Source organism: Heliconius melpomene, chromosome 17 (assembly GCF_056956725.1).
Source record: "Heliconius melpomene rosina isolate 202511_hmr_F chromosome 17, ASM5695672v1, whole genome shotgun sequence".
Classification (NCBI taxonomy): domain Eukaryota; kingdom Metazoa; phylum Arthropoda; class Insecta; order Lepidoptera; family Nymphalidae; genus Heliconius; species Heliconius melpomene.
The window spans coordinates 10,310,578-10,376,403 of NC_140405.1; the positions used below are offsets into that span (position 1 = coordinate 10,310,578).

At 33.0% G+C, this 65,826-nt stretch overlaps 2 protein-coding genes across 3 annotated transcripts; one reads left to right on the forward strand and one right to left on the reverse strand.

The window, feature by feature from the left end:
* Positions 1 to 5,766: 5,766 nt before the first annotated feature.
* On the forward strand, positions 5,767 to 41,492 carry LOC146530231 (proton-coupled amino acid transporter-like protein acs). Of its 2 annotated transcripts, none has more exons than XM_085200733.1 (10): positions 5,767 to 5,917; positions 22,496 to 22,618; positions 31,409 to 31,492; positions 32,311 to 32,461; positions 35,629 to 35,750; positions 36,049 to 36,133; positions 37,928 to 38,169; positions 39,440 to 39,652; positions 40,719 to 40,888; positions 41,199 to 41,492. In XM_085200733.1, the coding sequence occupies exons 2-10, from the start codon at positions 22,560 to 22,562 to the stop codon at positions 41,435 to 41,437; spliced, it is 1,365 nt and encodes a 454-aa protein (XP_085056859.1). In that variant the 5' UTR covers positions 5,767 to 5,917; positions 22,496 to 22,559; the 3' UTR covers positions 41,438 to 41,492. The 2 variants fall into 2 exon arrangements, with proteins under 2 accessions (XP_085056859.1, XP_085056861.1); XM_085200735.1 differs by lacking the exon at positions 5,767 to 5,917 and adding an exon at positions 18,045 to 18,133 and having other exon boundaries at positions 22,497 to 22,618.
* Positions 41,493 to 44,074: 2,582 nt separating this feature from the next.
* LOC146530232 (trypsin-3-like) lies at positions 44,075 to 54,269 on the reverse strand. Its single transcript, XM_085200974.1, has 5 exons — positions 54,114 to 54,269; positions 49,265 to 49,472; positions 48,645 to 48,888; positions 45,791 to 45,940; positions 44,075 to 44,290 (listed from the first exon to the last, which is right to left on the reverse strand). Exons 1-5 carry the CDS (start codon positions 54,163 to 54,165, stop codon positions 44,138 to 44,140), a joined length of 807 nt encoding a protein of 268 aa, XP_085057100.1. The 5' UTR covers positions 54,166 to 54,269; the 3' UTR covers positions 44,075 to 44,137.
* Between the last annotated feature and the right edge of the window lie 11,557 nt (positions 54,270 to 65,826).

The window sequence follows — 65,826 nt, forward strand, 5'->3', positions numbered from 1 at the left end:
TTTTAGACAGAAATATGATCACTACGCGTTATCCTTAAAAGATAAAAATATGCTCTCGCGGACTTTTTTGTAGATCTTATTAAGAGGAACAATACTCCAGTACATTATTTTCATGTAGTACTTACCATTAAAGCAGCGCATGCGCGAAAGTGTCTCAACGGGTAGGACTTTATACACATTTATCGTATTTATGTTAATTTACATAAGAATGTACAAATAATAAACTATATATAAACCTTCCCTGAGAAATACTCGACCTAATGGTGAAGACCGCATCAAAATCTGTTGGGTGGTTTAGAAGAAGAAGAGTTAGAAAGTTCAGACAGACACGAAAAGCGACTTTGTTTTATAAGATATAGGATAGGATAGGATATGGCCTGTGAATTGTTCTACTGCATGTTAAATATAATATTTGTCAACTACACCTTTTTTTTATAGAAAAAAACATGGCAAACAAGCGTACGGGTCACCTGATGGGAAGTAATCACCGCCGCCCACGACCCCATGTAACACCAGATGAGCTACAGATGTGTTGCCGGTAAATTTAAAAAATACATATTTGTTTCGCTTCTTATTAAAATTGATAGTAATTAATTACTTTTTTTGTTTGTTTTTGTAAAAATAAAAATATTGAAAATAATAACCATCTATCCAACTTATCTGTCTATTTATTTGTCTTTTTCTTGTCTTTTTTTATACTTATTCTTTGAAAATATAATTTAACAAATAATAGTAGCGTAATTTAGTAAAATAAGACGTAAGTCAAATTGACTCCAAAATATATTCATTAGGGGTAGATACCCCTAACTACCCCCATTATATATCTAGGGCTATATAGTGTTTGTTGTTCTTTTGCGAATATAAAGAAATATATTATAACCTAAATAATATCATGGCGTCTGGCTGTAACCGTTTGAAAGAGAGTTTCAAAACCTGCTATTTCGCGATTTTGATACACAAAGCACGGCGTTAAATTCCGCCACTCAACAGGCAATATCTCGAAATAAATTATTTACATAATAGATTTAATTTATTATGTAAATAATCTACCTACCTTTATGGCCAAGTAAAATAATTAGTCAAGTCAAGTACCCTTAAGTTTTCAGCAAATCAATTTTGGCAAAGCTTTTAATCAAAGTCGAATTTAATTAAAATAAGTCATAAATCACATTATCCTGTTCTATATTCATTAAGCGCTTTAATTTGTGGCCACCGGGACAAAAAGTCATTGATATCTTTTCTATGATATACCTTTTTTATTGTAAAATTTTACTGTAGGTACTTGATACCATTATTTTTTTTTTTTTCAAGATATTCCTTAATAAGTGGAGGAACTTAACGCCGCGCATTGTCTTCTTATCTTGTAAGAATAAATAAAATATTGATTGATGGCTGATTAAATTTACTTTTAAAAAAATACTTTTAGGTACGTTTAATCGATGTCGCATTTGATAAGGTTTATTTTTCTCTTTCAATTTTGACTATTCTTTTTATTATCAAACTTGGTCGACCTGTTTGTTCTGTATACCGTGTCATAGGAACAAACAAACACACTAACATAAACTGATAAATACATTAACCTCCTTTGAATCACAATCCTTTAAAAATACACATTTCTAATATTATTCTGCTATTTCGTATAATAAATATCATATATCGGAGGAAATTCAATCAACCTACGAGAAGTAGAGCGTGGGCTGCACTCACTGTAAGTACTGCGTCTCCTTAGAGAACAAACCTCGTATCTAACAAGAACAGCGAAAAACAAAAATAAATATTTTATCAAGTTAAATAATGATATAAGGATAAATGTATTATCGTATTTGAAAATGCCGGTAGGACGACCCCCTTCCAGATGGGCCGACGACATAAAGAGGTTGGCGGGAGGCGGATGGGTCCGAAGAGCTGAGGATCGGGTGTCGTGGCGAGAATTGGGGAAGGCCTATGTCCAGCAGTGGACAAAAGATGGCTGTTGATGATGATGATGATGATGATGATTTGATAATTGAAAATAATGGAAAATTTATATTGTGTTAGCATTGTGATGATAAATTATACTATATGGCATTTAATAATAAATACATAACTGACCTATTCATATATAAATAAATGAATAAATAACAATTCTCGATCTCAGTAATGTAATTACTCAATCAAGTACTTTATAAGCAACAAGTATACGCTCGAGGCACTCACTGTAAAGATAAGGCGAGGGCTGTTATTATTTTGTTTTAGAAATGCCTGTTTTTGATTTATTGATAGTTTAAACTTTATAAATGATAAATTTAAATTAGTTGAGACCAGTCGTAGCGCAGGGGCACAAGTGTGTGATTGTAAGCGCGACTGGTTGTAGGTTCGATGTCGCTAGAGTAAATGAAATATTTATTTAAAGTTGAAATGAAATATTTTTTTAAAGTATCTAGGCAAAGATCTTCGTCTATTGTGCACTTTATTCCATAGTAATATACTCACGGCTTTGCTTGTATGGTCAAATGAAAATAAATAATGGCATAAATAGACTTCGTCAGAAATTCTGGCATAAAAGACATAGACTGATTTACATTTAGTGTTAATAATTTGCGTAGCGACGTGTGTTCTGAAGTTCTGAAGAACTGTTTGACCTGTTACAGTACGTCATAAGCTAAATGTCATCCACATCATTGGATATGGATTCGACCATATGGATTCGTGGCCCTCCACTACTGTGTGGTTTCGTAGGAACTTCCTTCCATGCGCCACGGAACTGTGGAATGGACTACCCGCGGCAGTGTTTCCAGGTCGATATGACCTTCAAAAAGCCCGTCTATCTCCACCTTAAAGACCGTCAACGCACCTGTAGCTCCTCTGGTGTTGCACTGGGTCAGGATCACATACGATCAATTGACCCGAACGCTCGTTTGCCTTGTCCTTTTCCATAAAATAATAATAATAATATCCAATCTGTTCGAAGAGTTTTCAACAAAACTAGACACGACGAGAACGTCTTCACACATCAGCTGATGCGATACTTCCCAGGTTCCCTCTACCTAACCTGCTATATGCAGGTTAAATAAAATACTTCGTTATTTCTTTATGCAACAGCTACACCTCTCTAATGATTATAATACATTCTCTAAGTATTAACGAAATCATGCATTCTACTCTTACATTATTATTACTATTTGTTTTTATGTACATTTCGTCTTACGTAAGTTAAAATTTTTGTTTGTGTGTTAATTATATTTATTATGTAAATATACGTTAGGCCCTCGCGGCGTAGTGGTAGAAGTTTGTCTGTGAAGAAATTGTGAAATATTTTGGGTTCAATTTTCTCTGGTATATGATATTAAGATCGGGATAATGACAACTTTGGTCAAGAACTGTGTTGAAATAATTAAGCCCTTCTTCGGCTTTTTAATTTTTCAATTTATCTTTATTTTCTAAGAAAAATTTAAATTTCCCCGGATGACGTTCAAACCCGCAACCATTTACTAGCATTTACATGCCCTTTGCCCATGCACGGGCACCAGCGTGCGATTGTAAATGCTAGTAATCCATGTCTGGCCTCATTTTTTCGATATGGCAATATAAATTGCGGTGTTAAGTTCCGCTACGCAACATATAATGTCTCGAATGTAGGCGGAAATGGAAAACCAAATATTTTTTATTTTATAATAAGACGCATGGCACTGCGTTACGCTGGCCTCCATTCACAATGTTTATGTATTTAGTATTATATAAGGTATAGGTATTGAGGTCACTAACCTATCATTGAATATATAATAAGCTTTTCGTGTTTAGCCATGGCATAACTTGGAGGCTTGAAAGTGAAGGTTTTTGCTGCAATTATTTCGCTGCTTATTCAGTCAGCCTTAAGAATGTTCTAGAAATGTTAATTTATTTTATAGGATGGGAATAGTGTTAAGACACTCCGTTCACCATTCAAACACTTACGTTCCCCACTTTTTGCTGAATTCTGGTTGGTTGGTTATCAAAGCGAAGAAACTTAAATATGAAATATTTTATTTCTTCGAGCGGCAATAGAACCCATAACCGTCTCGTTTACATGTATACCAAATATATTATTTTCTCGACTGAGAAACGAACCTAAACCTATCGCTTTTATAGTCGCACCCTTGTACCCCCAAATTTAAAGCATCTCAATAATTAAACCTAATACATTAATTAATAATACATTAAAAGATCTTGAAAACAGGTTTTAAGAGCGAGCGATATTAGTAGAATTACTAATTTTGGGGCATTACGGTGACTCATTATTACATTTATTATTCTTAATTATTAAAACGATGTTAATTTGCTAAAATGTAGTATTTAGTGTAATTACATAATTTGTATGTTAAAGCTAATCTAAGCCTGCGCCTTAACGGAGAAAAAAAATAATATAAAATTTAATCATACCCCGATTGCGCATCGAACCCACCACCTTTCCATATATAACCCAAGCACGAGGCACTGTCCCACTTCGAGACATTATTAACATTATATATATTTAATTAATTTTATAAACTTGTTTTTGGCAAGTTCCAATTTCTCTTTTATCATTTGTCGATTTATATTATCTTTTATGTAAACAGAGTTGGTTAATATTATTCATATTGAATTAAAAGAACGTTGTTCAATCTTTATAAGTGTTAAATAAATATGGAATAGTGCTCTTGATTACTAGGCGGAGGCCACAGGTTCGATTTCATAATTTGCATTCAATAATTTAAATATACGTGCTTTTGTTTGTAAATAAAGAATTGGGAAATAAAAAAATAAATATGATATACAAATGCCAGCAAAATAAGTATGAGGTCATTGTGACGCAAAGGGCTAGCGGCTTTTAAACGCTATTGTGATGGATTCGATTCCTACTCAAAGAAATTAATTATTTTCCCTTGTTGTGTAATGTACATAATGTCTCGAATATGGACGGAAACGAAGTGTCTCTAAAAAATCAGTTTCCCGCTGTATCCCGCATATAACAGGGTAGGCAGAGGGAACCTAGTGTTAAGACACTCCGTTTCCCACTTTCTACGGGGAACCGAGTGTCTTAACGCTGCATTTGGTCTCAACACCGTAGAGCTAAAAAATGAAAATATTAATTTATATTAATGGCCTATAAATTCATTTACATATTAATACTTAAAAAATACAATTTTTTAATAATATATAAAACATGTGTATAAACATTAATATTTTATAGGTAGCTTAATCAATGACCTTCATTACAAAATGTTGAAGGTACTCAAAAAGTAACATTTACCTCATATTTTTAGCATCATAATAAAAAATAATTGATTCTTGTTCATATTTTAAATCTTAAAAAAAAATTACTTCACGCTGTATGCCGCACATTAGGTAGTAGGAAGAGGGAACTTGGGAACCTAGGCTTAAGATACTTCGTTTTCCTTCCAAAAACATTTCCATTCGACAATTTCCGCCAAATTTCTGAAGCATTGCGTACTGAGTGGTGGAACTCACCGCCTAGCTTTCCTTCGTTACTAGAGGGAAGAAATGAAAATATTAAATATTTTTTTGTCAAAGACAGCGTGAAGCTGAAGCCCTACCATTAAAATAGAGTATCACATCAATATTTTACGTTTCCCGTACAAAATCTTTAAGAATTTCTACATGAAAATAAAAAGAGATACCATTTAAGAGACCAATCCATACAAAAAAGAAACATTGCAAATATTTCCCAAAACTACTTTTCGTGTACAAAAACCAACCAACCCTTCTCTTTAACAAAATACTTTCGACTGCATGTTTCGCTTCATTGTTTGACGACGCGACCACCTGCGCGGACGCATAAAGAATTGCATTTAACATATTAATGTTATACAAATATATATATATATATTAAAAAATATATTAATATTGTGATTTTTATGTGATTTGTGTGTGCTGTGATTGCCTATAGTAAAAATTTTGGGTAAGTTTTTTTTTATACACCATTTTTGTAATAAAAACACCTATAATAAATATATAAACGAAAACTTTTTTATTAAAAAGGAATATTTATTATTATTTTAGAAAACGTATAAAAATTTACAGCATACCGGGATTTGAACCTATGCCTTTAAAAAACCTTTAGAGGTAATAATTAATAGGCGATATGTAGGCAAAGGGAATTTTGTTTTAAGACAATCCTGTCTCCGTTCCCATTAAGACCAAGGTCTTAATGTATGTTGTCTTCCACATTCGGCCGATTTCTATTTTTTTAAAAAAGTGGAAATCGAACCCATAACCATTAACAATCACACGCTTGTGCCCCTGAGCTACGACTGACTTCTACCATTTAGATGACAAGAATGTAAATATTATGTGTCATTAAAAAAAAATCGCACTAAACTTGTTTATATAACAGACAGCTAAAATAGTCACTTTAGTTTTTTTCTATAAATAAGCAAAATTTTTTTGCTGTCTACTAAGCAATCCCTTTTACTGAAAATAAATCAAATCATCCTGAAAACGGAACAGCCACTTCGACTCAATAACGAAACTATCGTATTAGTAAATAAAACATTATAAAAACAATCCAGTAGACACAATTGGATTTACGCAATTTATCAACGCTATGGAGATAAAATCATGTAATTGCATTTTTAAATGACTTCAAAAACACTGGTTGGTGAAAGTTAAGGCAAAAATAACACTAAAAATAACTGTAAACACAACGATTGTGGGTTGACATAGATTGACCCCGGGTTAAATTATTTTCATTTCCTCCCTATGGCAAGGGTTGCAATATATTCAGGACCAGGGTGAAGAAGCTATTTTATTTCATTTAATTTTGATAAATACTAAATAGACCGAATAAAAATATTTAAAAATATAATATCCAGATTGCCATTGACATTAAAAATAAGTATTTTATTAGGTACATATTACAGCTTATATAATTATCAATAATTTCATCAATTATTTTTTTAATTATCTTTACTTGGAAGTAATTAAAATATTAATTTGTTTAAATTTGTAATAGCTTTAAATACCATTTTTGTTTTATTTAAAAATAAATGTTAGTATGTCATCTAAACTCACTTAATATATTTTGAGACCACCTTGGAGTATTCTTACGTACTTCGTAGTGCAGAAATTGGAAATTTTATAAAAATAAAAACAAAAAAAATATATACTTATTAATATTATATTTGATTTACAAATACTTCTATGACAAGGTTTTCTTGACGTAGCGTGTGTCATTTATTGACTGACTATCGGGAAAATACAGGTAAAATGCGTAAAAAAGGTTCTTTACCCGAAATAATGGTGTTACTAATCATTTGTGGTTAGTTATTATTATTACTCATCTTTTAATCGGAGGTGACAGGTTCATGTCTTGATAAATAATTTATACACGTATTATATCATCAGCTTGACGTTCCATATACAGCAGGGTAGGCAGAGGGAACCTAGTGTCAAAACACTCCGTTTCTCACTTTACGCCGAATTTCACGAGGCCTTACGTGTTGAGTGGCGAAACTCAATACCGCGGTTTTTGCCTAGGTGCCAGAGCGAAGAAAATCATGTAAGAATAACAAATTTTTCAATTACTGTTAAATTTACAATATCGATACTAATGTGGTTTTATTTATTTATTAAACAAATAATTCATAAGTTTAAGCAGTCGAAGCCGCGAGCTGATCTCTGGTTAGTATATAAGTGTAGATATAGGTTAATAAAACTAGATAGAAAATACAACTATACCAACAAAAAAAAACCTATATCTGCTTTGTTATTAAAATATCAGCTTTACTTTATAAAAACTATGTATTGTATTAAATAACTGCAATTATGAAAAGGTTATTTAAAATCAATTAAATTCTTTATCGTGCGATTAGTTGATTATAGGCAATATAAATGCAGCTTATATAAAATTATAAGAAATGTTTATATGAATTAATATTATGGATTTCATTCATACAGGATGATAGGGGACCTCAGTACTTATTCATTTCACTCCTATGTGAATTTCATTGGTTCAACAGATATTAGGGAAATTGTGATATTTTTGAAAAAAAAAAACTGGTTTTTGAATAAAATTGGCAAATACAGCCCAATTGTTGAATCTGCGCTTAATTTTATTGTCAATATAGCCCAATAATAAGGTCTATTCTGTCATATAATAGTCAGAAACTGACGATCGAATCTTGGAAATAAAATCGAAAAAATAATAGAACGGCAGCGGAAAGCAACGCCGCTCTTCGTCTCGCTATCAAAGCGAAGAAATAAAAATATTAAAAATATAATCCTCCAAATGGAAATAGAACCTACAACTTTCGTTTACAGTCACACTTTGTGCCGCTGTGCCACGATTGGTCTCATTTCGGGGGTTGTGAGTTCGATCCCCACTCTGGGAAGTGAAATATTTATTTTTCATTTCTTAACTCTGCTGTCGGAGACTCAATGAGATCTACCACTCAATGCGCAATGCAACCAGAATTCAGCGGAAAATGGGGAATAGACTTACTTAACACTAGGTTCCCTTTGGCTACCTTGCTGTGTGCTGGGATATAGTGTAAAGCTTCAAGTGAACATTAGGAAACGGCACTGAAATATAAGTTCGATTTCTACACGAATTATAATGCTAAAAATGTTTATTTCGTTTTAATTAAGCAAAGTAGGTACACTGACGAATTCAATCTCTCGGTCGAAAAATATTAAATGCACTTAATTGTTTTTATAATATATAAATGTAATTGCATAATAAAGTCGACAATTTATATGCAATACATTTTTTATGACTTTTAAAATTTGCTATAAAATTTTAAGACCGTCGTGACGTAGCGCAAACCGTTTGACTGTTATAGGTTCGATTCCTACTCGGGAGATTTTTTTTTATGTTTTCACTTTAGGAACAAGACAAAGCGCGGCGTAGAGTTCCGCCATTTTATAAGTATTTCCTTGAGCCTTGCCCTTAGTGTCTTAACACTACATTCCCTTTATCTTTTCTGTTATAACTAAAAAACAAAAACCATATTTTAATTGGGTCCGCCTTTAATTTTATAATGACGATATTGTAAATTGGGTTTCATTTTACCAAAATAAATAAGATAAATTAATATTTTTATTACAGCATTTTTTTTAACGTAGTAGGTACCTAAGTATCATTCGGTAATACATTGACGATTCAAAACAGGTAAAATTCATAAAACTTATATTATTACTAAGAGCGGTACTTTACCTTACCTTAAAAGGTATTATCACAATTAGTGGCACAAGCTTGCCACTAAACTATATTATTTTTAAGAAAAAATATTTTCATTTCTTCGCCCTGGCAACTCGTTACCGGTAAAACGGAAAAAACTGTAAAACGAATATTATCGTAATAAGCATATAACACGCTTGGCCTCGACACCAGAGAGAAGAAATGAAAATAGTAAATATTTAATTTCCTCGGGTGGAAACTGAACCCAGAACCTGTTGCATTTGCAATCACATGCTCTTGCCCCTGCGCTACGACTGGCCTCAGTAAAATCTTAATATTTTAAAAATATAAAATCATAATAAATTCTTAATATTTTAAATTATTATTATTAGTAAGAATTAGATATTAACGATGTAATAAATAGCAGGAAAATATAATAGTTATAAATAATATTAAAGTATTCCATATATTTTTCCCTATTACTACAAAAGCTTATGTATAGATTTTTAAAACTGCTATATTCTGAAGTCAGTAAGATTGGAACAAATATTTCTATTATTAATTAGGTTTTACGTGAATTTTGGCACCTGTAAAAAGATGACTGATAAGGCAAACAGGATCAACAGCATATTTAAAAAAGAAATTTCACACTATTTCGCGTATAACAGAGTAGACATAGGACACTAAGTGTCAAAACACTCCGTTCCCCACTTCCAGACAAATTTTGAGGCCATTGTGAGGTGAATACCGGAACTGTACGCCGCGGTGTGTCTACGAGAGCCGAGAAATTAAGGCGATTTAAATGTACTTGTTTTTTTTCCTTCGACTGAGGGTCAAACTTAGAATCCACAACAATTGCTCTTAGAATCAGGCCTTATATAAAATAGAGTATGTAATCTAATTAATTACTTTTTGTCCTTTTTTTTAAATGTATGTGCTAGTATGTCATTTAATTTTACAAACGGCAGCTTTCATATCCATTTCAACATCATATTTTATTAAGTTATTGTTAAATTTTATTAAAAACTGTTTTTAGCTTTGAGCTATTTCTTGAGAATAGCGTAGTATGTATAGAGTACTTACCTAATGTTTAGACACTATTTTTGGAACTCAACGCCGCGCTTTGTTTTGATATGAAAATAATTTATTCTACCGAATGGGAATCGAACCCATACCAGTTTACCAGTCATGCAACAACGGATTAAATACTTCAAAATTGAATTATGTAACCAAGACCTCAATAAAAGAATGTTTATTACATTATACTTAATTTATAACGCTATTGATATTTTAAATCTGCTTAAGTAATACTTACGTACAAATATGGCGAAATGTTGATGAAATTATATTCCATTTTTGTTTTTATTAACCCTTATATGGTAATATAAGTTATGTAAAACAATAAATCTCGTTAGCTTTAGCTTTGCCCATTTAAAGCTTAAATTTTGACATTAATAATCGATTTTAGTAATATATATAAGTTTATTTCTTGTAGTTTTTTTATATATATTTAATAAAATCATTTATTGGTCCAAAATAAAAAGAAATACTTTAAAACTTATATTATATACGAGTATAACTGGAATTTTATAATTCAAGGTTATCAGCGTGTTAAATTTCTTTCTTCCTTTCTGAATAATTAACGTATTCAATAGACAAAAGGTTAAATTTGAACTGGTATTTCTAAATAACGTTTTCTACCAAACAAACTATACAGCTATACTTTAAAAAAAAAATCTTCACGCTTCACGCTGTATCCCGCGCACAGCAGGGTAGGCAGAGGGAACCTAGTATTAAGATACTCCGTGCCCCACTTTCTGCCGAATTTTGAAGGCATTGCGTGTTGAGGGGCAGAACTCAACGCCGCGCTTTGCCTCGACACCAGAGCGAAGAAATGGAAATATAAACGTAAATAAATATTTCACTTCCTCGAGTGGGGATCGAACCCACAACCGTCGCGTTACAGACACACCCTTGTGTCAACTATAAAAAAGTATCTATATTTAAGATCTAGGTGTATCTATTAAATAATTAAACTTGTCTAAAACGAAAGGCGGAACTACACATAACAGTACTACTTCACAATTATTACTATTTTTAAATGGCACGTTACGTAAAAAAAGTTTAATAATTTCGTTAGATTTAAACACTAACACATCTTCGATTCTTAATATTTATATATCGTAAGCTTTTTATATTCTTGTTAATTTTTATAGCTTCACTGTACTATTTTATTTTGAAGATCGATAAAGTATGGTGGCTTTAAGTTACTTAATAAAATTCAAACACTTCATTCATTCAATTACAATTTTATGGTTTCTTTAATTAATGAAACTGTTTAACTGAAAAACTTAAGACAAAATGAAAATAATCCAGAAATCGAACTCACAACCGTCGCGCTTACAGTCCTACGCTGTGACGCTCCACGATAATCTCAACGACTTTTTTATTTATTTTTATTATTTTATCGCTATCAGTCAATATTAAATAACATTTTCATTATAAAGATATCTATGTCTTGCAGTTTTATTTATTTAAATATACATGTTACATAAAGGCCGGACTTTCCCGTTGCCTCAATCTACTCACCTTGTGCCAGATCGAGGGAGGTCGTTCAAAATGACTCGTCGCCAATGTTAATGCCATTTCTGATGAACAAGTTTTATTGGGAATTGGCAAAGGTGGAGGTGGACGCGGGTTCAATCACAATTCAGGTCAAATAACATAAAAAAATAAAGGCCTGTAGCGGAGTGGTACAGAGATTTGTATATAAAGGCGACGGTTGCGGGTTCGAAAATCGTCCCTCTTTTGTTATTTTCGAGCTCCGCAGGGGGCGCCCTTGTGTCGTTGGCACTCCCACAGGCAGCCACACAGTGCCTACATATTTTCAGGGACAGAGTACCCTCTCCCCTACCCACACGCATTAACCTCAAAACCGAAGAAAAAAAAAAGGGTTCGAAAAGAATTAATTATTTTCACTTAATCCAGAATGCGGCGTTAAATACCGCTCAGCACACAATGTTTTGAATTCAGGTTGGAAATTAAATTTTTATTCCGTTTAAATATCTCAGTCATATTGCTTGACAATAAACCGTAGTCTCACATAATGAATAATAATGAGTTCTCCAATGACAGTCGTAGTGTAGAGACTCGTCCTCAGTCAGTCAGTCATAGCGTATATAGAGGCAAAGTTGAAGGTTAACATCTTAGAAAAATAAAACAAGTAGATTTATAATAAGCAAAATAAAAAACCCGACTGCAAAAACTAAAGTAATGTATTCAGTAACACTCTCGCCAGCATATCATTTATCAAAATCAGTGCACCGGTTTAATAGTTACAAGGGAACAAAGAAATAGACATATACATACATATGCGCTAAACCATAACCATCTTTGGCTTCGCCACTGTCGGGTAAGGTTAGTAAATTAACTTTTGTGAACACTTGAGAAGAGATAGGTTAATTCACACCTTTATTCGCATTACATCTATCTATGCTTTGCATTGCATCGAATAAATAAATATTATAGTCATTGTCAAAGATAGAGAGTGGTAGGTTCTCTCTGCATATATGTAATAAAATAGGCAGAGAGAATCTAGTGGAAAGACACTCCGTTCCCTACTTTACGCTTCAATTTCTATATATTGTGTTTTAAGTTGTAAAACTTAACGCAGCGAAGTGTTTTGTCAATATTATCAAAAAGCCTATAGTTAAATTAATTTCTTATTATATAAGAGAAAATATTAACAATATTTTATTAGTCACTAAAAAGTCCGTGTCCTGTGCAACTCGTTTTTTTTTCTATTTAAAAAAAAAAATAAAAACACCAAGAAATCATACATAATACTTATTTATTCATTTCGGTTTTTACGATCAATATAAAAAGTTGTACTTGTTTCACGATCAACCTACGTCCGGCAATCATCTAATGTCTAATCTATACAACATTTTTATATTTTTAATGACGGCATCTTTATGTACTATATTTTTTTTTATCTTCGACTCGTTTAAAAAAAATTTGTTAATTATAATTTTCATCAGAGTTGAAGCTGTCGTAGCGTAGAGGCTGTGAGTTCGATTCTCTCTTGTGGCAATGAAATATTTAAGATTTACTTCCTCGCTTTGGTAAAGAATTAAATATGGCATTGAGTTCCTCCAGTACGCAAGTAGAGTCTTACTCGAATAAGAATCGAATTCTATGTATGTATATACTCAAGTAGAAATCGGTAATGTTATAAAATATAATTGTATATACGTATAACATTCAAGGGCTCAACGAACCGGATCTCTTTGTACCTTCAACATTTTTTTTTGGGACTTGAGAGTAAAAAACTGCAATTGCAATGCTTCTTAAGAAAAAATATTTTAATATTTTAAATATACTTCCTTTTGATTATATTAATTTTTATTTTCGAAAGGCCAGCCGTAGCGAAGGGGCACAGGCACATCGATTACCACTGGAGGAAATTATATTTATTATTTTTATTCCTTCGCTCTGGTGTCGAGGCAAAGAGCGGCGCTGAATTTCGCAACTTCACCCGCAATATCTCCAGAATTCAGCGGAAATTGGGGAACAGAATGTCTTAACACTAGGTTTCCTCTGCGGGATTCAGCGCGAAGCTAAAAAAAATTTCTACAAACAAATACATTACATAAGTATATTTTTCAGCTTCATATTGTATTCCACATATATCAGCGAATCTACTGCAAAGATACACCGATTTCGACGCACATTGCATATTGAGTGATGAAAATCATCAACGCGTTTTGTCTTTTAAATAAACGACGAAAAAATAGTAATTTGTTTCGCCGAGTAGGAATCGAACCCACAACCATTGCGCATTCACTCATACACTTTAGTATTGTACAATAATTATGGAAACTTGTATAATAATTATGAATTTAACGTAATTAATAAATACGTAAAAATTTTAACATAAAATAATTTAATATTGCACTTTTAAGTGGAGAACGGAGTGTCTCTACACTGCGTTTTTTTTCTACTTACCTGGGAAAAACAGTGGACCTTAAAAAAATAATTCATAGTGTTACAAAAGCTTCAGTATTATTTATAATACTATAACCTCGAGAACAACTTGAACAAAGGAATTAAAATATAAATAAAGCATTGCACGTTTTACTGCTATCAAGAACAGATGGTGTAATAAATTATAATGTAACAACTATTAACTATGTATTTTAAGTATTTCTTAGTACCAGAGCGGGGAAATGAAATTTTGAAATATGAAATTTCCTCGAGTGGAAATCGAACTCACAACCTGTCACGTCTACGCACGCTTGAACCTCATTATAACAATTCCTAACATAGCACAGATGAAAGTACTGGACTTAGGAAGTTGTAATTTGGCATGGAGCAAGAAAGGATTTTTTTAATTCTTACGGGAGAACCCGGCAACAGGATAGGTACGATTGTAAGCGCGACTGTTCTAGGTTCTATTCCTACTCGAGAGAATGAAAGATTTGCAATTCCTTACTCTGGTAATAAGGCAAAGCCCGGCGTTAAGTTTCGCCACTCAACATGCAATCCCAGAAACGGAAGTGTCTTAACCAGAAAGAAGTGTCTTAATTATAACTATTCTAGGTTCGCTCTGCCTACCCCCTATGAAAATTTTAACTAAGCGAGATAAGAACTCATATATAGGTTCAAATTTTACTGTGTTAAAATTTTTATATAGATATGAATTATTTTAAATGAAACAAGTTTAACCGGAATAATTGTCATGTTTTTGTCGTATAATTTTGTCACTTAAATTATACGATTGTTTAACTTTTTGTTTTTACATATCCATATATTTCGTCTTCATGGCGAAGGGGCACAAGCGTGCGACTGTTAAGACAACGGACCGGACGATATTTCACCGAGTGAGAACCTGCCGGGTTCGATTCCCACTCGGTGGAATATTTTATATTATTGTTTCCTCCCTCTAATAACGAGGCACACACATTTCCTTTAGAATTCGGTGGAAAACGGGTAATGAAAGTAGGTATACTAATATAGTGCAATATTTATATTATTATCATTCTCTGTTAATAACTGAATTGCGTTGACATCGTTCTACATACTTGTTTGTTAAAGGCGAAACATACAATGCCAACGAATATATAAAAACTGTCACTTTTGCTAAAAAATACCTTATAATTGCTTATAATGGACTCGCCTTTACCTGCGGTTCCGCTTCCATATAATCCAACACACTTTCTTGGGATGTAATAAACCACCATCTGTCTATCATAGAATTATTTTTTTCAATTTGGATTAGATGTTCTTGAGATTTAACAAAATCGCATTTAACCAAACAAACTCTTTAACTTCACAATATTGTTTTAGCTTCATAGCAGGCTAGGCAGAGGGAACCTGGGAAACCTTGTGATAAGATACTCCTTTCTTCAATTTCCGCCGAATTCTTGAGGTTTTGATCGTGTCAGTAGCGGAACACAACGCCGCGCTTTGCCTCAATACTAGAAATGAACATTCATTTGAATTGAGTGGGAATCGAACCCACAACCCTTAACGTTTACAATTACGCTTGAGACCCTGCACCACAATATATATAAATAATAATAGGTATATATTTTAAACTGAAATTTTTAAGAAATACAAGATCGAGTCATCTTTTTAAATCTGAAATTAACGTAAAGATGTAAAGATATTTTGAAGTGCAATTAACGTTTTAATTGTAGATAAAACAGTAATCTTGGATATAATTATTTTGCAAATAAACGTCTGTTATTACATACCTTGAATTTCGAATACGCAATTTCTACAAAATTTAGAGGAAAGTGGGGAGTGGTGTTTTAACATTGGGATCCTTTTGCCTATCCTGTTATATGCGGGATACAGCGGGAAGCTGAAAAAAAATATTTATACCATTTGTCTTCAGCCTTAGATGACTCATTCTAACAAATATATTGTAATACTAGTTTTCCTATAACAATGTAAATGTAACTTAAAAGGAAAAACAATATTTCTTTGATATCACAAAACACATTAAATACGGTACAATGAACGTTACGTACGTGACAGAGCTTCTTTTATGTTAATAGATATATTTATATTATTCTTTGGAACATTGTACAGATATTATAAACAACTATTCTTTCATTACCTGACTTTACGCGGAGTAGAACGCTGAAATTAACATGTAAGAATAAATGTAAAATAAAAATGACAGCCAAATTCTATATTAAGCTTCACGCTGTATGCCGCACACAGCAGGGAAGGCAGAAGGCACCTGGTGTTTAGACACTCCGGTCCCCACCCTCTGCCGAATTCCGGAGGCATTGCGTGTTAAGTGGCAGAACTCAACGCCGCGCTTTACCTCGACACCAGAGCGAAGAAATGGAAATATAAATGTAAATAAATATTTCACTTCCTCGAATGAGAATCGAACCCACAACCGTCGCGTTACAGTCACACCCTTGTGACCACCGCTGCGCCACGACAGCTTCTATATTAAGCCTTCGCTATATTTTTTTTTATATAAACGAATTCCGCGCTATGTACACAGATTTTAACGTTACTTAAGAAAGACATTACGGATTTTAACGTTACTTAAGAAAGACATTACGGATTTTAAAGTTACTTAAGAAAGATATTACGGATTTTAACGTTACTTAAGAAAGACATTACGGATTTTAACGTTACTTAAGAAAGACATTACGAAATATACTCCAGTAATTTCATTTAATTATCTTTATACATTTTATCATAATGTCAATACATGACAAAAAAATAATGCTTCAGCTAACTGATATCTGGATAAGAATTGACATTAAATTGAAGAAAAAGCTAAAATACCAGCAGCATAGTCGAGAGAGATCTAACTGAACGTGGTGATCGCTTTAAACAAAGTATTTAATACATGACTTTTTAAGTAAAAAATAATAATTCTATATGTGTCGTTTCAAAAGAATTATTAAACGATTTAGATTTGTTACTAGACTAGACTTTGACAGGAATTTATATGTCGGCCGTTACATTTTCCTTCTAAATCTAACCATAATATAAGATAAACTAAGCCAACTACGGTTATGATTACAATATAAATTTATATAGTCTAATTTTCATCTTCATGAAACCGCAACCTGATTTACAGGCGTAGATATCTTCTATATATATAAAATGGAAAGGTCACTCACTCCTCACGAAATCTCAGAAACTACATGTGCTAGGAATCTTTTTTTTTGCATAAGAGTTATTTATAGGACGTAGGTGCTCGCTAAGACGGGAATTTGCAATATTCGACTTCTAAGGGGTTGTTTTTGGGGTCGAAAGTTTGTATGAAACTTCGTTACTACAAATGCTAGGAGTCTCAAATTTTGCATAGACGTCACTAGGACGTAGTCATGGAGACAGAAATTAATAATAACATAGTTCACGCGGGTGAAACCGCGAGCGGGCCGCTAGTATATATATAATTCAGCTGCATCACGATTAAATCATTGTTTTAACATTTTAGGAATAGAATTTAACGATTTACTAGTATATCGTCTTATTGTATTAAAGATTTACAGAATATATATACTAGTGTACGTAATAAGTTTTCATATATTTTAAAAATATATTACTATACTGTGATGACTATAATAGGTACTAATTATTTTGTATATTTCTTTGCAATATCAAACTATTCGTTCATTCGTGAAAGAGGCCAGTCATGGCATAGGAACACAAGCCGCTGCGTTGACTGTCACACTACTGAAAACGCAACAGGTTATGGGTTCAATGCTCACTCGAGATAATGAAATGTTATACTGTAATTCAAGAAAGAAAGAAAGAAGGAAAGAAAAGAGAGAGATTACCAATATATAGCACATTAAAATTCGTATATAAATATATCTAACTATAATAATCTCTTAGTAAAACACTCAAAACTATTAAGTGTCTATTTGATGTGAAGCCACAGTTGCTTGTAGACGTTGATAATAAGTGAGCCTTTCTCTTATCAAATGGTTGTAGTGTACTATATAAAAATAAGGTAAGCCGTGTTGAATTTTCTTGGTTTTCGTAAACTAAGTATACTTTTGTTCAATTATTTTTGTTATATTACAAAGATTTTGTAATTTTTATCTTTTTATATATTTATTAAACAGAAATTAATATTAAAAAATAAACTAAAACTTAAATAATATTTGTCATATTTTTAAATGTCAAATTATAATGCTAAACTGTACTCGTATCTAAGTCTATTTAATAGATATAGGGTCAAATCTCACTAAAAAATAATAAAGGTATCCTAGCCAATTCAAATTAACAACTTAAAAGGAAATAGAAAATTAAATCAGCTCCACGCTGTATCCCGCACACAGCAGGGTAGGTAGAGGGAACTTAGTGATAAGACACTCCGTTCCTCACTTTCTGCCGAATTCTGGAGACATTGCGTGTTCAGTAAAAGGAAATAGTTTTAGGGAAAATATGCGGCAAATGAATAAAAGTTATATATTTCTCCAACAATTAATACATTTTCATCAGTAAAATGGAATGTTGATGTAAAACTAATTTAAAATATACAACCATTTTAGCACCAAGTTCCACATGAGAAACAATTATAATATAAATACATATTTAGGCAACAAAAGAATTATTTAATAATTGTTATTTAAATTTATATTTAACTTTTAAATAACATTGCCATTTTAAAATTGTATATTTCCAGTTTCGTTGATACAAAATTACCTTGTATAACAATATGTTATTGTATGACGTACCTCAAATATCGATTCGATACGCTTAAACAGACTTGTTCATTGTCTCATTAGCAACGCATGTTGCTGTATACTATACTTAACATATTAATGAATAAATATTTATTTCTTCCTATTAAAATATATTTTTACAATGAAATAATTAGTATAATTTTTCTTTTTCAAAAATTTTAATTCTCATAAATTTTACTAAGCACCGTTAGTTACCTGTGATGAAAGCCTAGGCGTAGATCCCTTTTGCAAATTTGAATCTTAAATTATTGTAAAAAAATCTTAAAAAAATTATTTAGAAAATTTTAATTCGCAACATTTTTATGCCCACAAGCAATGACATTTCTAAAATTCCATATAAAAAGAATATGTGCAAAATTCTTAAAAAAATAATATATATGCAAACTTCTTTACACATTTACATACATAAATTAGGATTTAATTCAAGTACGTCTATTAACAACATCATTTAAACTCTTATCTGTACTGGCTTTAGATAGAGACCAAGGGTACCAACATTAAATTCTATTTAAAGGAAAATTGTTTATGCTTATTATTCCAGCTTTGTAAGGTTATAAAAAATATTATTATTTAGAATTTTTATAGCTTTACGTTGTATATCGCACATAGCAGGGTAGGTTAAGAGAATCTAGAATCTAGAGTTAAGTCTGTTCCCATTTAGACACTTGATTTTTAAGATGGTGTCATTTTATAATTATTTTTTATTTTTATTATTTTTGATGATGGTGTACCATGATCAAATGGTAGTAATTAAAAGCCGTATATGACACATTCTAAGTGACCGAGGTAATTCTGAGACTAACCATAGGTTCAAACGAAAAGTTCCTGAGATTAGCGCGTTCATACATACATATGTACTTCATCTTTATAATATTAATAATAGATTATTTTTTACACATATCTTATATTATCCATTATTTAAAAATTACTAAAAGAAAATTAGATTAATGTTATTTTTAGCTAAAATATAAGGTCGTCACGCTCTATGTATTCTGAGGGTCATTGAGCCATAATAGTATTTTCATTCAAAAACGGCGATGTGAGCTTAAATGACATTATTTTTTTTTATATAGTTATATTTGATTAATTATATTTATATACAAAGATTGAAAAGTATAGAAAGTAATATTTAGATAGACGACGCGCAGCGTTAAGTTCCTCCACTTCTTCTTCTTCTTCGTGTCAATGATTGGAGAATTCATATCATATTTTGCCAGTATTTAGCCACGTCGACTGCGGCGTCTGTTGCCTCCATCAGATCGTCATGTGAGCAGGTGAATGGACATTTCGGGCAGGAGAGTAAGTGTGCCATCGTTTGTGGGTCTGCGACACAGTCACAGGGTGACTTATCACTCAGTTCGTACCCCCATCTCACGAGAAGCTCATTGCTTCGGCCAACCTGGCTCCGTAAGCGATTAAGTGACTTCCATGTAGGCCACTGCAAGTTGTAACCTGCGGGTAGGCACTCTTTGGGGGGGACAAAGCCTGAAGTTCCTCCACTCAACACACAATATCATTAACACCTCGAGCTACGACTCTCCGCCTCCAAGCTCCACACAAAGGAGACAATGCACGTTAAGTGGCCAAATTTAACAACCAATCTTAGTCTTGTTACCAGTGCTTAAAAATGGAAATAACTGATTTACCCGAGAAGGAATTAAATCTAAATTCGTCCCGTTTATAGACAGACGCCACAATGGCCTCAATTTTTTTATTAATATATTTTATTCACATATTTACTAGTGAATTTCACACAATTTCTTTTTGCCTGTTTCGGTATGTTCCATTTCGGTGGTGAGCGCATTAAGTACGTTTTTTATGACTTACAAAAGTATCGTATTACAAAACTTTACTTTTTCTTTACCATAAAATACATGCATTATACATATAAGCTTTCTTCTCGTATCACTCTGTATATTAGTTACATTATTAAAATATATTGCATTTTTTTGAAATATTTAGGCGTATTTCATTGGAAAACAAAGCCACTCACTTTCTTTTCTCTACGGTAATAAAAAAAAGAAACTTCAAAGATAGAAAAACCGACTGGATAAAATGAAAAGGAAAACTAAAGCCTAATATTTCATTAAGATTGACAGTCTGGACCCATCAAATTTTTACAGGGCTACCTGTGAAGATTTAATCAGTCGAAAGATAGGTCCCGGTTGTTAATCCTAATGAAATATTGAGCCTATTTTTTGGACATTTTTGATGTTCTATAAATACTTTTATAAGTACTTGTTATAAGTATGCAAATAATAAAGGTTAAAACAACTTTAAATCGTAGTTTCTCATAAATAGTTGTCTTGACAATATGGCAACTGGTTTCCAAGCACTTAATATCACTTGCAAGGTTAAGACAAATCGATTGCAGTAAAAATCATCAAAACCTTTGCGTCGCGCAGTCGTGTAAAATAGACTAACTTCAGAGAAGATTAACTTTTGAATTAAATTCCTAATCTAGATTAAACGCTTAAGCTAATGGCCGTATTTATCTAGACAAGCATTAAACTTCAATAAAGAGAAACAATATCGCATTTATTACATATTTCAAACAAGATTTTATTAGGTCGATTTGTTTTGTTTCTCAGCTTCCCGTCGTATCCCGTATATAGCCTTAAAAGGGGGTAAAGTTTGATATTAAGTTCAAGTGAGGTATCAGAAGAAAGGGCTCTGGCCAAGCTAAACGAGAACTGAACTAAAGTTCAGAAAAAGCTCGAGAACTTCAATTTTTGTACAGAACCCACGGTGGGAGAGCCGACTCTTTTATCACTATTAAAATATAGTTAGGGTTCAATATCTCAAAACGATAAAACGAACCTTTATGGGATCACTTCACGCTGTGTCCGTCTGTCCGGCTGTCAGTGGCTTTTTCTCTAGATCGCGTAGATGTACAAATCTGAAATTAATATCAAATATTGAGAAGAAAAATATAAGTTTCTAAATCAAAGCAATTGAAAAATACAAGTGTTTTTGCTGCATTTTGTATGAAATTCGCAGCGTAATCGAAACCTAGAATAGAACCTGGGGTACCCCCCACATCTCGTGGACCTACAGTAATAAAATTTGGCATGAAATGCAAACTCGCAGAACAAATTAAGGAAAAAAACTAAAAAGTAATCATTTTTAAAAATTTCATCAAATTGAAAAATCATTACCAACTTATAATTAGTAGTTCGTTTTATACAGAATGAGTGCATACGTCCGCAATGTTAAATTTGCCCAGTTCCCCTCGATGTACATTCCTGAAATTGATACAGAATCCTCGGTATGCGAGCCCGATTCGCATTTGTTTTATTTTCATCTGTTAAACTGTAAAGATGTCAATGACTACTTAGATATTATACTATTTTCTAGATTATGTTATTTGATTTTGATAATGTTATCAATGTTTGAATATTTAGATTTTAAGTATGTATCTTATATTTAAAAATCTGGCTTCATGCTTTTCCTTGCATAGCAGGGTAGGCAGAGTAAATTTGAGGATAAGACATTCAATTTTCCACATTTTAAAATTTTGGAGAAAATAGAATCCAATTTTCCAAATTTGTTATATCCAATTACGCTCAACATCACATATAAAATATAGTGGTTGTATAATTGTTTTTTTATTTTGTTTTAGGGGCAATGTATGGCTATAGGTGAAATTAAATAACAACACTTGAAAACGTCCACTGAGAATCATCATGGAGAAGGAAAATGGCACACCGTCCATACGAAATGGAGTGGACACCTATAGTTCAAAGTAAGTATCTAAAAATATTCTAAAGTAAAAAGAATAACAAATTGTTTAAAAAATATATTTTCTGCATTTTGACAGTCTGGTGGCGGTGATGATCTCTAGATGCATTATAATTATATGTAAAAACTAGCGGCCCGCTCGCGGTTTTACCCGCGTGAACTATGTTATTATTAATTTCTGTCTCCATGACTACGTCCTAGTGACGTTATGCAAAATTTGAGACTCCTAGCATTTATAGTAACGAAGTTTCATATAAACTTTCGACCCCAAAAACAACCCCTTAGAAGTCGAATATTACAAATTCCCGTCTTAGCGAGCACCTACGTCCTATAAATAACTCCTATGCAAAATTTGAGATTCCTAGCACATGCAGTTTCTGAGATTTCGTGATGAGTGAGTGACCTTTCGATTTTATATACAGGGTGGAAGAGGCAGCGCTTCTTTTATTGAAACTGCATATAGGGTAATATATTTCAAACCCACACCTAAGAAATTAATCAAGGTACCTCAACAGTTTGGACGTAGGATTTTTTTTTCATTTCACGATTTTTATCCATACCTGTATTTCGTGTGACGCACACATACGTGTGCGACGTTTCCGATTTGACAGGTAAGTGTGTGCGTGACTATGTTATACTTTACAAATGGCGTTTTATTTTAAAATGATAATTTTATTATTTATTTTGTTTGAAAAAATAACTTTTTCATTTTTGGTAATTATTTTTTTTCCGAATTATATTAGGCTTTTATAGAGTAGTTAAAACTGTGGTTTCATTTAAAGTGGTGCTGACAATTCCACCCTGTATATAGATGTTCCAAGTCTATTATAACAATAAACAAGATATCAAGATGTTCAGTACAGGGATGATAAAAGGAGAGATTTGTCACTTTTGTCACTTTTTTTTGTCTAACACATAGTGCAATAGGAGATACTAATAAGGTATAAAATGTAAATCCTATTATTAATAAATATCCGTGACCATAAAACACCATCAAGGTCTCTTTGTCACGTTCTACGATATACTGGTATGCTCGTGATTTCTTATCTAAACTTGTAAATTAATAAAACTTTATTTCATCTTTTATTCTCACAACGTGGCTAAAATTAACGTTTTAACTTGAGAATTTGTTAGACAAAAATATTTCATAAATGACGGTAAAAACAAATAGTTTTAAATATATATACTTATGTTTATAATTTTTATTGATTTATTAATACCTATCTAATATTGGTAAATGGTAAGAACTATTAACTAACATTATATATTTATCATATGTAATATAATAAATTATTCTTTGAAAGAAACACTACATACTAATAATAAAAGATACATTTTCTATTTCCTTGTAAAGATTAGATCAGCTTCACATTGTATCCCGCACACAGCTGGGTAGGCAGAGGGAACCCTGTTTATCACTGAGCGAAGAAATAAAAATATACATTTAAATAATATTTCATTTCCTCGAGTGGGAATCGAATCCACAACCAGTCGCTTTTTCAGCTACACTTTGTGCTCCTGGGCTACGACCTCAAAGATTAGATGACATTGTAAATATTTCAATGGGATGTATTAACTTTTATGACATATTTTTATTATTCTAAGAGAACTTTGTAACTGTTTATTACCTCATTTTCTTATTTTCAATTAAATATTCAGTTTTTTTACTATAACCCGCTAGTAATAAGGCATAAAAATGAAATCCGGAGAATTGTGTCACTTAGTTCTTTCTTACTTATGAACGTTTAGGCACACTAATATGAATGATGAAATCCAACGTCACGTTTTATCTAATCAGATGGTACGACAATTCTTTAGAGTACTTAAGCAAATTATAAATTAATTCCATTTAAATAAAAAAAAATAATACCATAAATCTTACCTGTACGTTTAATAGCAAATATCTTGATATTATGATGTTAAAATAAATATTATTTAGATTGCTCAATTGTTTGTTTTGTGGATAAATATAATTCTTAATTTGAAGTGAAAAGCTTCATTCATTTTCATGATTTAACTGGAATGAAAACTGTAGCCGACACTAAGTGTTTTGATCGTTAAGTAAATATAACATTTTTGTATATTTTTAACGAAAGTTTAAATACCAACATCAGTTTAAATCCCATACTATACATATTCATAATTATCTAAGGACATAATTTTTTTTAAATTAAATCAGCTTCACGATGTATCCCACATACAGCAAGGTTGCCCACTTTTTCACACTGAAATTTTCGTTCACACTGAAATTTTCGGGGCATTATGTGTTGAGTGGCGTAACTCAACGCCGGGCTTTTAATAATTAATTCCCTCGAGTGGGGATCGAACCCACAACTATCGTGTTACAGTCACACTCTTAGGCCCCTATATTTATATTGGTATATTTAATTTATTTGAACCAATTGAATTTCATCATCATTATTATCAATACACACACACACACCCATAATTAGCCATAGGCTTTCACTTACTTCTAAATCGATATAATAAAATCTATCTCACTTTTACTGTGGACAATACAGTAAAAATGTCATAAAAAAAATCTACTTTCAACGATGAGATTTCCTGAAGAAAGATTTTTTAGTGCTTGACAGGCGGGTTTGCGATCATAACATCGAAAATAAACAATATTTACCTAGTGTTAAAAGATTTCCATGTATTTTATTATTCAATCAATTTCCTCTGTCCATTTGCATATTAACTTAGTATTACTTTCCCTTTGAAAGCCTACTTTTGTTAACAGAATGCATCACAGAGTATTAGAAATGCTAATGTTATTGTAATGTAGGTAAATAATATGTAATATGTTTATCGGTGTATACGTTTAAGTTAAGATAAAACTAGAGAATGGATTAATATTCATATATATGTAGTTGGCAATTATGAAGGAACTATTTGTTTACAGCGATTTCGTTTGTTTTATTTTGAGAAATATTTAAAAACATTAAGGTTTTAATATCAACTATACTAATTATATAAATAATAAATGTAAAGTCTTAATTAAAAAAATAATTAGAGCAAAACACATTATTAATAATAAATAACAATCGTAATTGAGGCCAGTCGTGACGTAGTGGCACAAAGGTTAGGAAATGAAATATTTAACATTTTAATTACTTCGCTCTGGTGTCGATTTAAAAGCGCGGCGTTGAGTTTCGCCATTCAACAGGCAATACCTCCAGAATTCGGCGGAAAGTGGGCGGAGTGGTTTTAGCACTAGGCTCCCTCTGCTTACTCTGCTTCATGCGGAGTATATCGCGAAGCTGAAAAAAAAACTCTTTATTGTCCACCAAAGCAAAGACAAAGAAAATACAATAAAAATATATAAATGTACAAAAAACGGTTTTATTACTTAACTTAGCAATCTCAGCCAGGCAACCTTAAGACAGAGGAAATAGCAAATTAAGGTTCTTACTTCCTTTTCATAAATAATTGGAGATTCGTAAAAACTAAAAAATATAGAACGTAACATTACGTAACTAACGTATATAATAGTACCTATATAGTTGGCTAGATGTAGGTGAGCGTAGACTAGAACCAGAAAATAGAGACTACAGGACAACCCACTGGATACGGGGCCCTATCACTGAAACGCTGTCAGTCCATCCATCTGTCTGTCTGTCCGTCTATCACCAGACATTACCTCATGAACCAATCGTTACCAGCCGTGGGGGAAAAATCTTTAAATTAAATTTAAAAAACTAGTAGAAGGGATAATATTTTTGTCATCGTGACTTAAGTTTTGAGCAAACTAGTGACAAGTCCTTAAGCGTTGATGACAATGAATTATTTTAAACAAATACAAGATTAACAATGATTATTATCATTATAGTACTATAAAGCGATTATACGAATATAGTAAAAAATCTTTTACAAATACCTGAGCTGTTTACATGATACATTCTTAACTATAAGGCTAAGATAATTGCAAATTTGTTCTTGTGTATATACATTATATTTATATGTTACTTTTTACAATGTAGTGTAGAAATTATATTAATAAACTAGCGGCCCGCGGCTTCGCCTGCGTGAGCTACGTTATTATTAATTTCTTTCTCCATGAGTACCTACGTCTTATAAGTGACGTCCATGCAAAATTTGAGACTCCTAGCATTTGTAGTAATGAAGTTTCATACAAACTTTCAACCCCAAAAACAACTCCTTCGAAGTTGAATATTGCAAATTCCGGTCTTAGCGAGCACCTACGTCCTATAAATAACTCCTATGCAAAATTTGAGATTCCTAGCACATGTAGTTTCTGAGATTGCGTGATGAGTGAGTGACCTTTCGATTTTATATATATAGACTAGCGGACGCGCGCAGCTTCGCTAGCTTATTTAGGGGTAAATGCTAATAAACCATGAAACGAAATATATGTGTTCAATGAAATATTTTTAAGAGTCTAAATTTTAAATTTTATAAAAATCGGTGGCGATTTAAGAATTTTTCTATACAAACTTCCAACCCGTTATTTGCACCCTTAGGGGAAGAATTCTAGAAAACCATGAAACAAGTGTTCAATTAAATACTTTTAAGAGTCTGAATTTCAAATTTTATAAGAATCGGTGTCGATTTAATTTTCTTCCATACAAACTTTCAACCCCTTATTTGCACCCTTAGGAGGAGAATTCTAGAAAACGATGAAACACGTGTTCAATTAAATACTTTTAAAAATCTAAATTTCAAATTTTATAAAAATCGGTGCCGATTTAAATTTTTTTCCATACAAACTTTGAACCCCTATTTCCCCCCTTTAGGGTTAAAATTTTTCAAAATCCCTTCTTAGTGGATGTCCAGATTACGAAAGTAAACTTGTGTCCAAATTTAACGTTTCTACGCACAGCGGTTACGACTGTGCGTGCGTCTTACCTCAGTCAGTGAGGACAAGTCCTTTTATATATATAGATAGATAACTAGCGGACGCGCGCAGCTTCGCTTGCGTATTTAGGGGTAATAAACCAAGAAACATGTGTTTAATGAAATATTTTTAAGAGTCCAAAAGAGTCGGTGGTTTAAGAGTCGGTGGCGATTTAAAGATTTTTCCATACAAACTTTCAACCCCTTATTTGCACCCTTAGGGGGTGAATTCTAGAAAACCATGAAACACATATTCAATTAAATATTTTTAAGAGTCTAAATTTCAAATTTTATAATAATCGGTGGCGTTTTAAAGATATTTCCATACAAACTTTCAACCCCTTATTTGCACCCTTAGGGGGAGAATTTTAGAAAACGATGAAACACGTGTTCAATTAAATACTTTTAAAAATCTAAATTTCAAATTTTATAGAAATCGGTTCCGATTTAATTTTTTTTCCATACAAACTTTCAACCCCTATTTCGCCCCTTTAGGGTTGAAATTTTTCAAAATCCCTTCTTAGTGGATGTCCAGATTACGAAAGTAAACATCTGTCTAAATTTTATGTTTTTACCATCAGCGGTTACAAGTCCTTTTATATATATAGATAGATAATAGATAGATAAATGATCACCTACATATCTGAAATAAAAATATAAGAAGACGTAAAAATTTTTTTTTTCTGACTTCACTATTTATAATGTACAGCAGGATAGGCCGAAGAAACATAATGTCAAGTCACTCCATCCTATAAACTTAAAAAACTATCTTAAATACGTTTAAGTCTAAGTACATATCAACGACCCTTGAATACCTCGTGTGATATTTTATTAGCCATTGTTGATAAGATAAGATTATATAAAGTAAAATACCTTACCGCAAAGTCATAAATAATTATGCAATTATGACTATTTTTTCATTCAGCTTCACGCTTTTTCCCGTATAGTAAGGTAGATAAAGGAAACCTAGTGTTCAAACACTCCGTTCCCCAACTTTTCGCCGTATTTTCGAGACATTGCTTTTTAAATGGTGGATCGTGACTTGCCCTTCATCTACCAGATGCAAAGAAATGAAACTAAATTAAAAGCTGAAAATTATTTAATTATTTTCATATTTATTATTCGAGTGGTTTAAATTATTGTAAACTATTGCTACAGCAATATAAAAAACAAGGATGTGTTTACTTTAATATAAACTTCTTGTTTGTGTGACTACAGGGACATATAAAGCGAGACTATCGTACTTTTCTTTTGTAATTATACTCTACTAGCGACCCACGCATAGCTTCGCCTGCTTATTGTCATATTACCTATAACCAAATTAAACGAAATCTTTACATGAATTAGAATAGCCTATGTGTTGTTCTAATCCATTAGCTATATTACTCTAAAATTTCATTTACATCTGTTTAGTAGTTTTTGCGTGAAAGTGGCAATGATCCATCATCTTAGACTTTAACATTATAAGCTTCCCAGGTTCCCTCTGCCTATCCTGCTATTTAGGGGATACAAAGTGAAACAAACAATTTTTAATTAAAGTGTAAAAAGAACTCAACACAGCAAGCATTTCGAGAGTTCTTAAACAATAAGGAAAAATATATTTCATTAAAATAGCTTTTGTTTGAAACAAATTATTCCACGTATTCGTTTTCATTACGATTTATGAATTGTAAAATTTCGTTTATAATTATATGCTTTAGATATATTGTATCACTTGTTATCGCCCCCACCTTTATTTCCGAAAATCCAATTATGAATTTCGAGAAATCCCCTCTTATTGCTTTCCTATACCTACCCTACATATCAAATTTCAATTAAGTCCAGTAGAATTAATTATCTGTGCCTTGTCTGTCGTATCAGCGTATCGTAGCGCCCGCAGTTATTTAATACTAGTGGACCCGAACGCGGCTACGTCCGCTTGATTATAAAATTATTTTCAGTTTTCAATAGAGAGATGCGTTAAGAAGCTCATTTTGGGTGACGTTTTCTAACAACAAACTTTGCAAATCGTTGCTTAGCAACGGTTGCATAGCGACGGTTGTTATTAACATGGCGGAATAAATTGCATGTCAAATTAATAAGTATTTTAATATATATCGAAAATATTACAAATATGAGAAAAAAAGTATCCTATGTTCATCCCGAGACCCTCAAGTATCTCTATATGTGTATTTTGTCACAATTAAGTTAGCGGTTTGGCCCTGATTGCGTAAAAGACAGACAGACAGACAGACAGACGGACAGAGTTACTTTCGAATTTATAATACAGGTATGGATAATTTAAATGTATTCAGGGAAAATTTGTTGACGATTTTAATATGATTATAATACATGGTATTCCACAAAATTAATTATAATTAATACCTTTTAGGATTTTATTTCCTCTAATTCGTAGACAATGTCATATTTAATAGAAAACTGTTTGTTTATTTCATATCTATAAAATATATATATAGAAAATGCGAATTCCTCTTATAAAACTTAATTCCGCTTACCAATATTTGTATAAATAGTCGCTTATATTTTCCTCTACAACCTTCCCTCCTAACATCTGTCACAGATATTTAAATTTTATTTATTTGTTGTATATGTAATTTCATGTGAAATATCGTAATAATGTCATTAAAAACTTTATTTCTGTTTCACCTCAACAATTGGTAATAATCATAAAGTATTAAACTAATTCAATACAAAATACTAGCCTGTACTAACTAAGGTGTAATAAATTGTAATAAGTGTATGACTAGTTTGTGTTCTATGGTGTATTGAATTATGATAATCTTGCCTACAAAGGAAACCTAGTATTAGACAATACATTCAGACAAGGCAAAGCTAAAATATCGCTAAGAAAATTGACGAATTCCAAATTTTATAAGTTAAAATAAATTTGAAACAAGTGCAAGTAAATTTTGTGTGGAGTAGATTTCTTAGTTAAGAGTGTACGTCCCAAAAATAGTTTAAATTAGATTTTTTTGATTATATAAACTTTAATTTCTTGGGATAGTCTAGGCTCTATAGGTGTGTAGTTAATTCTTGTTCTTTTTGCAGCTTAAATCATTTCAGATATTAATTTGGGAGCCCTATACCATTAAGTTTTATATTTAGATTTACAAGCATTTCACGGAAAGAAAAATTTACTCGAATTAAAAAATCATCATCATCATCATCTATGGACCATATACAAGTTCTAAAGAATTTGATTTCTTTTTTTAGACAAGATTAAAGATTTTGACTCTTTCGTACCCTAACCCTGCATTTAAAAAGATTTAAACGAATTTCCTATGAAACGAATTTCAGTATCCCGCGTATATCAGGGTAGGCAGAAGCAATTCCACGCTCACTCATCACTACACTTTGTTTTATCACCAGAACGAGAAAACGAAATAATTCATTACCCCAAGTGAGAACGGAACCCACAACCATCGCATACCGTCAGACGATGGCCTCAAATAACGTTTAATTGACATTAAATATAGATTTAAATCAGCTATACGTCGATTAACGTCTGTCTGCTTCCACAGCAATTGCAAAAGATTTATTGTTCAGAAACAGAATAGAACTTAAGTAGATAAAATTGAAACGCAATTTATACATAATTACAATAAATGTTAGCTGATGCAATAATACATCTCCGTGTCATCATTACATGAACCGCCTTCATTGGGGTTAATAAATTGACTATACCATCACACCAATGTATGGTAATAGGCTTTGGTACAGATTTTTAATTGTCGCTCTTCAAATTGTAAGTCCCATTTGTTTACGTTTGTCTGTAAAAGAACCCGCTCCTTTCCTGTGGTCATCTATTCTGTTCAACATGTCGCAAAGACCTAATGGATTTATTAATTCTATAATAATAAGGTTTTTTTTTTGTAATTTTAACACTTAAGTTGCATATTTAAATGTTTGTAATAACTAATGATGTATTTTCTTTCAGAATCGAGCTGGCGTATAATGGGTCCAGAGAAGACCTCGACCCCTATGTGCCTGCTGAGCACAGACCGTTGGCATCTAACACATCGTAAGATATTCCTCTTTTTATTGTGTTATTTATTGAACAGTTAAACTTTTGGCGTTTCCTTCTGGCAATACAAGAAGGAACTCGAATTTGACTAAAAGCATAGATGTAGGTCCTATACACGTGATGCCGATTAGGGAATAATAAAAACAATTGTAAAATTATTATAAAAAATACGTCTCAATCGCACTGTTTTAAACGTGAAATTTATTATCTGTCACAACTTACTTTAATAAAAAATTTAAACATAAAATTTATTGTAGAGAAACATATTCCACATATTATTTACTATGAAATCTAGTTGTGACTAATTTAAATTGATATATTCCATTCCATTGTCTATATTGAAATGGGCTACTTTACTAGCATAAAGGCCAATTATGGAATATTACCAAAATAATGCATAGCGCATTTGCAATGCAGCTAATACTGGGACTGTTAAGTATTTATTATGCTGTATCTGATCCTGATAATTGCAAATATGCATTTGCATTAATCTCTTTGATATCTATAATATTTGCAAATACAACATTAAATAATGTTTATCCTGTATAATTTGATATTAAAATTATATTCTTGAACTCGATCTTTCAGAAGCTCTTTGTACATGGTCTTCTTTCTTATTCTGTTCTTTAATGCAGATGATGCTTCAACATTAACGAAGTTCTTTAATTTAACGTTTCGAACGTGTCAGTCATCTTATCTGACCACCATCGATTTAGTAAGAGTTACCCTATCGTATTTACCGTTCATTAAATACATCACAGCTATTTAGAAGAAGATTGATTGAAAATAATAAGAAATAATTGTCGATTTTCTAGGAGTTTTGGAGCATTGGCACATTTGTTGAAAGCCTCGCTTGGGTCTGGTGTGCTGGCTATGCCTCTTGCCTTCAAAAACGCTGGTCTTGCTGTGGGAGTCATAGCCACTATGGTGATCGGCTTTATTTGTGCCCACGTCATTCATGTTTTGGTAAGTACTTTTTTAATTGTTTTGTTTCTCTGATATTTTAACAAGCAACAGTAAATGAAAACTGACGGATAGGGCCATGCGTCGGGAATATAACGTCTTAATTCCCTTTTGCTACCTTCCTCTAGACGGTATACAACATGAAGAAAAAATGGGATACATTAAGGAGAATAAGACTTTTTTAGAAGATGGTGCAAGAATACTAGAGATAAAATTTATCAAATGCCATAGATTTCAAAATTATTTTTTGAAATCTAAATGTAAATCTCTGTAAAATGAAGAATTATATCAAAATAATAAAAAATGTAAAATATAAACAGTATTTATAATGGAGGTAATCTTTAAAGCTATTACAATTCAATTACAAACGTCATGCACATAACAGCTCTTCCCAACGTGATTTAGTCGAGCAATTTACCTTGAAATAGTACATCACATGCAACAATGTTAAATAAAAATACTTATAATAGAAAAATATTAACGGAATGCAACTTTGACATCATCTTGAAATAATATAAGTGAACTTAACACTGTGCTTTGAAATATTTAATTTCCTCAAGTGGGAATCGAACCCGCAACCTGTCGGGTTTACATTTACACGCTTGTGTCCCTTCGCCACGACTGGATTCAAAGATGTAAAGATAATTAATTTTATAGTAAGTATTATAATATACTGTTTATATTTTGTACAATCAGATTAGTTAAATATGGCTTATTTCGCAATTTTCTGTTAATTGTGGTTCAGATTCAAATTAATTATGAAAGAAATTTATATATTAAATTAAACTTTGATAATGGCTACTTCAGCTAACAACTTTGTTATAATCATTATCTTTATTATCAATACAAGATTCTGAATTGACCATAAGAATAAAATGAAAACAAAAATAATTCATAATAATAACGATCGTAAAAGATACAAAGTGAACCTAAAAATCCCTTAGGGTCGATCCACACTGTAGTGCCACATTTAATTCTTCGTCCGATCTCAGTGTTAAAATATTCTTACACGAGAAACAATGAGAACACAAAAATTTTAATGATAATATAAATTCTTTCATTGTTTCTTATATAAGAACACTTTACTAGTGCGAACGAATTGTGAGGGACACTATAGCGTAGATCCAACCTTAAGGAGATAACCACAAATTATATAACAACTTTCTCTCCATACATTGCAAACCACGATCTCCTTAATAAAGCGATAAACGAACTATTGTTTCGCTTTGAAATGTGTTCTCATCACCATTCAATTCTGAAATCGCTAGCGGTATGCAAATTTTCTGAAGCCTCTATAAGTAGATAGAAGAACAATTTAAAGGCCGTGTGGTACGTCGGTACGGTATATAACTGTAAATAGGGATGTAGGTTCATTTCTGCGCTCTGTTCCTATTATTGTTGCTTAGTAATAAACTATACATACATTTATACTTTTTTATTGTATTGATAAAAAAATTCTAGGGCTGAGTGACTGACAGACCATGCACAGACCAAAGCTTTATGCTTATTTAGGTAGGTTAGGAAGGTAAGGTGGCAGTAAAAGAAGATTTCTCAAAATTCCTACGAGAGCGATATGAAACCGAATTTTCTACTAAACATGTTAAAATCCACGCATACAAGGTGTTTTATTTGCAAGTGATAACTAGTTTGTGGATAGTTTATTAGAGTTACATACCCAAAGGGTAAAAGGAACCCTAAGGTTCCGCTGCCTGTCTCTCTATCTCTCTCTCTCTGCAGGCTGTTCCCTATTAACCATGAAAGCTATATACTTAAACTAGCGATCCCTTTGCGGCTTCGCCCGCTTTTACTACTGGATTATTCATATAATGTATGTTTGCAAAGCACTTAAGATAATGTGAAAATTAATTAAACTCTAATGCAACCCTCATTTTCGTAGTTTCAATAAAGATTTTCCAATTGTTTTACACAGCAAGAATTTTTTAGTATGTACCGTAATTTTAAATCTGTGCTACTAATTTTTTCAAGTACTTATTAAAATATATTTAAATGACTATTTTTAAACGGAAGAAATTATAAACAAAAGCCTACCTACTAATAACTACTACAAAAAATATGAAACCAAATATATCGCGCTGAAATAATACATTCAACTCCAATTATCCAATACGTGCAAACGCATCTAAATCTTCGTTGCTATGCCTCTATAGCGGGCGGGTTTTTTTTTCGAGCTTGTGGTTAATGCTGAAGAGGGTATTCTGTCTCTGATGAAAAGCAAGCACTACGTGGCTGCCTGTGAGGAAAATTAAATAGAATGCATTGGCCGGGAATCGAACCCGGGCCGCCCGCGTGGCAGGCGAGCATTCTACCACTGAACCACCGATAACTGCTCATGACGCGCTTGTATAAGCAAAACGTCGCGAGGCGCGTTTCGCAGCAAGGATGTTTTGATATTGTAACAACTTCTAAAGTACTTATTAAAATGAAAAAAAGTAAGTAAAAGACAGTTTTGATCTACATTAAATGGCCAACGTAACTAATGTACTTATTCATATGCTGAGAGTAAGGGATAAGTGAAACCTGAGTAACATACAACTGATGTGTCAACGGCGGGATGTGTCGACAATTAAATGCGTTTTTCTCTAAAACTATTCGCAATTTCGAAATTGTGTCAAAAGCAAATTTTATCTTCGTTTAACGTAGAAAATTAATAAAGTATTTTAAAGGATAAGGATTAATACCATTATGGAAAAAAATCCCTCACAATAAAAAAATATATTGAATTTATTATTTTTAGACAGAAAAATGATTACTACACGTTATTCTTAAAAGATACGAATATGCCGTCGCTGACTTTTTTGTAGATCTTATTAAGAGAAACAATACTTCAGTACATTTTTTTCATGTAGTACTTGCCATTAAAGCAGCGCATGCGCGAAACTGTCTCAACGGATAGGACTTTATACATATTTATCGTATTTATGTTATTTTACATAAGAATGTACAAATAATAAACTATATATAAACCATCTACGAAAAATATTCGACCTAATGGTGAAAACCGCATCAAAATCCGTTGGGTGGTTTAGAAGAAGAAGAGTTAGAAACAACAGACAGACACGAAAAGCGACTTTGTTTTATAAGATATAGGATAGGATAGGAAGTTGTACTACTTATAAATTATTTTTTAATAACTATTTATTTTCTTACAGGTAAAGACATCACAGCAGTTATGTATAGAAATTAAGAAGCCGTGTTTAGGTTATGCGGATACCTGCGACTTAGTATTTCAGAATGGACCGAAGCCTATTAGAAAATATGCTCCATTCGCCAGGTAAGCTGTGCATTTGCTTATTTTTTTACAGTCATAACGCGACAGGACAGTCAACAACAACAACAACAGCGCGATAGTCCATTTGTCGTGATGGGCTATAGGCTATATGACATGAGGTGCACGTTGTTTTGGGCTATATCTGCAGTCGGAGTTACGTCGAGCACTAATAATTTACCAATTACAACACAGCCAACCCCATCATCATCAACAGCCTGTCCTCATTAACTGGTAGATAGGCTTCTCCAATGTCAAATAAATTCTAATTTTCTGTCACTTATCAAAGAATATTTAATTACAGAGAGCTGGCAGACTGGGCGCTTTCTGTCACTCATTTGGGCGCCTGCTGTGTTTACGTTGTGGTGGTAGCTGAGTCTTTTAAACAAGTAAATATTGAAATTATTTGATAGTTAATAGATTTTAAAGTACCCCCTCTATCACTCATATGGCAGGATAGACAGAGGGAACCCGAGGGAACCCACTTTTCGAGATATTGAGATGTCGCGTATAGTAGCGAAACTTTTCTTTCTTTTTTAACCGACTTCTGTAAGAAAAGGAGGTTATCAATTCGACTCTATTTTTAACCGACTTCTGTAAGAAAAGGAGGTTATCAATTCGACTGTATTTTTTTTTTTATGTTTGTTACCTCATAACTTTTAACTGGGTGAACCGATGTTATAGCGAAGGTATAGCTTCCCAAATGGTTTGTTTTACTTGGCACCGACTTCAAAATTATAAAATCTTTGTATAATTATTTTTCACTTTTTAGTTCGTTGTTAGAAGTCGGTTTTCTTTTTGTTAAAAATTAATTGTATATCTAGAAAAAGCACCAAGATGGATTCAGACACTTCTATATTATTATGTATTAATACGTGAAGTAAAAAAAATTAACAACAAATTTGAACTTGCCACAGTTATTTTTATATTACAATAATTAAAGTATACATAAATTTCATTGTATTTTGACAATATTTTATTTTTATTTTAGAAAATATTTTTCTTATAATATAATATTAGATAAATTTAACATTCCACTAAGCATGAGGTTAATAACCTTAAAACAAAAACCTTTTAATACCCTTACAAAGCTTTTAATACACACTCAGAATATGTCAACATTTTAACATTTGGACGTGTGTGATATTTAATATACTCCCTAAATAGGAAGGAATATAAAAGAGAAAAAATGTTCTAGAAAAAGTATTTTTAGGTCCGTTGACTTATCTTTTGATGGTAAAACCTACTTATATAACGTAAAAGAATAATAAATAATTATATATAACTGACTATAAGATTCTGATCAGATTAATTTGAAGTTTCTTTTATTATTATTAGCTTCACGCTGTATCCCGCATACAGCAGAGTAGGCAGAGGGAATCCAGTGTTCGTCGACCTCGTTCCCTATTTTCCATATGTTTCCCTACTTTCCACATGCAATGACTCGAATTTTTCGAGACATTCGTGTTGAGTACCGGAATTCAACGCCGTTCTTTTGCCTTGATGCCAGAGCGAAGAAATGAAAATATTAAGAAATAATAATTCATTCCCTCGAATGGGATCGAACCCACAACCTTTACTAAAGCTGTTAAATAAAAGCTTGTAATATTCGTATAAAATTCATGTAGAGACTTGTTAACTTAATTAATTCATCAGGCGATCCTTTCTACATACATAATTATTTACTTTCCCTCATTTAGAATCGTTTAGTTACAAATTAAATCTTACCCTTTCTAAAAAGAGCAACTGTATTGTTTTTCTCTGACATATTTTTTTATTTCAAGAAGGAGTGACTGATCACTCAATTGTTTATACCCAAATATAAGATATGCATAAAGATGAAACGTACTGTGTAAGTCATACATTAACATCAATATAATAAGATATTGATGTTAATGTATGTATGTTGTTGTTAATGTATTGTTAATATTCATACATTAACATCAATATCTTATTCGATCCTCAGTCGGGGAAATGAATTATTTTCATAAAGAGCAGCGTTAAGTTCCGCAACTCAATAGTAATAGTCTTGAATTCAGACGTAAACTGGAGAACAATGTATATTGTCACTAGCTTTCTCTCTATTTGTCCTATTACGGATTAAGCCGGGAAGCATAAGAGAACTAGCGCATAGCAATTTGAACTTTATTTTTTAAATAATAAGATTGTTTTCTCAATTTCAGGTCTCAGACGAATACGGTGGCCCTAACTGGTCAGTGACAGTGTTCTGTGCATTAACACTTGTAATTCTGATACCCATAACTCAAATAACTAAGCTCAAGTACTTAGTGCCGTTCTCAGCGATGGCCAACTTTGTATGGTTGACGTCGATATGTATATCATTGTACTACTGCTTGAAAAACCCTCCTTCGCCGTCTGAGAGGAATATGTATACGTCAGTTTCTGGATTACCTATCTTTATAAGGTATGTAAAAATATTAAATTAAATTAAATCAGCTTCACGGTGTATCCCGCACACAGCAGGCAAGGCAAAGGGAATTTAGTGTTAACAGACTCCGTTTCCCACTTTCCGGCGAATTCTGGAGGCTTTCCGTGTTCCGCGTGTTGCCTCGACACCAGAGCGAAAAAATGAAAACTTATATAAAGTATGTACTTATATATTTTTTTAGCTTCACGCCTTATCCCGCACATAGTAGGAGAGGCAGAGCGGACCTGGGTACCTAGTATTAAGACACTCCGTTCAACACTTGTGTAGAATTCTTGAAGCAACACGCAAGTGTTTAGTGGTGGAACTCATCGTCGCGCTTTGCCTTGTTGTTGTTGTACCAGAGGAAAGAAATAAAAATATGAATTATTTAAATTAAGTGAGAATCGTCGCCTTTGCAAACAAAGGCTGTGCCTCTCCGCTACGACGGCCTTTACTTTGTTTACCTCATATATTTTATATATTGCTATCTCACACTGCTTTATATCACTATAAGCTTCAAAAGGAAATGTATTCCTTTGAAACCTTCAAATTAGGATAGTTTCACAATGTATAAAGATTTTAGCGACTCTCAGTTTCCAGGTGACCCCTTAAAAGAATAAAATGAAAAATATATATCATTTTAAGAAAGTCGTTTACGTTACGTTTTAGCAAGCAGAGAGTGCATAGAGTTGAGACACTGCGTTTCATATTTAAAGTCAGTTTTTAATCTGATAATTGTAATATTATATCTCAAAAATTTTAATTGTAATTATAATAAATTTGTTTCTAATTTTATAACAAAAACAAAAAAAATATACATTATATCACGAGTCGTAGCGAATTTGAAGTTGTTGCGAATTTCGTAACCGTAAAATCCTATTTTTTTCCTTTCCCATAGGAATTTCAGAAAATCTTTTCTCAGTTTTCCTACACTTCCTAAAGAACCTGCCAAATTTCTGTGATCTACGTCGCATAGTTCCGCAATCAATAATGTAAGAGTTTTATATTCATAGATTAGCATTAGAACACACTGCCACTGACCAATCCTGGCGGTGGGGGTAAAATCTTGAATTGATTTCCTCGCTCTAATAACGATTGAATTGTTAACAGCACGGCGTTGAGTTACGCCATCCAATATGCACTGCCTCCAAAATTCCACGGAAGCTGGAAAACGGAAGTGTCTTAATAGGAATGGAGCGTCTTAAACTAGATTCCCAACTTCATTCTGCTTTAATATTTTAAAATTTCAATTTTCTTTTGTTTACAGTACAAGCCTATTCGCTATGGAAGGCATAGGAGTGGTTATGCCCATAGAAAACGAAATGACCAAACCTCAACAGTTCCTAGGATGTCCGGGAGTTTTAAACATTGCCATGACAGCTGTCGTGGCGTTATACGCTTTTGTCGGATTCTGCGGTTATTTGAGCTTCGGTGAAGATGTTAGGGGGAGTTTAACGCTGAATTTACCTAAGGATGAAGTGTGAGTATGGAATTTAAATTTTAAATCTTTCTGAAAATAATTAAATAATTCTTGTTTGTATTAATCATTCATTAATAAACGCTATAGTTGTGGGTTCTATTATCATAAGAGGGAAAATTTATTTTCATTTTGTCGCTCTGAACAAAGTGCGGTGATAAGTTTCACCTCTTAACACGCAATGTATCAAAAACTGGACTGAAAGTAAGGAACGGAATGTTTTAGCATTAGGTTCCCTCTGCCTACCCTGCTACTTACGGGGTATAGGGGCAAAAAAAAATAATCTCAGCATTCTCTATATCTTTTCTTTGTTAACTTTATACGTAGAAATCAATTAAGCTATGGGCGTCCCATACTTTACGATAATGGCCAACCAAACACTTTAAGCATTAATTGGATAATTTACTTAATAGGTCCATTAAGTTTAACACAAGCTCTTATTATGTAAGAACGGAGAATATTATAGTATATTACTATATATATTAAATGTAGTTTGTATGGAAATATACTATGTACTAGAATGATTTTATGTAGGTAAATACATATAAATAAATCTTCCGGGTACTTAGGGAATGACAGACAATGCACAAATAAAACTACTGGACTTTTGACTACTGGTTAAAATTTGGTGTGTAGGTAGGGTTAGGGAGTGTAGGGGAGCCTTATGAGATTATGGAACGGAAAAAAAAGAGATTTTCCTTTTTACGCCTTAAAGTTTACGCAACCAAATTAAGCGGTGCATAGGGAAATCATTTCAAACATAATTATTACCTTTTATTCTGACGTAATAAAAAAATTCAGTACAGCCAAGGATTTAAGAAATTTCTTTATTTTTCTGTTAACTGAAACTTTTATTGATAAAACGAACAAATGTATGACATATATTTTAAGCGATATTTATTAAACTTCTTCTTATTATACCTGTAGATCTAAGGTGATCCATAAGTTAGTTGTTTGTTCACGAATTTCTTAGAAACTAAAAGTCATATCGAGATAATTATTTTTTATTTAAATGTGTTACGGAAAGGATTCGGGCCAAGTGTCTGTATTATTATTTTTTTTTTTTTAGATTAGCACAGACTGCAAAAATAATGGTTGCCTGCGTAATGGTGCTCTCATATGCCTTGGTGTTCTACGTACCAGTCGACGTCGTATGGAGAAGAATACAGGACCGAATCCCAGCGAGAAATCATAGGTGGGGTGTTGCTGGACTCAGGTTACTTGGGACACTTTTCACAGGTATATTATTTAAAATGGGGAACGGAAATGTCTTAACATTACGTTCCCAGGTAAAGGACATGGAGCAGTTACTCGACAATTTTAATATAAAAAAACATTCTTTGAGACCATCGTAACGCAGTGGGTCAGGGTCTGTCTGTATATATAACTTTTGTTTCAATTCCCACTTATTAGTATGATTTCCCCGCTGCAGTAGACGAAGCTCGGCTTTCAATACCACCATGTTTCAAAAGTCGACAGAATATAGGAAACGTGTATAAAGCAGGATGGTCACCGAAAACTTAATTAACAAATATTATTTTCATTTCAGTTGGTCTCGCCTGCGCTATTCCAAGATTGGAACTTTTCATGGAGCTAGTAGGTGCTGTATGTCTGTCCATCATGGGGTTGGCTCTACCAGCGATCGTTGAAACAGTATGGCGATGGGGCAAAGATCTAGGACGTTGCTACTGGATTCTGTGGAAAAATTGCCTTATAATATTATTCTCAATGGTGGCCTTAGTATCGGGAGTGACTTTCTCAATAAAAACAATGATTGATAGTTTGTGATATTAGCTTAAGAATATAAATATAGTTTGTAAATTATATTATTTTTAGTTTACTATTTTGTTGTTTTATTTTTTGATTTGTGTGTACTAAACTTTTGTGTATATAACGAAGCAAAAATAAGTTATTTTTAACCGACTTCTGTAAGAAAAGGAGGTTACCAATACGATGGTATTTTTTATATATTTGTTACCTCAAAACTTTTGACTGGATGAACCGATGATCGCTATACTAACTGCATGCGTGTATTATTTTATAGCTGTTTTTTTTTTATAAAAGCGTGTAATTGTAATTTTCGCTATCTAGAATCGGTACGGAACCGATGCCGCTGCGGCGCAAGAGTACAAGGGTGTGACTGTAACGCGACAGTTGTAGATTCGATCCCCGCTCGAGCTAATTAATTATTATTTATGAATATTTTCATTTCTTTGCTCTGGCACCAAGAAAAAAGCTTGGCGTAGAGTTCCGCTACTCAACACGGCAATTCCTCGAAAATTCAGGGTATAGTAGGAAACAGAGTGTGTTAATACTAAACTCCCTCTACCTATCTTCCTGTTTGCAGGATACAGTGTGAACCTGATATTTTATATATATAGTTTTTTAAAAGAATATATTATATACTTAAGAACCTATATAATATATCGATATTATATAAGTTCTTAAGCACTTATTTATATCAATTATTATAATTGATACAAATAAGTGCTAATGTAACGTATAATTTAAAAATGGCTCTGTCATGATTAGGAAGGCTCCTCCTCTTCAAGGCTAAGAAGCACTCACGCTTGCAAAAACATCCTGTTTAACCTATAGTTAAATGATTTGGAATTTTGTTAATTTAATACATTGCAAATTATCAATTGCTAATGTAGTATTTTCTATGGGAAAACAAGATTTTTATATATAGTTATAGAAAATAAAAATATTTTGAAAAAAATTGCAATAATCAAATCTTAAGGATAGTAATGGCGCAGGGACAGGAGCAATGTAACTGTAAACTCGACAGGTTATGGGTTCGATCCTCTCGAAGAAATTAAATATATGATATTTTCTCCTTGCTCTGGTAACGAGGCAAAGCGCGGCGTTAAGTTAAACAAACAATATATTTTTTGTGTCTTGATTTTCCCGAATTTAATACATTTTACGTTAATTATTATAGTGTGTAAATGAACGCGGTGGTTGTGGCTTCAAGACCAATTTGAACTTAATAAGTCCGCTTCGTTCTGTATCCCGCGGACAGCAGACAGACAGAGAGAACCTAATGTTAAGAAACTCCGTTCTCCATTTTCCACCGAATTCTAGAGGTAATGCGTGTTGAGTGGCAGAACTCACACACTTGTGTCAGGAATCAGGTGTTCTCTATTTTACCTTCGATAAAATAGATAATAGAATATGCTTGACGACAACAATAATAAAACATTTATTGAAGAATTCTAAAAATATGCTTTCCTGGAAACCTTTTTAAACATTTCAAGGAAAATCATCTCTACGAGTTTAAATTAAATTTCTTGACATTAAAGTTTCATTAAATGACAAGTGCTTTAAAAGAGATTTTATTAACTTAATAAATTTCATTTAAGTCTTAAATATTTATCTTTCAAAATTGAAATTGTTAGTATTATGTTTCCCTTTCATAATTCTCGGGTTCAATAGAACCCAGTCTTGCGGAAGGCTTGCATGGGAACATAGGTGGACCTATGGACACACAGGGGACCCCTTCGAGAAATGTCAGTATATTTACTGTGACATGTATCCAGGATTTCTGAGTAACAATAGGCAATTGCCCAGAGATGGGCAGCGGATAATAACTATGGAAAATATGGTTAGATTCGGATTATGTTTGCTTGTCGCTTGTTACAACGCACGAAAATAGCGACAATTTGTAAGGAAATATCGAAAAATAAATTCATAAATATGATACAAGGTCTTATTAATAATATCTCAATAAAAATTAGACAATTCCATATTTAGATTTCTTAGTGATTTTCATCTCATACGTAATTATGTAAATAATAATCCCTATCTAAAAATGCAATTTTTATTAAGAACCAGAGGTTACAAAATATTAAAATAAAATTAAAGTCATAAATATAAATATGTTGAAGGAAGATTACCCGTCATATTATAAATAAAAGAATTAGATAAGCTCATTTAGTCATAATTATTACGAAGTGCAGTATTGGTTAAGGTCATATACCTTTAAATTAGGCAGAGGTGACCTACCCTTTATTTGAGGTGACCTAAGGGATAATAAACTTGTGCATATATAAAAAATATTGGTAGAAAATCTTTTTTTTATGGAAAAAGGACAAGGTAAACGAGCGTTCGGGTCACCTGATGGTGATCACCGCCGCCCATGATCCCGTGCAACACCAGAGGAGCTACAGGTGCGTTGCCGACCGAAATATAATAATCTAAATAAAATTTATGATAATTAAATAATTATGTGTATTAATACATAAAAAAACACTTTGATAGTTGATATTTCGCATGTAGGTAGGTTAAGGGGTAAAGGGGAAGACTAGGTAGAAGGGTACTAAGATATAATTTTTCTTCTTAAGAAAACATTCTTAAGAGGATGTAAATAAGTTGCTTTAAAAGACTTTTTAGAAAGACTACTAGTTTTAAATAAAATAAATCTTCATTTCATAGCCTTTGATTATTTGAAAATATAATAACATTATTATAACTAACAAAATTCTATTATAATCCAGTATTTTCACTTATAAAGTCTCGAATTGTTGGCGCTGCGATGTCAGCAAAGACACTCGGTGAGAGGGCCTGTCCGCAACCTCTGCCAAAGGAAACTATACCAACCGCCAGACCATCTTGTATGGCTGCTCCTCCGGAATCACCCTGGAAAAAACATATTTGAATAATTTGCCATATTTAAAAACTACTCTAATATCTGAGACCGATCTTGAGAGCGTACTTTAATATATATAATATTTCAGTTCCTCGAGTGGGGATCGAACCCACAACCAGTCGCGTTTACAGTCACATTTGTACACCTGTGCCATGACTGACCTCATTCATAAATTATAATCTACAAATGAAAGCGGCTTCCCAAGATCGATCTCAGAGTTGAGAGCGATTTGTAAATACGGGCATCGAAAGATTAATTGAGATCCGCCACTAAACTATCTATATATATAAAAGGACTTGTCCTCACTGACTGAGGTAAGACGCGCGCACAGCCGTAACTGCTGTGCGTAGAAACGTGAAATTTGGACAGATGTTTACTTTCGTAATCTGGACATCCACTAAGAAGAGTTTTTGAAAAATTTTAACCCTAAAGGGGTGAAATAGGGGTTAAAAGTTAGTATGGAATAAAAATTAAATCGGCACCGATTCTTATAAAATTTGAAATTCAGACTCTTAAAAGTATTTAATTGAACACGTGTTTCATGGTTTTCTAGAATTATTTTCATAAGGGTGTAAATAAGGGCTTGAAAGTTTGTATGGAAAAATTCTTAAATCGCCACCGATTTTTATAAAATTTGAAATTTAGACTCTTAAAAATATTTAATTGAACATGTGTTTCATGGTTTTCTAGAATTCACCCCCTAAGAGTGCAAATAAGGGGTTGAAAGTTTATTTGGAAAAATCTTTAAACCGCCACCGATTTTTATAAAATTTGAAATTTAGACTCTTAAAAATATTTCATTGAACACGTGTTTCATGGTTTATTAGAATTCACCCCTAAATACGTAAGCGAAGCTGCGCGCGTCCGCTAGTAAAAAATAAGAATCATATTCATGCATACATATGCATATGTATGCATATGTATTTATGTTTGAAAAGTTTTTGCTTCGCAATTCTTAGGTATTTAGATATTTAAATAGTGATGTAAAAAACAGACTAACGTTCTACACCTTTGTAGTTAGTTAATTAGTAAAAACAAAATAAATAAAATTGAAAATAAAACTGACTACAAAAAATAAAGATTATATTTTAGAAATGAATATGTACCTACTTTATAAAACTACTGCGCAACGAAAATACCAAGTCTGTGATGCATGAAAAAAAAATACTTAAGGTCGTGGGTTCGATGCTCACTCGGGGGAATGAATTATTAATCAATATTTTTATTTCTTCTCTCTTTTACAAGGCAAAGCGAAAATGCGGCAGAAAGTAGGGAACGAAGTATCCTAACATTAGGTTCCCTCTGCCTAATCTGTTATATGCGGAATACAGCGTGAAGCATAAAAAAAGAATAAACCACACAGGTATATTTTCTAAGATAGACACTTAAGAAACAACTTAAAAATGTTGTTCTTTATTTATAGCGTTATGAGCGTGCCAGTTCAGCACTACTCACTTCGCCAATAACTTAAAGATTATAATCTACTCTACCTGACAGGTGCTTTTCCCTCCTAAAAAGAATTTTCCCCCACACCACATGTTCCTCGTCAAAACTGTAGGGTAGACTAGGAAACATCTATAGAAATGTACGACTGGCAGCTCCACATGCATGAGACGATCGGGAATTGTAGAGGCTCCTTGCTAAAAATGACAATTATTTTCTTAGACATCGGAATATTCCTCTAGGTATATAAAGTTACTTTTCAATGTAAAATCTAATTGCATTGTATGGGTTCGATTCTAAGGCAAAGAAATTATTATATTTAAAAATTATTTTCTTCTTTATTATTCTTCCTTTTATTCAAAAACTATTTAAAAAAATATATGAAAAATACACTTGCATAATAATATATCAAGAAGCAAACGCTAAATAAAAGTAAAAATACAAGTTACTCTAACAGCACATGTTCGTTTTCGTTTTTCGTTCGTTTTTCGATTGAGCAGTATGCTGTTGGCCATATCGGCCTCTACAGCGTCACCGGACTTGGGGAGGCCGAGCTAGACGAGCTCTGACCTTGGCATGGCTACCGTGGAAGGTACCAACAAAAGAGAACACAGTGGCGCAAGGGCGTCTCCTTTGAGACTCGGACCGCGACTTGCGAACACCGTTCGTAGTGGGGGGCTTTGCTTCGATCGGTTCGACCAAAGCCTACTGGGGAGGGCTCTTGATGCCCTATTGGATTAATGATTGCGGGCTCCTCTCGCGCCGAGGCGCGATTGGGCCACAGTAAAGCTGGGACCTCGTCTCCACCGGCGGGTACGGTGTGCGTAGCGTGTATGTGTGCGATTGTGTGTAGCCCTACCTACAAATTTGGGGTCGTTCGCTTTAGTGATGGGGTCAGCATCATCGGTTAGAATATCCCGGGGTCGACGGCGATCCCACGGGCGACGTTTGGCGTAATTACACGAGTTTACCACCAGCGGATTCGGATGGGATTCGGCTTTAGTGAAATAACTACTAGAGAGCTTACGACAGTGCTCTTTTACTGAGTCTAATTTGACGTCTCTATGGAGATCGGTATTACGCATGTACCACGGGGCACCGGTAGTGTTACGTAAGAAGCGGTTTTGGATTACTTGTAAACGGTTAAGATCTGTCTGTGCGAAAACGACACAGGCGTAGGCGAAGATGGGTCTGACGCATGATTTATAGAGTCGGATTTTATTTCTAAGTGAGAGTTTGCTTTTAGCACAAATGAGTGGGTACAAACAACTTAAAACGTAGGCCGCTTTGCGGCGAACATAATTAATGTGGGCTCTAAAGGACAGTTGACTGTCGAGAATAACACCTAGATATTTGGCCTGTTTGACCTCGGGGATTATTTTGCCTAAAAGGCGAACATGTGGCAAGTAGTCTGTCCTACGAAGGGGGAAGTATATGATGTTACTTTTATCGGGATTGACCTCTATGCGCCATTGAGATAGCCACCGACATATGCGGTCCATGGACTTTTGGAGTCTGTTAGCTATGCAGACAGATACACGGCCGGACGTATAGACGGCGGTGTCGTCTGCGAAAAGGGCTAGGTTTGTACCTGGGGTTTTGGGGATGTCGTGAGTGTACAGATTGTACAGAAGCGGGGATAGTATGGAGCCCTGAGGGACTCCAGCTCTAACTGGCCTACTGGAGGAAAGGGTGCCTTCTACCCTATATCTAAATGAGCGGTTTGATAAGTAGTCTCGAATGATGTGCACGAGTCTGTCAGGTACGTCAGTCTTTTGTAACTTGTAAATCAAGCCATTGTGCCAGACTTTATCAAACGCTTTTGCAATGTCTAAAAAGATTGCCGCTGATGGCATTAATTTGGCTCGGGATAGCAGGAATTCCGTGAGGCGGTGTACCTGGTGTACGCTGGAGTGTTTGGCTCTAAAGCCGAATTGTTCCGGGGGAATTATGTCTTTGGCCACGACTGCGGCTTGGAGACGAGTAAGGAGGATACGTTCGTAGATTTTGCCCATTGAGCTGAGAAGGCTTATGGGGCGATAACTGGACGGGGATGTGCGAGGTTTCTTAGGTTTGTGAATACCTATGACTATTGCCTCTTTCCATTGGTCTGGGAATGAGCACTCTTTTAAGAGCGTGTTAAAAATGGCAACGAGAAGCGTTAGGATGTGAATGGGAAGAATTTTAAGGATCTTATTCGAGATGCGATCGGATCCTGGGGCTTTCTTTGGCTTAAGGCGCTTTATAATGTCTTGGACCTCTTCGACAGAGGTCGGTCTAATTGGTTCGCCCGCTGGTGGCAACGGTGCCCACGTTTCGACCTGTGTGTCCACCGCGGCGACGTGAATTGGATCACACGGTTGTTCCGAGGGGGAGCATTGACTTTCTAAGCACATGTTCAAAGTAAAGTACCTTTATCTAGAAATTTCAGAAGAATTGTTATTCTGTAAATGAATAGTCCTCTGAAAGGCTTTACGCATTAAATTAGGTTCTTATTGTTACTAAAAGCAACGTATAAAATAACATCAGTAGGTATATCTGTATGATTTATAAAAAGCCTCCGCCAAAATACATTTATTTAGTATATTGTAAGTAGAAAAGCTATTTTTCTTTCAAGCACTTTATAAGAAAACAACTATTGAGATCTTTTCTTACATCTTTATATAGTTGTACTATATATTTGTAATATTTATATATAGTAACATTATAAGGCTATAACGTTTGTTTGGCCAGTCGTGACGGCACAACGTGTGACTGTTAACGCGGACTGATAATGGGTTCGATCCCATTTGAGGAAATTAAAAAAATATTTAAATGTATATTTTCATTTCTTCGCTCTGGTGTCGAGCAAAAGCGCGGCGTTGAGTTCCGTGCGCGAAAATATTACAAAAAAATACAAACCTTTGTCCTACCCCAACCACTGACCATAATATCACCACTCAAAGGCCTACCTCTTGGCGGTAAAGCTATAGGCTGCATGGTATCACTAAACTGTATAGGCTCAGCAGTTTTCATGTACGCTACGTCTTTATCGAAGGGTGGGTTGTCGTATTCCGGGTGAGGCTTCACCTCAGCTATGGGGATGATTGTGCCGTTCTTACGGAAGGAACTACCAGCTCGGAGAACTACTGTTGATGGATCGACACTGGAAAATAGTTGTTTTGTAATTATGTTCTTATTAGACGTTGTGGCAGCACAGCGGTGCGACGTGTGACTGTAACGCGACGGTCGTGGATTCGATTACCAGTGGGTGGAATAAATTATTATTTATGATTTTTTTACATTTCTTCGCTTTGGGGTCAAGGCAATCGAAAAAATTGGTGGAAAATGGAGAGCGAAGTGTCTTAACACTAGATTTTCTGTACCTACCCAGCTATATGCGGGATACAGCGAGAAGCTGATTAATTTTTTTTAACACACATTACATTTTTTTTTTACTAAGGTGCACTTATAGCGAAAAAATCCCCCCTTTTTACTAAAATTGTTTAAAAATTCCATTTTTTCTTTCTAAATACACTTACTTTTGAGCACAGTGTCCCGCTGTTAATATATAGTTTTCGCTGACAATAAAACCTCCACAGAAATATGAATTGTTCACTATAAATGACACCTGGTACGGATGCTCTTCTATGTTCGCTTCCTCACCACCCACTATCCTGTCGCCCACGTCGACTGTTTCTAGATCATTGTCCTCGTCATTTACGGGGACCCTTTCTGATAATATTATTTCTGTAAAAGAAATATTTTTTTACATATTTTTGAATATTATAAAAGTACTAGTGGAACCGGACGCGGCTACGCCTGCTTGAACTATAAGAATATTTTCGCGTCGCTCATACTCATACTATGCCGCCCGAAGGCTAGGTCGTTTCGAATCAGTGACATCTACTTAATTATTTATTAGAATGTTATATAGTAAACTATAATTTCAATCTAGATAAAATGCTAAAAGTGACTGTTACATTTATTTTTATAAGGATGAATATCGGTATGTCGCGGTAACGGTTGCGTAGCGACGCGACGGTTGTTATTAACATGGCAGAATAAATTGCATGTCAAATTAGAAAGTACTTTAAAATATATTAATTTATATGTGTAATGTAATGTTATATAGCCTATAGCACTTCTGAAGAATGCAGCTTTCATACAAAACAAAAACAAAGTAAATCGGACCGGTAGATCCAGAGATCTTAGCGTTCAAACAAACAAACAAGCTCTTCCGCTTTATTGTATTAGTATAGATAGAAGTATAGATAGCTTAATATTTCTCTCGCTATATTTTCAAGACATTGCTTGTTGAATGGCAGAAATCAACGCCGATCATTATCTACCAGAGTGGAGAATTAAAAAACAGGACTCGAACCTACAACCCACGTCAGGCCCTAGCCCACTGTGCCAAGCCTTACTTATTTATATTATTTAATTAAAATGCTAAACTACACCACTTGAATAAGAAGCTAATACCTACTCAAAAGGCAATTTGTTGGAAACATCAAGTATACCGAAACACGTTTACTAAAAGATCAATCGTTATTTAATAACCACTGTGGCGTAGTTAGGAAGTTAATAGCGTGATAGTGGCGGGTACAATCCTTGCTCGTGGAAAAGATTATGTTTTAAATATTGCACTGAAATTCAAGACATTATATGTACATAAGTCGAATGGCGGAACTTAATACCGTGACTATTATTACCATGGCGGAGAAATGAAAATTATTAATTTACTTGAGCGGGAATCGAACCCACTGCTATCACGTTGAAAGTAACGCGATTGTGACTTTAGCCTACTAGTAGACCAGTTTATTAATTGGTTGCTAGGACTTTTCTTTAGAAAAAAGACATTTCCAAACAATAACCAATTGAGGTTATTAGTTAATGTAATTCCCTCTAATTCTAATTCCCCATACATTTGATTGCAAAATACATACAAAATAAAAGCCGGATACTTGGCGCTTTTATACAAATTTAGACACAATAATTTAATAGAAGATTAGTGGGAAGTCTCAAATAAATTTATATCTTTGTCCATTAGTACAAATATATAAATTTTTTCAGTATTTTACTGGACAAAATGGAATGGAATGAAAAGTTACTGTAATATAAACAAAACAAATTCTATTAAAAAAAATTGACGTCGTATAAAAAAGCTAATAAAAATGAGGCTCTAAAAGAATATTAAAAAAGTTGTGGCTTGGGAGAAAATAAGTCTTAGTAAAATTAAAACGTTCACACTTAAGTAATTTAAAGCACCTACTAACTTTGCTTCAAGTTGGGTAAAATCAAGTACTCGTTAACATCCTGCACACAGCAGCGTATTCAGAGGGAACCTAGGTTCAATATCACCAAAACTTAAACAGAAAGTGAGGAAGGGAACCTATCCTGCCATATACAACGTGAACCAAAAAAAAAACATTTCTAGTTATTTTATAGCAATGTTCTATTGTCCCGTTCGCCTAATTCACATTCTATACACGAGTAAACGAAAGTTGTCACCGTCATTACTCATCGCCCGATCGAAACAATACTTATTTAAGTTAAGCCATTTATAAAACGTGATGGGGATATTCGTAGCAGAATTGCAATTTAGGAGAGCTCATTTTATATTGTAAACATATTTTCCTGTTATTAAGCTTTCTAGGTAATAAAATATTATGTTATGGTTTAATATATAGGCTCTTTTTAGTAAAATTTTTGTTTTTCATATTAGTCATCATCATCATCATCAGCCTGTCCTCGTCCATTACTAGACATAGGCCTCTGCAATGGCAAGCCACTGAGCTCGATCTTCAGCTCGTCTCATCCAGCCGTTGCCCGCTACTTTGCGAATATCGTTACCCCATCTAGCTGGAGGACGTCCTACATTACGCTTGCCGAGGCGTGGTCTCCACTCTAGAAGGTGCTTACCCCAACGGTCATCAGTTCTGCGGCAAATGTGACCAGCCCATTGCCACTTCAGCCTGCTAATCCTATTCATATCACGTAGCTCAGTAGAACAGCGTTCAACTATAAACGAGACGGTTGTGGGTACGATTCCCACTCGGAGGTTTGAATTGTGTTCATTTCCTCGCCCTGATCTCTCCCAAAAGAAACAACGCAGCGTTGAGTTCCAACGCTTAATACACCATGCCTTTTTTATCTATAGGTTATACATTTCATAAATTGTAATTTAATAATAGCTTAAATCAATTGATTTGTTATTTAATTTTTCTCGATTAAATTGTCGTATTTAATAGAAAAACATTAAGTCCGATGATAGTCCCTATACAGCGGGAAATTCGGTAAGAAAAATATATATTGCTCCATAATCTCATAAAAATCGGTTCATCTGTTCAAAGACAGACAAACAGACATAAATTAATAAATTTTAAAATAGTTTGGTTGTGTTTAGTATTATTAAATTAAACTAGGTATATACACTTGAAAAACACTTGGTCACTTCACTTCAAGCTTAGAGTATAGAGATGCCTAGATTATTTAAGTGTATTTAAGGAAAATTGATTGGTTATCTGTACTGGTTATACACTTAATAAATCGATATTATAATCTTTTAAGATTTTATTTGATTTTGCTCGCAAACATGTCGTATTTTATAGAAGAGTGTTTAACTATTTCATATTTTTCTAGGTATACGCGTAAGGCAAAGATAGATATAATTTTTCCAAAAAAATTCCCGGATAAAGAGACAGATAAACAAGAAAATTACAGAGAGACAGAATATATATGTTTGTATAGATTAAAATTATCAACTACAGCATTTTATTAATTCTTATTAATTTTGCTAAGCTATTACCACCATTATGTCACTTCACCGTTTCCAGATCTTTAATTTATCTGGTTCTGTTCTTAAAGTGGTTTGGCTCTTATAGCTAGACTGCTATTTGCTGATTATTCATGAGATATTCCAGATCTTTAAAATATGTAAATAGAAGATGTTCATCTTGCTCAACAACTTTTGCAATGGATGCATTTAATATTTTTTTCCCTTTCCCGTAGGTATTTTTCTATGTTTCTCTTATTTATTTATGTCTCACTTATATTGCTCTCCTAAACACCCTACTACGTAGCTTGATGAGAACGTATGGCTTAACGGTCAGAGTACTTAAACAGTTTCCAACAGGTGCAGGTTCAATTTTTTATACGTTTTCTAAAAAGTATTTTTTCTTTCCTAATTGTGAATAATATTTTTAAAATGATTAAAAGATAAATTGATTATTGGATAGCATACGTCGCAATTTGTATAACGAAATTGGGGAAATCAAATGTTTAAAATTAAACATTTACCTGAGCCAGACATCGAATCTACAACCACTGTGTTTCCAGTCAAACACTTCGCAATTTATCCGTGTGCTTTACCATGAAACGATTAAAACCAATTTAATAGCAATTTCAAAGGTGATCTACGCAAATAACATGGTATATGCGCAAACACGTCGAATCAAGTTCGCCATCATTAGATATAAAGACCGATGCACGTAAACTCAATTAATGTGTAAAATGATACTTGATGAAGCCAATCGTGACCCAGGGGCACAAGTGTGTGACTGGTAATGCCACTTATACTGGTTGTGGGTTCGAAATGGAATATTTACTAAATTTATATTTTCAAGGCAAACCGCGGCGTTAGGTTCCACCACTTAACACGCAATGACTCCAGAATTCGGCGCAAAATTAAGAACTTAGTGTCATAACATTATATTCCCTCTGCTTACCCTGCTGTGTGCAGGATATAGCGTGAAGCTGATAAAAAAATGATATTTGCGATTATAGTCAGTTTGTGGCCTTGTAAATTTTAAAGAGATAAAGTTTTTTAGTTATTTTTTTTAGTTTCCCGCTATATTCCTGGGGGAGGAGGACCTATTTTTAAGACACTGCGTTCTCTAACATTGCTATCTGAGTGGCGATAAATAATAATATGCGGTAGTTGGCGAAAGCTAATCCATCCAAGCCTCTTAAGTATGTTAACTAGGAAAATATATTTCCATATGTTTACATTTTTTACTTTGATTTTATTTAGCAATTAATTTTCTTTATTTGTCAGCTTCGTCTTGCTATCAGAGTGAGAAAAAAATAATTGCACCAAATGGAAATCGAAATCACAATCAAAAACAGAATTAAAATATAAATGCAAATTACTACGTTTAGAAAGTTCATATAGTTAAATATTTTATTATAATTTCCATTATTATTTAAATAAACAAAGAGAGCAGAAAATTAAGAAATAGTGATATAACACTAGATTTTCCCGGATCCCGTAAAGTGTGAAAATATATATTTAAGTCGCTCTGCCCCAAATTTCACATATCAACTAACCTATCCGAAAAAAAATAAAAAAAATATTTAAAAAACGTAAAATATATTCCCAAACCTCACCTGACACCACCAGAGGCGCGACCACCAAACAAACGAACGTAAACGACCACATGACACTAGAAAGTAACTAACCTAATTGAGTTGGATCGCACTCAACACTCAAGTACTATATACTACAGGCATCGCTCATTTACATAACTATGCGATACCCACATCACGTTACAATTGTCGATAGAAATTGACCTTACAAAGTAATTGTATTATTAATAATATTAATACTTATATTGTCATTTAATAGTTTCGTTTGACGTCTGAAGTTCATTATGAGAGCTGTTATATCTGTAATATATTTGACAAGAGACAAATAAGAATATCGAAGTATCTGGTCGTTTAAGCATCGTTTTTTAAACTGCCATTTTCAAAAATAATCTCAATTATATTTTAAAAATAAAGTAGAAATATTAGATCTAAAGTATATATCGTATGCCGTACGTGTTGTGTATAAAAATGGCTGATGAAAGCAGACCTCCTCGCATCACCAACATCGTTAAGAACACAAAGTTCATCATCATCATAAGCTTCAAGCGTCGATGGCTCCTCTGCTGGAAAACGCCGTAGACAAGACACTAGCTTAGAAAGGAGACTTGAAATTCTCACATAACAGCTGGTGATTCATGTAATGTCGTATCAGCAAATTTAGTGTCTCAGTCTAATATAAAAATAGATAAACAAAAACGAAATAATACAGTTAAATATTCGAATGGTGTTTTAAAAACTGTATTAAGCCCGGTTTCGCACTGAAAGAGAAATGAGTGGGTAATTTCCGCCCAACTATTTAACACGGGTAGGCAGAGGGAACCTCCCAAGTTCCCTTGACTAATATACGTTATAACTTGTAGATATGCTTGTACATATATATCTATTAAACTTATATGGTCAGAATATATGATAATATGGTTTATATGGTTATTAAATGTTGAAAAGAAAGTAAATTTATACTCACAACATTAATTATAAACATTTTAGAAACATAGAGACCGTCGTAGCGCAACGGCAGAAGGGTGTGACTGCAACGCGGCGTTGAGTTCTGCCACCCAATACGCAATGCCTCCGGAATTCGGCAGAAAGTGGGGAACGGAGTGTCTTAACACTAGGTTCCCTCTGCCTATCCTGCTGTGTGGGCGATTTTGATTTGATTTTAATTAGACATATAGAGGTGCTTTTGTTAAATTTTCATCAATTTCATGTTTCGGTGTCTACGTATTTGTTCTATAGACGATATTTTTCCATTTTTTTTATTAGGATCAACCCTTAGTTTACCCTTAAGGGATGATTGCTATTACTAGGACCGTCTGTTGCCCGATATCCCATCTAATATCGCCTAACTTTGTAACCAATTTCAAAATTATCCCAACTTCTGTCTAGTCAAAATGACTTTAATGTTAGCCCGATAAATGAAATGCGTTCTAAATCTCTGAGGAGAATTCTAAATTTATCCTGATATATCAAATTATAATCGAAATTTATTATTACTTTACCCTACTTTTAGAAAAAATCTGTTGTTGTTTTGTAATTAGGTTTTGTACCTACTCAATTTTAAAACTTGTGATAAACATATAGCTGCGGTGTTAAGTTCCGCTACCAAATACATAAATAATTACCTTGTTTTGGACGAAATTGAAAAAATATTAGTCATAAATGAATGAAAAAAGATATTAGATATCTATATATATAAGTACATACATACTTATATACATCCGTTACTGAATGACTGACAGACAAAACAATCTACAGATTTGAAAATTGATATATAGATACGTTTGGGAATGTAGGGGAGTACTAAAAAAAAATTCCTCGAAATACCTTCGGAAACGGGAAAAACGAAATTTTTCATTTTACTTCTTAAAGGTCACGCAAACAAATTTGCGGGCGATGACTAGTTGAAATAGTTATTCAAGTACCAGAACCCTAAATAAATTTAAACGTATTCGTAGATCTAAGATTAAATACAAATGGTCTAAATGGCCTCAACAATTACTGTAGTAGATAAGACTACACAACACTCGCATTAACATCTCAGCGTGATATTAGATTTCATGTAATGCGGGCAAGTTCATTTGGAAATATTAAAGGAAAAATATTGTTTAACCTTATTTAAATCTAGTCTAGTTTAAATTAATTAATTTTTCAACAAAAAACAAACAGGTTTCATACAATAAACTTAAAAGTAATAAATAAATTCACTTAACATAAAGTAAAACGTAGGTATTTTGGTTTTGTTAAACAAATAATATCTAAACCTACCCACTAGTGAACACCCTGAGCTAGTTGATACTTATTTTAATAGTATAATTGATTACACTAGTCTACGAAAATATTGATATTATCGTCATATTTTATCCTTGTGTATTTTAATACTATAAAGTGGGCATTTGGGTCAAGTCCATGAAGAACAGATAAAGATTTTATCGGCAATACAAAAAAAAATACTTAAAATTTATGACAATAATCAACAAAAAATATTAAATAAACATATAACTGTATCTCAATAAAAGAAGCATCTTCAATATCTACTTTTCGACGTTTTTTTTAATAAATTGCGTATTAAATGTGGAACTCAACCCTGCCTTGCAAGTCATCTTTGCCTATATATTGGGGTTATAAGACTATAACCCCAATATAATAGGTCATTTAACCCCAATCATATCACATACGTCATCTGATAACTTAACTTTTAGAAATCGGTTAAAAATAGTTGACAAAAATGATTTCGAAGTAATTTCATTAAATCACACGCATATAACAAATACATTGGCATTGTAACGAAAATATCAAGAGACGAACGTATGAGAGGATAATTCTGTTAAAAGCCAATTTTCCCAATGAAGCCCATTCAGTTCTTTTATGAAGAGAACTCCGCAAACTGCTATTCAATACAGCAGTTAATATGTCATCCACGGATTTACAAATACAAGAAAAATATATAGATATAAAAATCACTTTTATGTTTCTTTTCCTTAATGTAAGAAGCCATATATCTATTTTTGTATTGCAATTGTGTTCTAAAAGAGCAAACTTTTAATAACATATTAGAAATTCCGTTGACATGAAGAGCCACAGTACCTACAATCAGTATAGAGCCTTACGTGGAACTGTATACATTAATTTTTTTTTAGCTCCACTCTGTATCCCGCATATAGCAGAGTACGCAGAGAGAAACTAATGTCAAGACACTCTGTTCCCTATTTACCACCCATTATTTCAAGACATTTCCCTATTTGCCCACTATTCAAGGTGAAAGTCAAAACCACAGGAAATAAAAATACATTCCCATGGATCCAATTCATAAACTACTTCTTCAGGATGGATTTGAATTCTGAACCTTCGAACTCTACAATTCAGTAGGTCCACGGACGGCATCAATGAATTGATATTAACCATTAAATATTATGTATTTAAAAAAAAAACGATAAAAATCGCCAATTACACCAATTATAGTTATTTAGCTAACTCATAAAAATTTTACCTAAATGACCCCCTTCAGAATAACAAACAATAAAATATTAATCAACATTTTAAAATGGACTATAATTTAGTAATAACGGACGATGTTTCGGGGTAATGGCGTCTCTTGTGTATTACTTTATCTGATCGCTTTTTGATGATAGTTGTGTCTACGCCGACTGTTTAATGTGAGTCCTTTGTTGGGAGGCTTTAGAATATTGAAATTTTATATTTATATACAAATTTTGAATTAAATTTTAAATTGTTAAAGAATTTTTCTTTAAGATTCAGTAACCTGCATGTAGCAGGATAGGCAGAAAGAACCTAATGTTAAGGCACTCTGTTCCCCACTTTCTGCTGAATTCTGGAGACATTGCGTGTTGAGTGGCAGAACTCAACGCCGCGCTTTACCTCGCAAGCAGAGCGAAGAAATAGAAATATAGTAACCCTCAACCAAGCGAAGAAATATAAATTTAAATAAATATTTCAATCTCCTCAAGTGGGGATCGAACCCACAACCGGTTTTACAGTCACACTATGTGCCTCTGCGCCATGTTCTTTTTTAGATAATTCAATAATTATAATTATAAAATCATTCGTAATATAGTCTTTGAGGTATAATGCAATTCTCCAATTTGATAAGATGAGACGTAGTACTCGAGTTTCAAAAACTGAAAATAGAACGACTGAAACATAAAATGACTGACACATAGAGTGATTGACTCACAAAGTGACTGACACACAGAGTGACTGACATGAACTGACTTACACACAGAGTGAGAGTGACTGACACATAGAGTAGACCTTGACACCAGAATTATATTTAATTTGCTTTTTTTAACATCTTCTTTCCATCGAACATGGTATTAGATTTAAAGAAAATGCATATCTTTATTATATTTTCTATTTTAAAATTCAACGTGGTATGTGCTAGTTTTCTTTTCTATAGATCTAACATTCATATGAGTAACTTAATTTATTACGTCAATTTGGCTTCTATATTAATTTTAACCTAGCTGACCAGGAAAATTTTAGTAGTTTTTAAATTCAAAACCGGTTAAATTCAAGGCGAATTCTAAATTTTACTAAGAGGAATTAATTATTTTGATTTCCTCGCTCCGGTAACAAAGCGGTCGCGCGATGTTTAGTTCCACGACTCAACACTCAAAAAATTGTCGGAAAGTGGGGAATTAAATGTTTTAACACTAGGTTCCTGCTCCGTACTCTGCTATACCTATATGAAATACAATGTGACGCTAAAAAAAAGTTTTCATCAAATTGAAATCGAACCTACAGCAATCGTATATACAGCCAAACACTTAGAAACCGTAAGACCATGACATGTAAATTCCTCACCAAGCTTTATTGCATTTTTTTTTTTTATATAGAAAGTTTCCATACAAAATTTTTATTAAATTATAAAGGCTAATAAATTCTTAAGGTTTTCACCTGAGAGTCTACCCGCATCCAAAACGTCGAGTGAAATCTTGACAAATTGTGAGTGTAACGTACATATATCTCTTACAAAGCCTCTTTTAAGATGTTTTATCTTTTTTTATTATTTAATATGTATGAATACGAGACTGTCATGGCACATGCGTGTGACTGTAAACGCGTCGGTCGTGAGTTCGATTTCCACTGAAGGAATTAAATATTTTATATTTTCATTTTCTCGTTCTGGTATCAAGGCAAAGTTCAGCATTGAGATCCGCTACTAAACATGCAATGCCTCAAGAATTCGGCGGAAAGTGGGGAACGGAAGTATCTTAATAAGAAGGAGCGTCTATCCTGAACTAGGAGCAGATATTTTTTATTAGTTTAACTATGTGATCATTTGCCTAGCCTTAATTAGCTGTACGTTTTTTCCTATGTGGCAAGGTAAGTAGAGATGGGAACCTAGTGTTAAGGCACTCGTTAAAACACTTCCATTTCTGACTTTCCGCCGAATTATCTTATGAGTTGAGTGGCTAAGTTCAATGCAGTGCTTTGCCTTATTACCAGAGCAAGTGGAATACCCGGAGTGGGAATCAAATACACAATCGTCGCGTTTACTGTCACAGTCTTGTGCCACCGGACCAAGGAAACCTCAATTTTTTTTAATAACAATTATGAACAAGAAAATAATTCTTCATTTTACATTTATTATTATAACTAAAGTAAAGTAAGATTTTTAAAATTTTTCACAAACCCAATTATTATTTATTAGCGTAGACATATCATTATATAAATAAGCTAATAATTATTCTACCATTCAAACGAGCGTGACTTAAAATTACATCGGCCTTGGGACAAAACCGATGCAGGTCCAACCAACTACTACTGAAAACAGTATCTATAAAATTATGGTGTTTAGTGGTCAGTGATTGTGACTAAAAACTACTAGAAACTAGATTTTTAAATACTTATTAGTGATTCTTTTGAAGTGGTGTTAGGTTCGATTTTTAATCAAAGCTCCTATGGTAAACTTTTGTTTTTGATGTTTAAGAGTATTCTGGAGCAGTGGGAAACCATTTGAGTGTGAGTTCGATGCCCATTCTAGAGCAATATATTTGTTTTATTTTAATTTCCCTGCTGTATTTAAGACTAAAAGGGGGGTTGAGTTCCAACGCTCAATTAGGCAATTTTCAAATTTAGGCGATAAAGATTTTGCGAGAAAAAGATGTAAAAAATATATAAAATAATAGTAGTAAATCGGAAAAACAGTCCGTTCTCCATTTTTTGCCAAATTCTTGAGACATTGCGTGTTAAGTGACTAAACTCTACGCCGTACTTTGCCTCAACACTAGAGTGAGGAAATGAAAATATTAAATATTTCATTTTCCCGAGTGGAAATCGAACCCATAACCCCAATTCACAATCACAAGCACGTTCCCTTTGCGCCACGACACTAGTATATTGTTGATATTATAAAAATCGTAAATATTAAACTATTTATATATACTTTATAACCAAAGCTGGTAAATGGGAATATTTAATTGACCTAAATAGAAATTATGAATGTGCTCTTTTAAAAATGATTGGCCTTAAGCCTATCAGACTCCATAATCTTGATTTTTATTTATATAACAAAAACGGACTTCCGCGTTATGGACAACAATGTAAATTTTAATATTAAAATAATTAAAGTACTTTGCGGAAATTGCTAAATAATTAATTATCTCATATTTTAATACAATATATATATGCGAAGTTCAAACATAGGATTATCTTATTTTCCCGTCAAGTTTCTGCAGAGGCACAAACGTGTGAGTGTGGATTCGATTCCCACTAAAGAAAATGAAATATTCAATATTTTCAATTCTTCGCTCTCGTGTTGCCCAGAGCCCAAGAACCAACTATGACCTGCACTATAGTGTGAATCCTGCCTTAGTTACTTCCATTTGACTACGAAGACGAAGCCGCAGGTAAATATAGTATATTCATGTAGGTACGCGTGTGCGTCAGAATTTTTTACTTAACTTTAATCACGACCGCCATTGTTGTTTAAATAATACATGAATTAAACTTAATTAGCATTAACTTTGTTAATTTGTAATTAACAACTGTTTATAAGATTTTTTTATTTTTTTTGTAAATTGACATACTAACTGAGATTTGCACTTAAATTATTTTTTATTTTGAGGATTTATATTGTATTGATTTTGTTTTTAAAAAATCAGCATCACGCTGCACACAGCAGGATAGGCAGAGGGAATCTACTGTTAAGACCATTTTTTTTCGAATTTTCGAAACAACACATGTTGAGTGGTGGAACTCACTGGTTTTATTGGTGATGATCTCAATGATCAATGACCTCAAGGCTGATGACTGAGTACATATGACAAGGTCATATTATTAAAAAAAATAGTTTTAAATTAATATAGTTTTTGTTATATTGACTTGCAATGGCCCAGTGTGACAGCATCTAACGGTAAACGCAACTAATGTGGATTCGATAACCACCCAGGTTATCCCGTTACTACACTTCCGTTCCCCATTTCTTTGCGGTTTCTCAAAGTATTGCATGTTGAATGACAGTTCAGCGCCGCGATTTGCCTAGTTACCAGAGCGGGGAAATATTTCATTTCCTCGAGAATCAAACCCACAACCGTCGCTATGACCATGAGTGCCGCCACTTAACACGCAAGGTCTCTTGGTCAACGCTAAAAGGGAAAACCGAAAGATATTCCATCTTAACACTTAAGGTCTTAGCACAAGCTGTAAAAGAATATATGAAGATTTTAAACAATAAATTAAATATTTAAAACAATTCTATACAATGAAGTATTAAGTATATCATCTGTCTATATATATAAAATCGAAAGGTCACTCACTCATCACGAAATCTCAGAAACTACAAGTGCTAGGAATCTCAAATCTTGCATAGGAGTTACTTATAGGACGTAGGTGCTCGCTAAGACGGGAATTTGCAATATTCGACTTCTAAGGGGTTGTTTTTGGAGTTGAAAGTTTGTATGAAACTTCGTTACTACAAATGCTAGGAGTCTCAAATTTTGCATAGACGTCATTAGGACGTAGTCATGGAGACAGAAATTAATAATAACATAGTTCACGCGGGTGTAACCGCGAGCGGGCCGCTAGTTAAATATAAATACGTTCATATGTATTGTATAGTTTCGTACACGTTTTTAAGGCAATTATGAAAATATATTCTGTTGGCAAAATTCCCATCCATTCTAGGATTTTTTTGAATACAAATGTATGATTTTTTATATGATAATAAAAACCGTTTTTCTAATTTAACTTAGATAAATCAAAATATTTTGAGCTTTGAATATAAATAAGTGCTTCGGTTAAGATTTCATCGTGGATTTCTGTTCTGACTGTATACATAAAAGTCGAGATTATATTTATTTAATATTTTTAAAGTGTTATTCCATACTTAGGAAAAGAAAAATACTTATTAAGAAAACGTATAAAAAAAATTAACTTAGCGGGAATTGAACCCGCGCTTCTTTGGAAACTGTCCACGCGTTCTGACCAACAAATCCATACTTTGTTAAATTTTAATTTCATATTGGAAGCTATTAATTAATTAATAAAAAAGTAAAAATCATTAATTAAAATATTTTTTAATCAATTATATTCATATTCATACTGATACAGTATTTAGTAGTGTAATATACTAATGTAGATCAATTTATTTGATTTATTATTTAGTTTATACGATTTAGTTCAGTTAGACATTAGTGTTTCTGTCCAACATTTGGGCAAATAGTTAAAAGGTATAAAGTGAAATTAAATATTTTAAAAATAATAATAAATACTTAACTTTTTTTAATGAATAAATCTGAAAATATTTATATTTATTTAAGCTTATCTTAATAATGTTTGATAGCATTAAAAATTTTAATTGATTGAATTAATTATAAAATTGATTAGAAAAAATGGCTTAAGGAAATTATACGAACAGTTGCTAAACTTTTGCTAAGTTTTGGATTCCCCCGAGTGGGAATAGAACCCACGACCGTTGCGTTAACAGCAAAACGCTATACTTTTTAAAATTTTAATTTCATATTGTAAGCATTTGTAAAAAAATATACTATAACAAAAAGTAAACAAAGCTTAATTGGCTCTGAGAGGCACGTTCGAACATTTAAAGTTATATATGGGATTTCCATGTTTACAATGGACAGTGTATGAATAACACTTACATATACAGGGTGGAAGAGGCAGCGCTCCTTTTACTGAAACTGCATATAGGGTAAAATATTTCAAACCCAGAATTAAAAAAAATAATCAAGGTACCTCAACAGTTTGGATGTAGGATTTTTTTTTAATTTCACGATTTTTATACATACCTGTATTTCGTGTCACGCACACATACGTATGCGACATTGCCGCTTTGACAGGTAAGTGTGTGCGTGCCTATATTATACTGTACAAATGGCGTTTTATTTTAAAACGATAATTTTATTATTTATTTTGTTTGAAAAAAAAACTTTTTCATTTTTGGGAATTATTTTTTTTCCGAATTATATTAGGCTTTTATAGAGGAGTTAAAACTGTATACATCCTGTATATAACAAACAAAATATCAGCTTCACGTTTTATGACATCTATCATAGCAGGATAGATTAAAAATAGCTGAAAATAGAGAAAAGGTACTCCGTTCTCCCCTTTCCACCCCAATTCGTGCTAATTCGCGGAACTCAATGCGGCGTTTAATCGTTAAGACTCTCCGCTCTCCGCTTTCCGTCTAATTTTGGAGGCATTGCTTGTTGAGAGGTGGCACTCAACTAAAGAAACTGTGCTACGACTGGCTTTAAAATTTCCTTATTATGAATTTCATTATTATGAATATTATTTCATTATTATGAATATTATAATATTCATAATAATGTTATGAATATTTAAAATACTCCGAGATTTGAACCCGTCATATTACAGTCAAACATTGACATTGCAGATTGAGCTATATTACAATCATAATAAAAACTCAAATTGAAAGAAAAGTTCTCAATATTATATAAAGTAATATTTCAAACAATGAATGAATCACCTTCCCCTCATAGTGCGTCAAAACATCTTCTATTCTATTCAACAAATACATGACAAAGTACTTAAACAATTCGCATTAATAATGATTATTTCAAGGCTGTATCTAATAAAGTTTTTCATTCAAATTCGTGGTATATAAGTATTATGTTATCCATACCTATATTATAAATTCGAAAGTAACTCTGTCTGTCTGTCTGTCTGTCTTTTACGCAATCAGGGCCAAATCGCTAATTTAATTGTGATAAAATTCTCATATACTGATACTTGAGGGTCTCGGGATGAACATAGGATACTTTTTTTTCTTATATTTGTAATATTTTCGATATATACCAATATATTAAAATACTTATTAATTTGTCATGCAATTTATTCCCCCATGTTAATAACAACCGTCGCTAAGCGACCGTTGCTAAGCAACCATTTGCAAAATTTGTTCTTAGAAAACGTCACCCAAAATGAGCTTGCTTAACGCATCTATCTCTCTATTAAAAACTGATAAATAATTTCATAAATATATTTAATAAATATTCGTATAGTTCAAGCGTGCGTAGCCGCGTTCGGGTCCACTAGTTTAAAATATAAATATAATTCCTTCGTGGCGCAGAATCGCAGGGTCTAACAATAAACGCGACGTTTGTAGGTTCAATTTCCACTGGGGTTATGAGTTATTTTTATTTCATCGCCCAGATAACAACACACAGCGCTTTAAGTTAGACCATTCAACACGCAGTGTCTCCAAAATTAGTTAGTGCGTGAAGAACGGAGAGTTGATACTAAGTTTCCTCTGCCTACCCTGCTATATACAGAATACAGCGTGAAGCTATTGAAAAATATATCGATATTTTTGCTTATAACTGTACTTATTGGTGGTATCGTTACTATAAGTTAAAATCATATGAGTCATCAAACAAGGTCATGTAAATTGTAAAATATATTTTATTAACATAAAAACTATTATAAAAAGCCTCCTTTGGTAAGTAAAAAGTTTAAAAGAAAATATTTAAAATTCCCATAACAGCCTAATAATTATAGCCTTAGCCTTCCTCTATAAATGGACTATCCAAATAAGAAAATATTTTTTTAATTCGAATCAGTAGTTCCTGAGATAAGCGCGTAGAACCAAACAAACTCTTCAGATATACACAATTATAATATGGAGTATAGATAAACTAGCATCTATAGATATTCATAGATTTATTTCTGTTAGAAATCCTATTTATCTCAGTAAATATTTACTTGTTTAAATAATCTCAATCCTCATCCATTGTATTGTAAAATCTATTTGAATATGTTGTAGATTATAGTACGATCAACAAATCGTGGACGCCCTGAACTTAGGTTTTCTTAATAAAATAGTGAAAATTAAAAAAAATCTTAAATCCAAATCTGCGAAGGCGTCTACAGCTAACTTCAAGGCAGCCACGACTTGTTAACCGTACTGTATACTTATTCAAATTATACTATTTAAATATAACATTACTAATGATCTACATTAGGACACCGGTTATGTTAATTTAGGTTATTTTTGTTACTGCAAAAATATATATAGGTACATAGTTTTTTAGGGTTCCGTACACATATGGCCTCAGTATATACAAGGCTGATATGGATATTATGTAAGACGTGTTATCTTTTTTACTATTTTAGAAGAAAATTATTATTAAGATTAATTTATCAATTAATTTAATCCAAAATTATAATTTATTCAGGCCTGTTTTAATTTGTTAAAACAAATTTTTAAATTTGTTTCGAGACAAAGATAAGATAA

Coding starts and splice junctions, on each gene's coding strand:
- LOC146530231 (XM_085200733.1), top strand. CDS start 22,560: ATGGAGAAGGAAAATGGCACACCGTCCATACGAAATGGAGTGGACACC. Junction 38,170..39,439: donor GGATTACCTATCTTTATAAG/GTATGTAAAAAT, acceptor TTTTGTTTACAG/TACAAGCCTATTCGCTATGG. Junction 40,889..41,198: donor ACTTGGGACACTTTTCACAG/GTATATTATTTA, acceptor TTTTCATTTCAG/TTGGTCTCGCCTGCGCTATT.
- LOC146530232 (XM_085200974.1), bottom strand. CDS start 54,165: ATGTGGTCGTTTACGTTCGTTTGTTTGGTGGTCGCGCCTCTGGTGGTG. Junction 49,473..54,113: donor CGCGCCTCTGGTGGTGTCAG/GTGAGGTTTGGG, acceptor TTTCTTTTACAG/AAATAATATTATCAGAAAGG. Junction 45,941..48,644: donor GTGGTTGGGGTAGGACAAAG/GTTTGTATTTTT, acceptor TGTCATTTTTAG/CAAGGAGCCTCTACAATTCC.